Source organism: Coffea eugenioides, chromosome 10 (assembly GCF_003713205.1).
Source record: "Coffea eugenioides isolate CCC68of chromosome 10, Ceug_1.0, whole genome shotgun sequence".
In the NCBI taxonomy this organism is placed as follows: domain Eukaryota; kingdom Viridiplantae; phylum Streptophyta; class Magnoliopsida; order Gentianales; family Rubiaceae; genus Coffea; species Coffea eugenioides.
In genome coordinates this window covers 3,464,874-3,534,295 of record NC_040044.1, presented here as the reverse complement: position 1 = coordinate 3,534,295, position 69,422 = coordinate 3,464,874, and the positions used below count along the sequence as shown (strand labels likewise).

The following is a 69,422-nucleotide window of genomic DNA, read 5'->3' as shown; positions in this document are numbered from 1 at the left end:
AGAATTTCCTTGTACTAACTGAATCTAATTGATAAAATTCGATGAAGGGGATGGATGTGCCGTCGCAAGAAGCCAGGCTGCTCCTTCTTGTCCTTTGGTGCTAGGCGGTAGATTCTTTCCATAATCTGGTTGGGAGTCCACGCAGAGGGACCGGAAATGGACCATACTGAACTCCATTATTAGATCCCACCACTTCCCACCTACAATACACAAACAACGACCCACTGAAAATTCCCGTAAAAAATCGTCGAGCACTCAACTCGAACATAACTGCTAGTAATACCGGTATATCATTATACTACCATTGGTCATTCTTAGATAAGGTGGCTTTTTTTTTTGTGCAAGATTTGGCAAAAAAAAAACCTGAACTTGGAGACTAGGTGGTGGATCAGTACGAGCATTTCCAGCTTTGCAAGCTCATTACCAGGACAGGCGTGTGCTCCGCTGCCAAATGGCATAAAAGTGTTGGGCTTTGGGGCAACCTATACAAGTGCAACACAGGGCATTTTAGAACAGGATCTTGATCTTGTTAGCTGTTACTTATGCAAAATCTGGACCAAGTAAATTGGCGCTTTAAGGAAAGATCTTTAGACGTTTTGCATTTGGGAGTTTGGCCAAATAAATTCTGATTCTGTACCTCAAATCTTGAAGCATCAAATCTCTGGGGTTCAGTAAAGAATTCTTGATTGTGATGAATATTCCTGAACAAAGGCATTACCTTCCAACCTTTTGGAATAAGGTACCCTGACATAATCATGAGTTTTCAGTTCCTCCACATCTTTCGTCAGAAAAGAAGTGTATATATAAACATTTTCATCTAGAAAAGGAGAACTCTGACTCAAACCCAGAAATCATACTTTAATCCCAGATCAATTAGTTGCTAGAAAATAATTCACTTCCTATAAGCTTTACCTTTGTACTCTACATCAGCTACTGCTTCCCTAAATGTGAAAGATATAATGCTTGCAATTCTTAAGCTCTCTAAGATGACCTGAGGGCACACATTGTTACCAAATACAGTTATTCCAACTTCATAAGAGGTAAAGAAAAAGTGGGAAAAAAAAAGGGACCCCATTTGCACATTCTCATATACCTTGTAAGTTAATGGCATCTCTCTAGTCTGAGCCCATGTCAACTGACAATGTTCTTTGGTATTTGATTGGTAGATAGCCTTCTGTTCGGCCTGCACAGACATTTTAGACATTGAATGCAATCATGACAGTGTCCCTAATATCAAAGTTTAAGTCCAAGACACAGCGAATGGACAATGAGGGGCTCCTTTTATTTCCCTTTTAGTAGAAAAGAAAATGTGACGATATTCTGGAATGCACCTTTACAGCCTTCAGAAGTTTCGGGTTATCGTGGAGGTACTTGACTATCCATGTCATGACACTGGCTGTAGTATCCTGGGCGGCAAATAGAACACCAATGATGTTATCTGCAATCTGATCCTCCTTCAGGACTTCACCATTTTCATCTTTGTAATTCAGAAGACATCCCAACAGGTCTTTCTCAGGTGTTCTTTGTTCCTTCCTTTCACTTATGATCGTGCTGAGGATTTCACTTAGCCTTTTCCTTGCCTTCAAAGGGCAAAAACAGCCAATTGATAGTACAAATTGGTAAGTTTCCAATTACTAACAAAGACAGTATAGATCATTTGAAAGGATATAACATGATCGATGCAGTTAACTGTTTTAACACGTCACTTTCACTAATGTAGTGGCACAATAATGTCCTATTGACAATGACATTTTCTATGGTTTGTTTACCTGTAAGGCCCTTCTGTAACGAGTTCCAGGAAATTTTGTTGGGAAAGAATTGTAACCTTTATCCACAATGCTATAGTTTTCCTTCAATGCTTCTTTACGTGGGGCTTCCAAATGACCAAAAATAGCGAGAATGCCCACTTCGAATGAGTACTGGACAATTCAATCATAAGTAATTTTATTAAGAAAAGTGATAGCAATAATGCAGAGGAAAACAGGAAATCTATTTTCTCCAGTCCTCCTCAAAATCTATCATTGAGATTTTACTGATATACCAACCCTTTTCATTTCATCAAAAGTGTTAAGAACATGGCCCCCTGCAACGGACTCCAACGTAGCGATTGCAATAGCTTCAACATCATTGACAAGATTACGAATAGCCTCAGGATATAAGGAGCTTTGCACCAGCTTTCTCAGGCGCATGTGGTAATCTCCTTGGTGGAAAAACAGGGCGGAAGGGCCTATCAAAACCTCCTTACACCTGGGATATGTAGGCTTGAATAAGTTAGCTTTAGTCACCAACACAAATCGAGCTGCGTCAGGGCTAGCCAGCATCACACTAGGACAACCTAAAATGTTAGTCTTGAAGACTTCTCCATACCTGGAACAGAAATCATCCAATTCGATGAAATTACACTCATCCATCCAGTGTTTAGTAAATTAACAAGATAATCATCATGCAAAAATGTACAAAAGTTGATGACACGAAACCTTCTTTGTCTATCAGTAAAAAAGACGTTGGGATCTTGAGAATAAAGTTGCAGAGTTTCTCCTATACAAGGCCACCCCATTGAGCCTGGAGGGAGCCTAGACTTTCGCCAGGTTACTACTTTCTCCTTTTTCAGGATTAAGGACATGTATGAAAATATTCTCTTGGCTTTCAGGACAAGGATGCAAGAGAGGAGAGTAAGGAGACAGATGAAGATATGTATAAAGACTTGCCCTTGCTCCATCCCCCTCTCTCTCTCTCTCAGAAACAGTTGAGGAAGTTAGTTTTGTTCTTGGTGCTGTAGTTAAAATGTTTCTTTCCGCCTATTCAATTCTGAGTTTGAATTGGACTCTGGACGTTGTGCTTTATATAGAAAAGCGTGGGTAGGATGGGGACAAAGTTTAGAGAAGATTTGCTCCTGCTTATATGCACTATTTAGATAAGAATGATCAGCTAGAACCCTGCTCAACTAAGGAAATTAAAGAAAAATCAAATTTTCGTGTATGGAAGCATTTTAATTCCTCTAGATTATTGAGCATAAAAGGAAAACTTTTGACAGTCTATGGAGCATCACATAGATTATTCTTGAAGAAAAAGGAGTACTACAGGGTGTGAACGTGGTCGGTGAAAACTCTGACTCAACCTTGACGTGAATTAATTATAACTCAACTCGAGTTCAATTTAATGTCAAGTACGTTAAAAATAATCCAAATTTCGAGTTTCAACTTAACTTGAAGGTGCTCAATAAGCTTGACGTCTCGTATTTTACTTTGAATTATTATGGTAAGCCGAATAACACCTTGGTATGTGATGTGATTTATTTTCATATTGTAACGGCAAGTATAATTATTATTGATGAAATCCTTATCATAATTTTGCATCTAAAATTTCATAGTGCACAAATGATTTCCTTTCTGATTTATCTGGTTAGTTGTTTTCCTTATTTAGGTCAACCATAGTTTGTGATTCCTAATATAGACAGCTCCCTGGGAAATGATAGATTAAACACGATTTTTGCACCTGGATTTTTTTTGTCTTAATGCGCCTTATTATGTATTGTTAAAGTAGGTGACATTCTTGATATATATGGAGTCAACCTCACAGGGAAAAGTGGCAGCATGGTAAGAACTAAATGGAATTGCAAAATAATTACTTTCCTTAATCTCATTTATTTTTTACTTTTCTCTAAAGATGACAATTAATAAGTTCATGCACCTACCAATTTTGGACATGGAACTCCAAATGAAGAAACTATTTAGTGGATATGCTATTTTTTACTTGTTTTATTTTAATTTTTTAAATTTTTTTTTGGGCACAGCAAATCAATGGTCCTGTAGTAACAAATTATGTTTAGTCCTCATTAAGCAATCCACCTCCAAGCTTTTTGTCACTCGTTCTACATTTTCTTTTTCTAAATGAACTAACCTTTTGAAACCCTTCCACTTTTTAAATTGTTTTGCAGTAGGAGAATATATACCAGTACTTTTGGTAAAAGAAGTGGATATGATCATATGAGCATGACTTTGGAGGGATTTCTTCAATTGGAACTAAAAATGTTAGCATGTGTTGGTTTGTGGATTTTCGGAGATTTTCATTATTTTTCAGCTCATCCAACGGTATAAAATTATGCATAAAAATACAAGATGTATATTCTAATTAACATATACAATAGGCAAATAAATTGTACACAATTGAACTGTGTCAAATGAATGTTTGGTTGGCTTGTAATTCATGTGAAATCAACATGTAATAAGAATAACATTTGCTTACAAAAAAAAAAATTACGTTTAGTTTAATAGAAAGGGGAAAATAGCATCATATAATATATTTTAGTTCAAGGTTCAAAATGTGAAAATGGAGAGGACAATTGTAAAAGATTTCAACAATTTCGGGGGGACAATTATGAGATTAAAGGGACTACGATCAAAATTCAGAAGGGATAAGAATGAGGCAATACTATAATTTTTAAAAATTTTATACGCTATTTTGGAGTTTCTAAAAAATTAAAATTTCACCCCCTCAACTCAACGTGGCTCCGCCACTAATTGTAGGGGATGGATCTCATTGAAATTCAACTCTACAAGTAATAGCCAAAACAAAATATTTAAAAATGATGAGGGAGTCAATATAATTTATAAACTATGAAGAGAAATTTATGTATTTATTTTGAATATTATAGGGTTAATTAAGCGGAAACTGAACCGTATTTAGCCAGGCTGGGAGTGGGGAAAAGGACTCTTTCTTCGAGTGGGACAGGCTTGGACCTGATCAATCTAACAACCCAAGCAATTATATGTGTTCGTATTTGGCCCACGGAAACTGGAACTGGTAAGAACACTAAGGGCCGATGTGTTCCTCACCAAAACGTGCATCACCTTCTTTAGAATCTAGCCTTGTTTAGATTGTGACATTTTTGAGAAAATGTTTTTTCATAAATATTCTTTCTACGTAATTTTCATTCATCTTTTTACCTCGTATACATCACATTCTTAAAAAGTGTTATAATAATTTTTCTCCATAAACTCCCCAAAAAATGCAATCCAAATGGTTCGGAGTTAATTAAGTACAGGGTTTTTCAATTTTATGTCCTTAGTGCACAGGATGAGAGCTGCGTCCGATTTTAAGTTATATGTGAGATAAAAAGATAGTCAAAAAATGTATTTATGATTTAATTAAAACAATATTTGATATTTTTAATGGGTCCATCTACTCTATTTTATGTGCTTATCGTATGTCCAAAGAACACAGAATATATATATATATAAAAAATCAACATAATAGTGTACATATTTTCCATTTAACCTAGAAAATCACAGCTTTCTTTCATTTAATTTTTACTTTTATTTGAAAAATATAATGTTGGAGGATAGAGCAGTCTCCCTCTCTGCTGGAACTCAATTTCATGGCAAATTCAATTTATCTCAAGAAGGTGGGTGTATTCAAACATGATTTTTCACTAACCTCAAACAAGTATTCCAGAAAGCATGAAAAAACCTGCAACACACAGGACAGCGTAACGGAATCAATCAACCAGGGCAGGGATTATCTAAGCTACTTCCATAATGTTAAAATCCATTCCAATAATTTATGTAGGGTCTTTTGTCCTATGATTTTTTCCCACAAATACAATCCCATGAGATTGTCACCACATTTTCTAAACCAAAAAGCTGATGAGTTGCTGTCTCTTAGACAACAATCCCCCATTGACCCTCTTTACATGAGCCTCAAACATTTCCAGGCTGTAAATGGCTTCTGTATCACTTTAGAAGTCAAGAAACACTCATTACAATGTTCCATAGTGATTGGAGATACTTAGTTTGTCAATAACAATTTTATTTGCGGTTCTAGATTGCTCAAGAAAGTAGACACTTAACTTTAGGTTGCCTGAAAGTTCATCCGAGCCTCCTCCTTGGCAGTTGGCACATAATTTTAGAGCATTTTTACACATAAAATGAATTTCAAAGCAAACCATATTCTCAAAATGCATGCACAAAAATGGATATATGCGTCCGGACGAGGACCCTTTACAAACCAAAGGTTGAGCAAATGTTCATGTGGGACCAAAAAAGATGTTCTGTGAAACGTAGTCATCTGCATCTGGGCAATGAATTCAGAACATGTTTACTTGTTTAGTGTTCTGGACTGCTCCCTCAACATCATCTGGTCTACATGGTCCGTTGGAAAGCTGATTGCCCTTACCCAAAAGATACTTCTTTTCTTTTCTTTTCTTTCTTAAATGAAAAAATTAAAAACACTACTATCGGTTGGCTAACAGGTGCTTAATGGGCATTCGTTAGGAAGGAGTTTAGGTATAAGTTTTTTAGAATTACTTCGAGAAAGTGTCACAGTTCAGAAGGTGCAATAAATTAATATGAGTGTGTGTCTTTACGTAGTAACTTAGATGTAATTTTGATTTAGGTATCTTAACAAGTGTCATTAAACATCCTGTTAGAAAAACAAAACTCTATTACTCTAACTCAAAATTAGCCTCGAGAACAGACTAATATAAATTCAAATGTAGTTGCAGTTGCAGGGCTTGCGATATTTATTACAAGTGCAGAAATTTTCCTGCCAGTGCCAGAGCAATATCTCTGTAAATGCCTAAATTACCCTTATGAAGGTCAACCCAAATTCACTTCCAACTTTGCCATCTCCCCTGTTTTGTTTCCTATTCCTGCCGATGCATGTAGCCCATCAACCACCATCAGGACCTCCGCTCCCCAACCAGTAATGCTGTGCTCTCTCCTGCAAATCCCCCTCCCTAAATTGAGTATCCAACAAGGCCACCATGATTCACAGAGGCAGTACATCCCATGCCCTTTCATCCACTATCTTGGTCGCCCACTCACAGTTGGCTACACTTTCCTCTTGAAAACCCAATGAACTGTGTTTTTTACTGCCTTTCCAACCAAACCACAGTATCTAATAAATATTTTGAACATCCAAGTCCGAGTCATTGATTTTAAAGTTTGTACGTGAGAGTTTAGTTATGTTGGAAATCCTCAGTGGTGGTGAGGTTACATGTGGTTTCCTCTTCCTGTTTTAATCAACAGCATTGATGGACATTTTTAGCAAATAATGGTTAATTTTTTTTCCCGGGATTCTTGATATCAAGGATATGCTCATAAACCTCAAATTCTTGACTCTGATGTTTATGCTCATAATTTTTGCAATATTTTCCTTGCTATTTCTCGATTGAATCCCAAGAATTGCTATGAGGTTAGATTGGGTTGCCTCATTGTTTATGTACTACAAGTTGGGCTGGGAGCCGTAAGGCTTGAGAGAGATCCTGAGCGGAAGTTATAACGAAGGAAAGAAATCGACAGTGAGGATAGTAGAAATGGGTCAAACTTTAGGAAGGGTAATCTAGACATTTTAAAGAGATATTGCTCTAGGAAGAAAATCATCATTGTTATGGCAATGTTGCCAGCCACACTTGCAACAGTGGAAGAATGTTCTATGTTGCTTGCCGTGGATGAGCTAGAGTCTATAGATTACGAAAATCTATATCATTAGATTTTCAAATCTCATTCTATAGATTCGATTAGTGATTGATTTGAATGAGCCAACAATGGGGACAAATTAGCTCAATAGATTACCTGCTTGAAAGAAGAAAAGGTGGTTATATTAACATTTGGTTCACGACCAAATTCGGCATGGTTGTCATACCGTCAGATTGAGTGTAATTGACTAATTTCCAACATAATTGCCTTGGTTACTAGCTTTACCATATCAACACTTATTTTGGTAAATGAAACAAATGAGAGCGTGATTGTGGTTGCCAAATATAAACCCATTCCACGTCATTCATCTATACTCCCAGCTGGATTATCACTGGGCAATAGATTTTTTTTAACGAGTGTCCAATGATTATTTATTAACATATTTAAAATTCATATAACCTATCATTTATATACACATACTAATAATGATTACCCTTCCTTACATTTATATACTTTTTTTGTTTAATCTTATTTACCTTTCCTTGTATTTCTTTTAATCTTACATTTTTAAAAGCATGACACCTGAAATATTTTTAACGCGTGTTCAGTGGACACTCGTTAGACAGATAGATCCTTTTTTTAATAAAGCATTTATATTTTCTAACAGGTGCCCTGTTAACTACACTATTTCATATCTTGGAAAGTTATTTTTAAGGGATTTCACATGTTAAATAAAATATCTAACCTTTTCTCTACAAATAAACATCACAAGTCTTCCGCTGGCACTTGTATATCTTGGAAGACTTGTGATGTTTATTTTTAGGGAAAAATTTGGGTATGTCATTTAACATGTGAATCCTTTAAAAATAACTTTCCAAAATATGAAATAGTTAATGCAGTAATTAAACATTTTTTTTAATCTATATTAAAGGGTGCCCAAAATCCCTACTTAAGTTACATCAAATTTATTATATGGATACACACACTTAAAATTTGTTGCACTTTCTATTTTTGAACTCCTTTTTAAATTAACAACACTCTTATCAAAGAGTTAACATTTGAAGCGCTAACAAGGGGAGTATTCGCTAGACACTCGTTAACTAAACTCATATTCATTACTAACTTCCACTATCAAAATTTTAGAAAGGTTTCCTTTTAAAATAAATAAAAAAAAAAGAATTTACATTCGCCCTCTCCATTTTACATCTTGCGCTTCAATTCACTCACCGAATATGTAAATAGTATCGAAGAAGTGCTAGAAGTTAACTGATTAAGCAGTGAAAAAATCAATTCCCGGAAAAAGGGATTGGACTGTGCAGAAAGATGAGGTGGATTGAGGAATCTGGGATGTCAGGACCCACAAGAAAACGGCAGTGCCATACAGCTAACCACGTCGGATATCCTAGGATCTCCGACCTTACAAAGCGGATTCATTTCAAGTGGCTCCCGCACATAAATTCTTGTGGGCCGTTCTTTTGGTGTACGGATGTCACGTGTAATGATATTGCATTTTGGGCCCCCAACGAAGTTTTGAGTAGATCAGTCTAATCAAGCCTAGTACTGCCATAAGATCCCCTGGTTTTTTTCTTTTTTAAAAACTTTTTAATGAATTCAAAGTTAACTTTAATCTCGGCTAAGCTTGATTCTAATCAAGTGAACTTTGGAATAGCTGAATTCCAATGGATTGTATCTTCTACTTGTTAGTTTCGGGGTTTTTGTGTTTCTTGAGTCGAATTCAAGTTGACCTTCATTTAAATTTGTATGACTCTCAAGTATCATGTTTGTCGGAAGCTTGCAAGTTCAAGTACCCCAAAATTTTGTAGAAAGTTTTAATTTGATGACTGGACAAACTCTTTTGACAACTGCTTATCCTTGAGTTCCATTTAGTATCTGTTAGGTTCATGGAAAGAGGTAATTCATGGTATAGAGTTAAGGATCCATGGCTCGGGCACTGGAGGAGGGACTAAGCCCCTCCCTCGGCGCAAGTTGACTATATTTCTCTTTCAGAATTTTTTGGAGTATTATTGAAAATTATTTAACTGCCTTCGAATCATTCAATAGATTAGATCGGTCTATCTCTCTCTCCTAACTCCCTTCAAGCCCAATGTTTTATTTACTATAGGTTTCCAACATATGGTAAAATACTAAGGACTAGTTTGCGAGTTAAGAAGAGGAAAGGAAAAAAGATAAAGTTTTTAGGTTGTGGGAGAAAAGAAAATAAGAGAGAGAATGGAAAGGGAATCTCCAGTAATTGTTTGAAAGTTTAAGAAAGAAGTGGAATAATTTTGAATTTGGTATTAAAAATTTGTTCATTCGTAGTTTATGGACAAGTTTGGTATTTTGAAAAAGTTTAGAAGCTTAGCTTCAACTTTTCTTTTATTCCTCATCACAATTGGAAAGAATTTTTTTAAAACTATTGATCCCCCTATTTTTCCTCCTTTCTTTTCTTTTCACTTAAAAGCTCCCAAACAAAAGAAATCTAGTTTTTTCCCCTTTCATTCCTCTTTTTTCTTTTCAAATTCCTCCATCCAAACCTAGCCTCAATAGGACTATAGAATCTTTATTGCCTATGTTTAGTAGATTCTCTTACATTTTCTTGCAAGCAAGTTAGTACTAAAGCTTCTAATTATAAGTCTAAACTACTCTTTGGCAAGTACATTTTTTCTTGATTTCAGATCGCTATTTTGTCTCTTCCTAGTGTGGGAACATTGAGCCTTAAGTCTTTAGTATTTTTTTTTTAAAAAAAAATTCTTAATAGGAAAATGGTAGGATTTAAGAAACAGGAAAATAAAGCAGAATTTGTACCTCAATTTTAAGATTTCAACTTTAATCACTAGATCAAAACCTTCTCCACAAGAGCCCGATGCCCATCTTTACCAAATGAAGAGAAGGTTGGGAGTTCATTTGAGGTGGTTGGCGAAGAGGTAAGCTAGATACGTATGCTTGGTGAACTTACTTGCATTAATTAAGTAATAATATTGTCCTAGTTAGAATATGATTTTGTAGTAATCTTTATTGATTGGCAAAATCATCCTTCGAGTCAAGCTTTCTCATCTCGAAATACAAATAACTCGTAAAAGAGACGATAATTTAGACTCGTTTACTATATCTAATTTATTTAAACTAAATTCATCATTGTCCTCTCCTATTATTCTTAACGAGTGGCCAAACAGCGCCATAGAATATTTGACCCTCAAAAGGATAAATACCTTGGATTCACGTTTCATGGTGGTAAGTACCGTTCGAACTGGCGCCGAGTGTGTGGGCGAAATTAGCGTGTAGAAGGGCCGGGGGCCATGCTGGTGCTTGTCGCATTCACTGCCAGCTGGACGAGATCTGTCTACATCAAGCCTCAAAGTGGTCCGTTGCAACAGGCTGCCGATATCCATCGGACACGAGAGCGGAATCCAGGAACACACGACTATAGATCTGGGCCCATCGCATTGTGTAAGTGGGCCTTCATGTTTCTTCGCAGGGCTTTTCACTTCGGCCGAGAGAATTAGGCTGATATTTGAACTTTAAAGCCCAACAAAAGGGTTAAAAAAAAAAAAGAAAAAGAAAGAGAGAGATAAAATTTTCACCATCATTTTTATGGGAAAGGAAAGAGTTATAGACGGTTTGCTGGAGTAGAAGATCCTATCAAAGGATTGGAACAGATAGACGGTTTCGTCTAGTTCTGTCCGATTATGTAATTCTTACAACATTTGATGTAAAATGATACTCTATTATCTTGGTATAAATGTTGTTTTGTTTTCTTACTCATATAACTATTTATTATGATTACACTAAAGTTGTATAAAATTACATGAAAATTGTAAGAATTAGAACAGCTGGACTGAACTGGATAGAATCAACTAGAGAGACCCTAATCCATCAAATACCCAAAGCTTCTTTTTTTTTTTTTTTAAAGTTTAGAAAAAAATGCTAATTTTCTATTTCCAACAGTCCAATACATGCATGCAGTAAATTTCTGGACATTGGCGGGTTGTTTCGATCATCATCCTTCTATTATGTCGGCGGAGTTGACTCTTCTGCACCAAAAAAGACAATATTCAATCAAAGAAAGGATTAAAGAGATATGGATGCAGGTGGTAATGTTAAAGCCAAAATCAGCTAGAAAGCATATATTCCTAATCTTTTCCATCAATTCTTACCCAAAATTCCACTTTCCATTTTCAATTTCTTCCCGGAATGCTCATGTGACTACTCTCAGCCCCCTTGAAACACAACCTAATCTGGTGGTCCAAGCTCCACAACCCAGGCATCAAATGCCATTAATTTATTGACCAAAGGAAAGGAAACCACGGAGTAAGCAAAGCCACTCCTGTCAAAAAATGCTTCACGACTGAAATAGATACAAGCTGACAACAACACCTTTTGATATGCAGTCATAGAAAATGGTTTCCAAATTCACAAAAAATCTCAGTTAACTACCAAAAAGGCAGTTATATGCACTTGGGACGTTCCCAGACGCAAGCTACTAATAATGAATGCAGTTAAGTTGACCAACTCGTGACGGGGTTGTACGTGGAAAGAATTCAGAGTTTTTCCAATAAGATGCTAACGGATACGCCGTAGCATTTATGTCCATTGATCATGGGTGAAATGATATAGATGATCGTTTCTTGAATTAACACACAAGGGCCATTCATTAAGTTTGGGTGAGGCTCAAATTAATTGAATCTCGTGTTCAATGAGTTTGAGCTAAGCAGTTCGAATAACTTGATGAGCTCGAGTTCAGTTGTCATTTGAATTTGTTAAGATTAATTGAGTTTGAAAATACATACATGAATACATATTTTTTGAATCATTAATATGTATTGGTGTATCTCTCATTTAGAATCATATCAAATATGAAATTGGATTCCTTTAAGTTCGATTGATTTCGACTAAACTATAGCTCAAATGTAGTTTGAGAGTCGAACCAAACGACTTAAGATTACGATAATAATGTTCCTATCAATAGCGGGGGAAACAAAAAGAAGCTACATGACCAGTTGCCCTCCATTGCATGGCAATGGCGAAGAATTAATATCTCAGGATGGGGAAAACAAAGCTGGAACCTCTTTGTCGGGCTAGTTTAATTGTAATTGAAGCATAGTTTATACTGGTAGAAGAATACATCTTTTAACATCAACACAGAGCAACACCACCCCCCCCCCCCTTCCCAAAAAAAAAAGAAAGAGAAAGAGAAGCAGCTGATTCTTCATGTACATTTAATTGGAATGGGGTCCATAGGTAGCCAGCAGCAAAAATTAAGCTGATCCTTCATGTACCCTTTAGGACCTAAAAAAAGAGACATCATAGTTACATTTAGCAAACAACTTTAATTGGTAGTAAAATATTTCCAAACCTCTCTTCCCCACTCCCACTAGAGAAGAGAAAAGAAAAAAGAAACTATCCCTAGAAAGCTAATGTTCGTTAATTTCATTGATAAGTGACAACGTTGCATGACAAGATAATGTGACGAGAGTCTGGAACACAACATCAGTGTTGGGTGGTAGTCACTTTGATTTCCCTTTCGTAGATTTTCCATCCCCCATGTTCTTGAGAATTCACATGCTGAACAAGAACATCCGTAAACTTGCAAAAAGATGAATAACGAACACTTAAATATTGTTTAGCCTTTTGGAGGAATGCCTTCCACTTTCAACCTAAACAATCATACGAAGCGAGTATACATCAAGTTTTATCCCACGTGTCGCGTTTTATCTGCTGCCTTGTCTTGTACTTGGGTATTGGTTCAACTTGTTGAAATTTCCACATGATGGGAGCAGAAAATCTCATGTGGATACTCACGCTTTTATGTTTTCCCATTGATTGGGGCAGGTGTCGACCGTCGAGATAGAGTTGGGGTGTAGATTGCTCGATGCTAATCCAGATTGTCTAGACATTATCTTTGGTAGCTGCTCCTACATGAAAAGACCGGTTGGTGGAGTCAGGTGCAAGATTAATGAGTCGAAGTTGTTAACATTTTATCCATCCATCGTGTAATCAAACCGATAGGAATCAGTGTGTTTGCTAGTAGATTTATTTGTCAAAATTTTGCCATGCATGCATGTTGGTAAAAAGACATTTTACTCACCTCTATGATACATAGCAGAAGAAGTACGTACAAGAATGAGTTGATTTTGAAAGTGGACGATCAATTTGCCATTTGTCACGAGACTCGCAACATTTATGTCAAGTGCAAATCATTAAAGCAGAGCATGGCTTGAACCGGCTCACGTCGTGTATGGATGAATATTGCTGTATATTGAATTCAGATAATGCTAGTTGTATTCCATTAACGACGGAAACTTGTTAAGGAGATTATAGAAAATGATTAGGATACGGGAAACTAGCCTATGGCCATGGTTCGTCGTAGCCGTATGGCCGGATTTTCACGCCTTAGCAATTAGTGAGAAGGGATTGTGGAAGTAGAAGCTTTACTAATATATAATTATGTACTTATACAGCAAGACTGTTGCCATGGCAAGTCCCTCTTGCTGAACCGACAGAACCAATCAGTCTGGTCCAGATTTCAAAACACTAATCAGGGGATGTCAGATTTGTGTTTTACCCTTCTTGTCTCCCTCCCCTTTTACCTTTCATTTTAGTGAATGACAATGGAACAAGAGTGTATTGAGGAGGAGGATTAGCAACAGAACGAGTACAGTGAGTATCTGAAAGATTCGCTGTCATCAAGTAAAAATTGAACTCCAAGCATGATGCGCTAGAAGTAAAAAGTTTTCATCTAGCTACGTACTCCTTTTAGCATATGCATGCATGTCTTGAAGCTGTCAGATCACGGAACAATATAGCTACAACTTCCCTGTCTTTAGCTTCGGATAATGGACAAATATTCAGTGGCCTGCAGGGTGGCTGATTAACCTGACTGTGCATCGCACCTATGTGGGATTTTTATTGGTCACGCTTGGAGATTGCTTGCTGATGCTAAAATTATACTACTAGCTATGGTGTATAGACTAATTTCTTTCTTTGGTACTAATAGGTATCAGAGATTTTGTCGCTGATACTGGATACATACCACTGGCAGATACTTCTTATATTCCTCCTGGGCATCATATTTGTGGCCCGAGCTTTAAGCAGCCGAAGCTAGTGGAGCTGAGGCAAAACCCATTCTCAACATGATATACATACACTTGGGAGCAAGGAAGAAGACAGACAAGAATCTGACGTAGATGCAGAACTGATGCCATTGGTCTATGACCTGTTCATGCTGGAGATGGACGACCGTGCATATGCTATCAGTGTATAAAGTGATTAAACCTAAAGGAAAGGGAGTGTTACACTTATTGGCACCAAATTTGGCTCTTTCAAGTCTCTCTTTTTCGTTGTAAAAAAACATAAAAAGACAAAGTTAAGGTTTTAAGAATTAGATATCCCGGTTCCAATTCTCCTTTCCCCTTCTCATCACTTCTTAAATTTTAACATTTTTTTGTTAGATTTTTTTTTTTTAAATTGAGGAAGTCTAGATTTAGTGGATTGAATCTCCAAAATTTCGAGGTTTTGCATTCAAATCTCGTTAATCCTCTTCGCATCTTAAATCTCACTCTTTTTCTGTTAAAACGAATTAAAAAGAAGACCTAAAATGCATGATTCTTCTGCAAATAAACCATTTATGTATTTGTACTTTTAGAAGGTCTAAGTTTTGATACGCTTAGTACCAAAAAAAAAAAAAAAAAAATAAATCTACTGTTTACGTAGATCGAGCCAACTCAATTAGGTTTAGGTTTGTAATACTGTTGGGCATCTTCAAAATTGACAACGTATAATCTGGGCAATTTTATCATTCCGAATACATAAACTGCTCGCATGCTACTTCTAAGTTCTATCTAGTGGTACTAATTAATATGTTACTTTCTCTTGTAAAACTCATGGAGAGTAGTGAACTTAGAGATTCTTACAAATTTCACCTATTAACTTCTGTAACTAAAGATTTGATTAATAGAACTAGAAACAAATTTATCTTAAGAAAGCAACTCAAAGAAAAGTAGAAAGGATGGAAAGAAAGGAAGTGCTAACATGAATGTTGAAAGGTGGCTCTTCTTTTATGGCTTATTTTCTTTTTCCTTTCGTGGGCTGCGTAGCATTAAGCCCCATCTAAACAGAAAATTCACTGTAACAAGAAAGAAACAGGTTACTGCAGATACTCCATAAATTATTGGGACGGTAAACAAGAGCTTCGGGTCTACTATTTGCGTATTCTATTATTTGCAATAATTGGTTTCCAGAAATAGCTGAAAATCAATAAAGTTTGTAGTTACTAGTTTCGTAAAGATAACACTGCCGTACCAGATCATGGTACCCTTTTTCCGCCTTAGAGCGATTTCAAAGCGTCCGATAAGTTCAATCTTTTCCTAATTTGTGTCATACGCAGCCCGCACTATTTAACGCTTTCATGGTTTTTGTCTGCTCCACCAGTAACATCATTGAAATCGATGTGCACCAACAATTATTCCAGTCACAAAGGAGTTTATTTTTTTTTGGACAAATTATCTTTTATTCGCGTGTGATTTGATGTTTTATCACATAACTTTCTTACGGTTTAAAAATTTATATACTGCCCCTCGTAGTTTAGGTTAATCTGTCACCATTAGTTTTCTTGTTAAAACTAACGATAAGTAGTAAAAAATCATAATCAAAATAATAAATTGTCAAATTTTTCCTTTCATTATTTCTTCTTTTTGCTCTCCAAACATAAAAAAGAAGAAATTGAAATAAAAAATAAATAAATAAGAACTAAAAAACACCATTTAAGATTTGGTTTTGAGAACTTATAATGATATTTGTAGTCAAAAAAGAATTTGGTATTTTTGTTTCTTATTTATTTGTTTTATATCTCCCTTCCATCTTTTTTGTTTGTTTTTTTTTATTTCCCTTCCATCTCTTCTGTATTTGCAGAAATTGTAGGCCAAAGTATAGGCTTTCAAAATCATCTCTTCTCTTCCCAAAAAAAAAAAAGAGAGAAAGAAAGAAAAGGAAAAAAGAAAAAAAGTAATAAAAGAGTGAAATTTTCAATTTATTACCTTGACTTGACTTTTTACTTTTGACCGTTAGTTTTAATGAAAAAACTAATGATGACACTTTAACCCAAATCATCAGGGGTTTATATATAAGTTTTTAAACCATAGGGAGATTATGTAATAAAGTACCAAATCATAGGGGGTAAAAGGTAATTTATCCTTTTTTTCATATTTCAATTTTTTTTCCTTGTGATTTCGAAGAACGGGAAAAGAAAACACCAATATATTCTTCTATTCTTGGTGTAGACATTTTCCGCTAGAAATTTTGATTCCATTTGCCTTCAGAATCGGCATACTGTAGACATGTTCCAATAGAAATTGATTCCTTCGCTGCTCTACTTCCACTATTGATCCATCTTTCTATGTCACCTGTGAAACGATATATTTCAGAGTTCAGACAGTTGAGGGGAAGAACTATTTGTGCTTCCAAAGTCCAATCACCATAAATCATTTTTTCTAAAATAAAATTTCTAGGAAGGAAGAGGTGTGATTTAAGAAACGGAGAGGGGATAGAAGGATTAAAACCTATAACCTCTAAACTCTACGTTCTGAAGCCTTAACCACCATAAATCATGTTGAATAGTATGAAATGGAGAGTGACTAATGTATATCTCAACTTGTCTGAATACTACAGACTTCGTCTTGAATCTTTATCTGGATCATTTTCAAGCTCTTGGCGCTCCATTCCTATCCTCGACAGCAACTTGTAAATGGCGGCTCTCCTTGCATGCATGTCTTCTTCAATGGTAGTTTGATTGGATGAATGCATGCATCTTCTTCCTGAATTATATGTCATTTTCTCAAGCCAAGAGATTTTTACAAAGTATTTGCATCATCAATAGAATTCAATGTCGACAAGGGTGCGAATAATCAGTTTCTTCCTTCTTATATTTGTCGTTTATTCTATTATGGAAGATAAATACACACGTCAAGCTTTTCCTTATATTTTTCTGTTTTAGAAAATGAAAATTCAATAATAGTCAACATTCTAAAATGCACCTGTGATAGGACAAGACTGAATTAGCACCATTTATTTAAAGCATCAATCTTTTGGCTAAGCGGTGCCTATTTGTTAAAAGGGGCCTTATATTTTACATTCGAAAAATATAGTTAATTTGAGAAAATGAGGGTGCAAGAATTGTGATTGCATGTATTCACATGCTAAGTTGGGTGTGATTTTGATATACTAACGAGTGCCCACCGAGCACTTAGTAAAAAAAAAATTCAACATCAAAAACTGGTCTTAACTATGGCATATGAAATCCAAGATTTTCTGAATATCAATAAAATTTACCACTTGATTTCCCCTTTGTCTCTTTTGACCCTTGTGTCATCATAAAACCAAACTACTACCCTAATTACGATGAACGTACTAACCGCGTAAGTAGAGGAGTGATCCAAATGGATTTTAGTGCTGCATTATCTTAACAACAAATATGAAAGTTATTCGACATCATAATTTTATGTTATTACTCGTAATTCTTCCTTTACAGCGGCCAGCTATGATATAGAGAGAGGATAGTCATCATAGAAAAATTCAAAAAAGGAGACAGTGAATAAAGAAATCTTTGTCTCACGATGATGAGATGCTTTTATTGTCGCAATGAAGTACGGTGGATATGGACTCTTGATTACCAATGATGATGATTGATCTATCAAAGGAGAAAAAGATACTCATTTGATGTTCATATTATGCAAAAGCGAAATAAGAAGAAAGGGGGAGGAATAAAAATTCGTGGTCGAGATGGAGAAGTAGTTGATATCAAGATCCCATCAACCCCAATTCTCCAATCAGAGAACAGATTTAGTGGGTGGCCACACTCCCTATTTCCAGCTGGAGGGAATAGGGATATCCTAAAGCGAATGAATTATTGGATATAGCGTGTTTTACTGGTAAGATGGGGAATCTGGAGACTGGAAAATCTACAAAGATGGATGAAAATAGGCCATGAAGATGAAGGGATGAATTGATCTTGACGGATCTTATACTTCCCACTTTATTGATGGAGGAATAGTCTGTAGTCAAAATGGACACACATCACCAATCTTCCAAGCCATCCGTTCATGTTCATGAATTAGCTTTCTCAAATTATGTATTGGTTGTGGGATTAGATGAGGGGTCCAAATGCCAGATCAAGTCTTGTTGCGAAAATACCATGCAACTGCTACAATTTGGAAGCTGGCATAATCCCTCCTAACCTTAATTCACAATCATTTAGCTTCTTTATTACCTTGTCCTTTTCTTCTTTTGGTTGTTCCAAAAAGAAAAAGAAAAAAAAACAAGGGCTTTAATAAATAGCTTTCGCCATCCCTTTTTGACCTTTATTCTATCAAATTTACACCATCCCATTTTTTGAATTTTTAAACTCTTTAGGCCAAATGTAAACGTGTCTAGAAAACAAAACTATGAGCGTGTAAAGATGTTATTCCGCTTCCTCTAAATAAAAAGGGATTTGACTGTAGAAAAGTAATGGTTGACAGGTTAGAAACGGGTCAGATTTTGAGACAGAGTTGATAATTAGGCTAGATTTTCTTCTCAAAATCGATATCATTCGAATTTTCTTCGCCGGATGTATATCGAGGAGCGGTTGCGAAAACAAGAGCTCCCAATTGATCTTCCCTACACATCCAGTAAAGAAGAATTGTCTATCAGACGTACAAAAATGGGATTGAAATCTTCGCAATGGAGATTTTTATCTTAGGCTATCACAAACTAATTTAGCTTAAAAATTTGCTTTGCAAGATCTATATGTGGACTTCAGTAATCTCAGGTCCAACATTATGTTCTAAAGAAACCCAAAAAAGAAAAAGAGAAAAAATCTCATCAAAACAACTCTTTACTCGGCACAGTGGATCACCATGTGTACAAATTTTTTGAAATATTTACTGGTTAATGATTTGCAAGTTATTCATTTGCTTCTGCACTTCTGCAGGCCCAATCCCTCCATTTTACGAACGAGACAAGACAAGATGCTTTCTATATCCCTGACCAAGCCCCTAGTCGACCATAGTCCTGGACATCGACGCTGGACTTTGAAAAACAATTGGTGGTACGATGCTATGAAGGGCTACTCCCTGGGTACGCTGAAACACAGTGTCTTGGGCTCGCTATGAATAGGCAAGCCACAGTCATTTTTAAGTCGTTATTAGGCCCATACCAAAATCCACAGGTGTTCGTTTCTGTGTTAACGAGGTAAAAAAGGAGAATGAACTCGTTTCTGATTGGAAACCTACAATTCAATGGTAAGTACAAACAGATGGCACAAAAGTTTAAAAAAAAAAAAAAAAAAAAAAAGGGCCAGAATTCTCTCGTCTCCTTTTGCTTGGCTGCACAACAAAGAGACTAATAACAGAAAGCGGACGGGAAATCCTCTAGCTGAAGCAATGACAACTAAGTTAAGATCAACCAGATACAACTGCGTTCAAGAATTAATCTGATGCATGTCTATAACAAATGGCACAGTTCAGATAATTACCCTATACCCCGATGTCATATGAGCAAGTTGGCTAGTTTAATTGAACAAGAGGCAAAAGTACCAGGTCCAATTAACACCTTTCCCATCCTTCGAATTTTACCCGCCAGACCAAAGAAAAGGCACAGGTTGTCATATGCTTAAAACGCAGAGAGCATCATCATTTTGGGCTGAGTTTGGAGTAAATGGACACTCTCAGGCCCTCTGTTCATAAGAATTTTCAAGAACTTGGACCCCAGGTCCATATATCAAACGGCAACGGTCATTAAAGGAACCAACTAGTCGAGACACCACCTCCTTAAAGAACATGTTTGCCATCTGTCAAGCAGAAGGAAAATAAGAAAAAGTATACCAAACTCAAACCTCCAGCTTATGATATAAGTCATGAATTTCTGCAACTTCTTTAGAGCAATATCTCCTTTAATTACTGAATAACACAAATGTTCAAAGAAAAATTGCTTGTTTTGAAAGTTTTAGTGTCATTGCACCCGTAAAATTTCTCGATCAATACTCATTAAACACGGATTATCAAGAACAACCATGGAAACTAACCAGATACCAAACCCAGATTTTATGGACATAATTTAAACCAATGTGAAGATAAACTCCTCCAAAGTTTCACATGTAATTTCAATCTTGCCAAGAGCAGTTAACTCCATAAAGGAAGCATACCTGTCGATAAAATGGAGATTGAAACTTAAAATCAACCAAGAAATAAAGGTTACAAGTTCCTGGAACAGGCCCGGGATTGAATTGCCAGATGTTTATCAGATGATCGAAAAGAGCACTTTGAGATGCAGTAGTCTGCAAGTAAAATGAACGAGATGTTACAATCTCATCAACTGAAAGTCTGAAAAGATGCTCAGGACACGATGAACATCACAAAGTACAGTAAAAATTCCTAAGACATGCAAAGCAAAACATAATAGAAGCAGCAAACTTCTAAACCAAAAGCCAATCATAGAACTCGTTGCACCCCATTTGACAAATTAGCCTCGGCTTAACATTATGGTTGACTTTTTTCCTTGTTTTGGATTAGATGACAATGAAAGATGTATTTAAGATGCCATACAGCCTACTGTTGATATGAGGTCAAGAAAATATTTAGATTTTAGAGTAATTTATACGGAGCTGCTTTTCACAAGTTGAAATCTCCAGTTCAGGACAGTATATAAGTAATTATAACAGTCACACTGACACTACACTTTGAACATTTTGAAGATGACCTGCATCCTATTTATCAATGTTTCATGAGGGTAAAGGGACCAAAGGCCATTTCACAAGCCACTATGATCCCAGCTAACTTAGATTATTCCACTCATGTCAATCACTAATGTGTCGTACCAGACCAGTTCCATAAATGGGAATACCAAAATATCTCCAATACAAGAACAGTAAGAACTTATGTCTGTACCTGTTAACAATAGAATAAGGCATACCGAAAACTGAAACTTCCAAAACCAAGACATTCACTATAAGAAATTTTCATACCTTTATATATCTTGGCTTGGTCAACTCAACATGGGACATATAACTTTCAACAAGAAACTTAAAACCAATTTCTAGCTCTGCATCAAAAGATCCATCTGGATTGCGCCGAACTATTTCTGATCGGTGACACCATGGAAGGAAATCTCCATACAAGTCAACAGCAGCAACAACAGCAAATAACTGCTCTGGAGAGTATCTAACAGTATTTAGAAAATACAAGTCAGTGCACAAATCATATGATCCTCGTAAGAAAAATGTGGCAAGATCAAATTCTGACATAATGACATAAAAGAAAAACAAATGCATGAAATGGAAAAAAATTCAATGCATTGCAACTAGACAGTTAGGACATAAGGATATATGAAGATGGAAAAAAACTGTAATAGCACTCGTAAGAATTTGAATGAACAGCATAATGCTGCAAGCCAATCAAAGCCCATTCCATAAGAATAGGCTGTACGTCTCAGTCATTGTCCTTCTTCCACCATAATGAATTTACTTTTGCTCAGCTCACAGGATGCAACTTATGTAAAACTAGATGAAAAAGTCACTTTTTATTGTTTTTTGTTTTTGTTGGGGGGGGGACACGCTCTCCTAAAACTCAGGAAGTGCCGGGTTTGATAATATCACAAAGTACAGGATCAACCACAGGATAGATGAAAGCATGACGAAACTAAATCTAACATGAAACCTCAAAACTTTATGGCAGCCAATTATCCGAAAAATGATAAAAATGCCGAAATTAATGTGATAGTTATAGCATGAAAAAACGCAACACGAATATCTAAGGCAGAAATGAAATCTACACCACTTTAGATGATCAGAACTGCCCCGTTACATAACCGCTCTGTGATGCTAAGGTCTACCGCAGCTAAAATAAAATGAACAATCTTTCTCAAACAACTGAGCTTCACTAACGAACTAAGACACAGCTAACAAATCAATCAAGAGTTTAACCGCATTTCAGCATAACCAAACAAATAAGATGGAAGAAAAAAGGGGGTGAGAGAGAAGAAGATCAAAGATGAAAAAGAATCAAAACCTTACCCTAAAACGCGGCGTTCTTCATAGACTTTGGATAACATACTCCCTTCTTCACCATCACCACACCCCAAAAATCCTCTCCTTTGCGAAAGACTGACGCCATTGCAATGACCACAATTGCACAAGCTCCTAAATCCTAAACACGCATTGCTGTGTTGATACGAACCGGAAATCGTCCGATTATTAGCTGGAGAATATGGATTAAAGCCAGCAAAGCTGTTGAATCCTCGAATCTGAAACAAATTCCCCAATCCCGCACTAGTTTTGGAATATCCGCGTCTTATAAATCGTCGAGATACATCTCGACGGGTTGCCAAACACCGCCCTACCGCCTTCGTCGTCATCCCAGACCACGGCATTGTTTCAATTTTATGGCATAATATTCAGCAACTGAAAAACCTAGCTAAATCGGTCGCCTTCATCGATTTCGATATACTTGACCTAATGTAATTAAACATGAAGAACAAAAATATGTAGTCAATTTCGGCAAGTATTTACTGTCAAAATCGAAAATTCAGAAGAAAAAAATAGGGAAGAAAAATTTGAAGAGAAAATTCTATGATGCAGAAGCAGAAAGGGAGGAAACGCAAGCAAGAAAGGGGGAGAAAGCAATCGGCAAATTTTGCGATACAATCGTGTGTTGGGTTGGGCCGCTGACCCGCTGGGAAAGTGGGCAACTTTTCAGACAGCGGTGGGTAAGGCTTGGTTTGGTCATATTTCTCTGGAAAAATCATCATACACAATAGTAACATTAAAAAAAAAAAAAAAAAAAAAAAAAGGACCAGCATCCATGGCAAAAATGAAAATTGTTTGTAGGTTGGTTTTGTTTATTAGGGATAAGGTTTGTCCAGAACGGATCGAACCGATGTAATTTGAATTAGTATCCTGTGAAGTCTGTGAAATTTTTTTCTTTTTCTTTATTCAAAATTTTTTTACGCTTTAAACTGTTAATGTAAATGGATAATGAGCATGGCTTTTAAAGTGATCACTAGCTATGTTTTTCTAGTCAAGATACTTGTAGCTAAAATAGGCATTAGTGTTCTCTACTTGTTATTAGTTTGATATTAATTGTTTTATTAGGAATACGATAGGAAGTTGCAGAACAAGTCAGATTTTAGTAGGTGACCTTACTGCTACTAAGTCTTTGATAGAGGTTGCTACTCCACTATCATTTCCTTGTACAGGTTCTTCACATAGTGAATTTTAAGAAAATCGGTTAGACTCCTATTCGACCATTTTGTACCAATGCATGTAGCAACAATACAAAAATGAGCATGTTTTTTTTATACACTTTTAGCATACAATTTTGTCTACACTAACAAGTTTAGATCAATGCTACATAACATGAATTTAATTTTGAAATTTAAATCATATATATGTGGTGACATACATCCATAGATAGATGTTAACGTAAAAAAAAAAAAATTATTACACTGTCAGAATCCTACAAATATTATTTGGAGTTAATATTTGGATAGAGTGTTATTTGGAATAATTACTGTAGCATTTTTTTGTGATGTGATGTATGTGAGATAAAAAATTGGTTGAAAATATAAAAAGGTGAGTTGGAAAATGTATTTATGATGCAAGCAAAATATTACGTATTTGGAATAATAATGGTATCCAAACAAACCCAATTGGGAGTGTTTGGATAGAATATTATTTGAAATAATTACTGTAACACTTTTTATGATGTGATGTATGTGAAATAAAAAGATAGTTGGGAATATAAAAGAAGGTGGGTTGGAAAATGTATTTATAATGCAAGCGAAATATTATTTAGAATAATTTCACTGTCAAGTTTTATAGAAAGTTGGCGATATACCTGCGCTCTTAATTATCTCTATACAAAAGGCACTCTCAACTAAAACAGAGAACATCACAAAGCCTGAAGAGATATTTGACAAAAATCTGTACAATATTTCTTCTTCTGATTTTACAAAGACAAAAGGCAAGCATAATACACTAAAACGTCAAAGCAGCTGAATGAAATTAATCAAACAATAAATAAATGAAGTTATGTCAGACATCATAGCACCATAAAATTGTAGTTCATGATTCTATGCAAAGACGGGCTTAAATCTTATGGAGAGTCTTCAGGGGCTTGTTTTGATTTGTGGCAGTGTCAGAATGATCCATGGCCCTTGCATCTCCTTAACGTCCCTCTACTCTAGTCCTTTATGTAGAACTCAGGCTAAGCCTCATGCCATTCTGGTTTGACAATCTTCCTTCTCTCCTCAGCACTGGGTTTGAGGAGGTTTACATCTGTAGTCAAACTACTAATTAGAATCAACTGAAAAATACGAGTTGTAAATTACAATCACAAAAATGTCAATTCTCGTAGTTGATTGTGCGTTCTCTATCCAAGTCCCTACTCTTTTTGGGAACTATGAACCTTGGAATGATCATCTATAAGAGATAACTTTCCATGAGGTACGACCTGCACAATGAATTTATAGACCTTTATAGTTGTCAGAAAATCTGATTTTTTATTTTCATCTTGCAAGACTTTAGTATGGGATGTACTTGATCATTGGATGAAGCAGTGGCTGCTGACTTTTTTCTGCATTTTTGGCGGCGTTTTCTGCTTTTCTTCTCTTCTTCAGAATCCTCGTCAGCAAAGTTTTGATCAGTCATCTCTGAAAACAACACACAATCACAGACTGTCTAAGTTGGCAGATATAGTTGAAACAAGCAACTACAATTCGTCCTTTGGTTATCAAGTGGATAAACAAATCTCATACCAAATTACCAATAGCATCTCTCTCTCTTTTTTTTTTTTTTATTACATAATCATTCTTAAACCACATATCTCTAATTTGAAGCTCAAGGAGCACATCTCCAAGAAGTCTGACACTTCTGAAGTCAACTTCCATATTTTCTTGAAGCCTGTTGAAAGTAGCAAGATATCTTTTTAATTTTGAATAAATATAGCAATTTTGGCATTCAACTTTCCACCTCCAAAAATGGTTTCTGATATAGTGAAGTTAAACTTCTGTTTTTGACACATTAACCTTGACCGTGCCAGTTAGCAAACAAAATGGAATCAGTCTCTAATAACAAAAGAGGATGTAAACTCTATTCAATGTAAACAAAATAGCAGCAGTGTAGCAGCACTCACTGTGAAGGAGTTAGAGCTTTTGTAAACTGGACCAAACTAAGATGATAATATACCTGTATTGCTGCCCATAGAATCTTGGCAGCCAAACGGAAACGCAGTTGGATTGGCAGTAGTAGATACAGGAGCTTGTCCTTGGAAGGTTCTGGTCTGGTGCCTGCACGAGGACCTGTAATGTTGAATCCAGGGATTTGCCAAAACAGGGTCAGATTTCTGTGCTTGCTTTGGTCGTGCCATTTCTCTCCTGTAATTGCTGAAATTGACTCTTGCCCAAGAGCCATCTTTGAAAACCTTGAACTAATTTTTAAGACCAAAAAAAAAAAAAAAAGCAATGTCAATGATCACATTTCAAAGAATAACGTAGATATTCCGAACTGCTAATGCAGCTAGCAATCATTAACGAGTTATTTGATCAAACCTGGCCAGAAGGAGTAGCAACACCATCATTCATTTGCCCCCAGTTTTTAGGTTCTGACAAGGATTCTTGTTGGGAGAAACCACCCAATGTATCCAACGAATCATACAACTGGTTAACAAATGAGGCCTCCATCGAATTAAGATACGAGCTGTGTTTCTCGTCTGTCCACTGTGTGGATTCTGATTCTGTTTCTTGAGATTCCTGAATGCAATAAACTGAATCAGAACAAAATAGGAATTTAAACTAAAGGCTCATCAGCTCCAATCCGTTCAAAAATTAATTTCTTGTTTCTTGTCTCTTTAATTCATAATCTTTATTCTGCTGATCGAAGAAGTCACTTAGACTAGTAACCCCAAAAACAAGGTAGAAGTAGAGAAACTCCACCGCCTTTTGAAACCTCCCAAAATAGATTCTTTTACCTATGAGCGTATGACAAATTAGATACCACCAGCTTGATTTTGGATCACCAAACAGATAGAATCCTTCAACTGACAACTAAATCTTGAAAAATAATTACAGATGACAAAGGAATTAAGGAAAAAAGGCAATAGCAGCTAAAGTGTGTAAAAATCCATGGAAAAGCACCCCAAAAAAAAAATTGTTCAAGAAATGAGCTGAATAAACTAGACCCAACTATCCCTCATGCCCAAGATACCAGAAAGGAAGCTACATACTTCTCCAGAAATTATACCTGAAAACTCAAGTACAAAAAAAAAAAAGGAAGAAGAGGTAAATACCAGCAAAGTTGCGGTTGTATCATCAGAATTCGAGGGATGTTTTTCTTTTTCAACGCTCAGCTCCGACAATAGCGACCCCGTTCGGTCCATTTCTGGCCTTGATGAAGAACCATTTAAGCTTTGCATGTTCCTATAGATATCTTTCTGGAATCCGCACCCAAAATTAGGAAAACAAAAGAGACAAATCCCCAGAATTGTTCACTCGTAGCACCAGACTTAGAAAACGAAAAAGGAAAAAAAAATCATGTAAAAGAAGGCGTTCTCTGGATTAGGTTGGTTTCTGGAACGATTTACTATATATTCACTGGTATCATGAACAAACCAATGGGTCGGTTTTTGTTGATGGAAAGAAAGAGGAATTTGGGACCCAAAAAGAGTAGCCCAGTTGTCGCACTTTTACACTTGTCCAGCCGAAGTTGATGTCCACGTCAGCCGCGAATTCGGGGAATGAGTGAGTAGCCAGGAAGCCAGGCAGGGGAGGAGGATGGAAAATTGGAAAAAGGAAGGACAAGGGTCAGATGCAAGATATTTTTCTTTCTCGTACGGCTAAATTCACTGTTCCACCCCAAAAAATATCTAGACTCTCAGCTCACAAATATCTTGGGTCACCAGCAGGAGGATTGACTGCGCAGCAGCACAACATTTGAACCGTCGCCGTCCCGGATTAATTTTAATTTTGTCAGCACGACCTAATCGTACAATTCTTGACAAGTAATCTTGTACCGAGAACTTAAATGTTCGACAAAATATTTTTTTCCCCTTGAAGGAATTGTTCGACAATTAACATGTCTGGTTTTCGAGGATGTCTTGGGCTCTAATAATAACTTGAGCCAAATGGGGGTCAATATGATCGTATTAGCACTCTCAGAAATCCTATGGCTTGTATATTAACCAAGCTGACTAGTATGCCCGAAACACTTGTGAAGCCACCCTTCGTTTATCCTACTCTTCAAATTGGCTCCGTCCGGGTCATGTATTTTTAGGGGTATGTTTGGTATTTTCAAAAATATTGTGTTTGGATAGAGTATTATTTAAAATAATTATTGTAACGCTTTTTGTAATGAAATGTATGTGAGATAAAAAGGTAGTTAGAAATATAAAAAGGTGAGTTAGAAAATGTGTTTATAATACATACAAAATATTATATGAAATAGTTCAGTATCCAAACACTCTAATTGTAGCAATGCGTCTAGAAAAAAACTTATACTATAAATGGTTAGATGTTTTTGGGGCGTTCTTGAGAATGTATTTAAGGCATTTTTAAGATTTAAAATTTTAGTGAGGTATTTTTAAAAATTTTTTTTTTAAAAAAAACTTCACCACCCATCACCCTCTCCTCTCCTCCCTCTTCCGCAGCACCATCACCACCGCCCTCCCCTTCTCTCTGCTCTCTTCTCCTTCTTGTTCCCCCTCCTTCCTTCTTCCTCTTCCTTTTCCTCTCCTCCGCAACCCCCTCCCTCTTTCTCTCTCTAGTTCACGTCGAAATCTAGTCACCCTAAGCACAACCAAAATGGGGGAGAAAGAAGAAAAGGAAGGAGGGGAGGGATGGAGAGAAAGAGGGAGGGAGGGAAGGGAGAGAAAGGGAAAAGAGAGAGATGGCGGTGGCGGTGGCGATGGAGGAGGGGAGGGGTGGTGGTGGGTGAAAAAGGATAGAGGCGATAGAGTTTTATTTATTTACTTATTTATTTTGTTAGTTGTATTTGAAATTTGTATGAATTAGGTGTTTTTTAAAATGCTTTTCGAAGTGTGTTATTGTAGTATCACATTTAAAAAACTTGTTTGTGAAAAAATGATCAATCTATACGGACATGTTCTGTCATGAATATATAGCACTAGCCCAACTAGTGTTGTTAGACTCGAGCTGGATCGGCCGATTCAATCATGAACCAGCCTTCTTCTCGAGTTGGTTTTGTAGCATAAAACTGTTTTGGTCAAAACCCAATCAAAACTGTCAAACGAGCCAAACCAATGACCTGATTCGACTGGTTGACCCACTTCTCAAACTTTTTTTTCTTATTTTCTCCAAATATAATTTGAGTTACCTAAATTGTAAAATTTTCATTTATTAATAGGAATAAAAAATTGCCACCCATTTAGTTTAAATATCAAAATCACTCGTTTTTCTAAATGATATCTAAATAAATAAATTTTCATTTCTATCATTTTATCAATTTAGTATCAATGATTCCAATTTGCATTAATTTTTCTTAATTTAGTTTTTCAAGTAGTTTTGCAAAATTGACATATTTTAGTCATGAATTTACATTTTATACATAATTTTTGGGTGTATATTTGATTGCAAGTCTAATATTTTTGAACTATTTTGTATGGTTAGTTAAATATAACCAAGAACTTAATTTTAATATTTTTGAAACTTATAAAAATATAAAATAATTATGAAATCAATTTGACGTCAGTGGATTTTTGAGAACGGTCTGATTGATCCGACCAATTGATCCCTAACCCAATAATTTTGTCAAGAACATTGAGCCCAACCCTTATACCAAAACAAAACTACAGTAAAACTCACTAATTTGCCTATTTCAAGGAAAGGGGAATAGACTATGCAACCGTAGGTTGGAATCTTGGATTGCCAAGATTTTCAAAGTTTTAAGATCGGTGTGCTTTGGCAAAGATGACTAACAGCAGTGATCAGTGGTTAGTGGTTACAGAAACAAAAAGAGACGCACAGAGAGAGATTGTAGAGTGGATGGTGCTATAATCTTAATAATAGTTCAAGAGTATATTTATTAGTTTAGTCAAATATAAAAGAGTGGTGGAGTACAAGAGATTTACTTATCAAAGATGCACTTCAAATTTATGAATGGATTTTACAATTCACACCTAAAATTTGTACAAAGGTTATGATTGTAGATATTATCAATTCTTTTGCTATAGGATTGGAGAAAATAGTGATAATATTAGAAGCCTCTCTTGTGATTTTTACTAATAGCATTTAACACTCTTGAAGTTTTAAAAATATCACTTACCCCTCCTGATAATTGCAAAATGACTATAGAGACCCTTGCCTTCATACATACATATCAAATAAATGAAGCTCAAAAACTTAAAGAAGAAGAAATATAAGTCACTCTCTTCTCTTACCCTTTTCTCTAACATTCTATCTTGTCCATTTGTTTGAATGACTACTTCTTTTTTCTTTTTGTAACTTATTGTAAACTGAATTTTGTTTATCTTCTTCTTTTAAGTGATTGTGGTAAAATGAAGTACGATTTCTTTAATTATTTTGATTTGATTTTTATAGCAATTTAGTACAACTTCAAGACTTGGGTCATGGATTGATAAGAGATTAAAAGAAATAGGGTTCATACTTTTGATCATATAAAGTTGAACCGGTGCTAATGTATTTTTTTACAAGTATCTTTTCTGTTTTTCAAATTTATACTTTTAGCAGTTATGACTTTGCGACGTGGTAGCAGTATTTAAGATTATTTTTAGGTGGTAGTTTTTAATGGAGTGAAAAAAAAAAGTGGTTTCAAAGTATTATTGTTTAGCACAAAGAGCAAAAGGGAAGTTTAGAAATTTTAATGATTTTATTATACGAATAACAATAAGGGAAGTAATTGATATTTTTAAAATCACAGAGGTACTAAGTGATATTAAAACAAACCTCAGAGGAGGTTTCCAATATTATCCCTAATAATAAATACTACTCATCGATTAACCGTCAGATGCAGTGTCTTTTTCTTTAAGTCTGTGCTACGTACCATACCAGCTTACCACCAGGCATGGTATGGGAGCGGTGAGCATCATCATGCATCATGTTAGGTTGATGCCATGAGGGCTGCAGTTGCACCCAACCGCATTTGAACTGTTACTGAGGAATGCTTATTTATTACCAAGTTGAGAAATTATTAAAGAAGTTGATTACGTCTACGCATTGGTGGGGTTGGGAGTTGGGACTGGGGCATGAAAATGAGGACATGATTACGAATATGAACCCCTCTTTTCCTTTGGAATGGAATGGAATAATCCTGCCTTGACTCTGCCTTGCTGCCTTTGCGGCTAGTGGTGTACATCATCTATCTATGACGTGAAGTTTTCTCTAGAAAGAAAAGGAAAATCTTCCCTCTTTCACCTTTCAAGCACACACTCGATAAATATCGGTGAGCGTATCTCATCCCTTTGATGTATGAAGGACTATGAACGGCTAAAATATCTATCCCATTATCATAACTCCCCATCACCTGTTCAGCTTTTTCTCGAGGGTGCAAAGACAATAATCCATCTCAGATGTAATCTAGCCCAGGCTGAGCTTTTATATTCTCCGTTTCTGTTCTTGATTTTCAGGGTTACGCTTCAGATTCTGGGTACTGTTACCGCCTTCCAATATAATCTAGAAAGAATATGAACAGAAAAGGATTCCATTACCCCTTTTTTGTTATGGAACCAGTGCCTACAAGAAAACTTTGTTAAACATCTCTTTTTTTAAAATTGCAAATGAAGCAATACTAATCCCTGTTGACATCAGCTTTAGGAGCAAGACCAACATACAAGTAGCCTTCTATTTTTAACCATTTATTTGAAAATCAAATTTCGCCATGGTAGCATTGACGGAATTAAACTTGATATAATACTTTTAAGGCTGTACATTAGCATTCGTATTTACACATCAGGGAGGGGAAGAACAAAAAGGCACATCTAAAAATCGTATCAGCTCTTTAGCTGAGTATTTATTCTCTTCTTCGTAAAGCAATTAGCTGTCGAGCTACAAGAATAACTCCTAAAACAAGATGCTTGTAGAGGGCACAAGGAGAAAAAACTTTTTATCATTCTTGTTTTGGTTCATCTTCTGCTATTGTCTCTTGGAGGTCTACCTTCCCTGCATGAGTCGTGTAAAGTACCTGCCTTTAGAGACTTAATACAGTAGCTACTCGGAAGCTTCTTCTAAGCAACTATGGAGTAAGACAACACAGACAGATCAATGCTGCACTCTCACAACAATTAACACAAGGAATTAAACGTCCAATTCTCATTTAAATGGATAGCTGGCATGAAGAAAATTGTTTAAAGAAAATTTGAGTAAGGTAATGGAAGGAAATCATCGCTTTTTTAAAAGCAGAATTGTAGGAGGAATGATTGCTATAAAAATCACGGGCAACTTTTTGGCAAAAATCCAATATGATTAGATATATCAGACTCCCGTTTTGCAGCATTCTGTTAAGCTCACTCTTACCATGAGTAACCATTGCTTCCTTAACAGTTTCCTCCTACACTACTAGAAAAGTTGATCTAAATCATTACGGAAGACCAAGACAAATTGGCAATATCAGGAAAACTTTTCCGCTCCCAGAATGTTTATACGCTCATGATGACAAGCATCTTTCAGAACATATGAAAACCTAGTAGCTACACAGACAAACACAAAATCATACAGACAGAGAAATTGGTAAGGGCATGAAAATTTGAGTTCAGGTAAGCTATTTGAAATAGCAATGCAAATTATCCATAAAAAGTGTGAATGCTGTGTTATAGACAGTACAGAACACCCTAGAACTTAGTCATCAACACAGGAGCAATTTTGCATTCAACTGCATTCCTTCTGCAATTGAATTTTAGGTTGGAATCATATGGTTTCCATTTAAAAGCAACCAAGATGATTTTTTTTTTCTTATCAGTCTCTCATCACCATATGAAGGCACAGAATTGATGATCAACCAAATCCCATTTCAAAAATAAACAAAGAAAAAAGGCACTTGTTATGTAAATGTAGAACCAGAAAGGTCACCATACCAAATAATGAGACTAAGGATGGAGGCTTTGAAGATGCACTTGACCTTGTTACTACACCTACATAACAAACAGGAACTTTCCATGATGAGAAAATTATAAATGGATACAAGAATTTGTAAGAGAAAATGCACAAGAAAATGTTACTTTACTGATTCATAACTCAAGTTTGTGATGATAGTAAACATTTATGACGGCTAAATTCACAAACTGATCATTTAATTAGGATGAAAACAGCAAGTCATAGTTCAGTTGCTAACTTAAATTCACTTCACTGGATAGTAAAACACGTCATTTTTCATGACAATGACAGAATAAATATCATGCAAGACACCAGCTAAAATGCTAGGGATTTAGGAGAGAGTTCATTCGATAAAGTGAGGGCCCAAAATAGTTTTTTTTTTTTTTAATATACTAAGGACAAGTACTTTTCCAGCTTCTTTCTGTTTCAATGTCTCAGGCAGTCAGGAAGTAGCTTGTTAATAGCTCTCCTCGAATTTTCACAGCAACATTTCATAATAAAACACATTTTCACAGTCGAACAATGAGATATGAAGACCATGAATCAGAAACAATCATTTCTTTGTCAGGAATTGGTAGTAGCCATGACCAACAGCCATCAGCTGTGGCAAGTTGGTAAGGTGAGAGCTTCAAGCCCGATTTATGATGGCACAACACCCACACAAACAACAAGTAGCATACCTGAAGTGCCAAGAGATTTTAGGGCGTCAGACTTCTTGAAAGTAAATCCAATGAAATTGGCATCTTTTGATGTCAACATCTGCAACAATAAACAAGATACCATTCCAAAATCAAAACACAGTCATGCTTATCCTGCAAATTGTTTAAATTTTGCTCCAAATTCATGATCCCAACTGCATCAAATATGAACCCTTATTCCCTTTTCATTTAAGGAAACGAGACATATCAATGTAAAATTTCGTTTTCCATGATAACATCAGACCACAAAACTTAAAATAGAAAAGCAACCTTCCGCCAAGGTCCTACTATTGGTCCTGTTGATGGTGCATCTCCCACCTGTTGAGAAACAAAACATGCCACAATGTCAGACGCTTCATATGACTCAGATGTCAATATCAACTGACAAATGGTAATAGCAACTCTGACAACTTCTGCAGGTATCTGGAAATGAGGTACTAGAGTAATGTAAGGAAATGGCAAGAGCCTTTCTAACTTGGTAAAAAATAATCATGTTCTCAAACCAAAGTCCCAATGTGGAAGAGAGAAACCAAGAAAGGAGCAGGCTAGGTAAGGGGGCACAAAGGTAAAAAAAAGGTGCAAGATGGTATTCACTTTTTTCTTTTTCTGGAGCAGAACAGTAAGTCCAGTTTGCAATCTACAATCTCATACTATAAGTTCTAGGCTCAAAGAGGTGGTGCAAAAACAGGTCCAGGGATTGCCCAATTCCTGGGGTCGTTAAAGATGGTTATCAAAATTCAGCTGAACCTCTTCAGTAACGCCATTAACTTTCTCCAATTTTTTATCCAAAAAGCTATTACGCAATAACTGAAATACTCACTTCAGCAAACTTCTCAAAGTTCTGTGTGTCTAATTCTCCATTTACTCTTGGCTTGTACACAGCTTCCATCTCATAAAGCTGGTCCCATTGGACGCCTCTAAACCATGGATGTGCCTGAAAACATATTGGTAATTATATATAAGGTTTTAGATAATAAATGCATTAATGCTAATCCAGAGTAAAACCTTTGTCATTACAAGGAATCTCGTCCTAATAGTTATGAGCATCTTAAAACTCTGGAACTGGGCACTTATTTAATAAAGTGATAAATAAACTCCCCACCACAGATCATGTATGGGAATTGCTAATAAATGCAGATATACCTTTATTTCTTCCACTCCTCGGGTCCCTAACCTTGTATCTACATCGCATAATAAATGACAGATGAGATCCTTTGCCTCATCTGATATTTTTGGTTCTTCAGGGAACTTCAAGCAAGTCCTCCAATTTATTATCTGATAAGGGGAAAAAAATGAAGTATTCAACGAAAGTTAGCAACACTAAATAAGATATAACTCAAGGGTCACATAACGTCCTTAATTCATTTTATCCCTATCATAAATTGAAAATAACAGTAAGAATCTTGACCAATTTAGGAAAGTATTATGTATTTCACAAAAAGGCCAGCAAGACATTAATATTCAGAAATTCCAAATAAACTAAGTGTCAATGTCAATTGAGCTAAGAATCATAAATTTAATTTTCATTATCCTCACCCCTCCCAGGGCTCAATTAACAGAATGACCATTTGGGTACCTTACGGCATGCAATTCTTGGATCATCGGAACAGAAGGGAGGATAGCCCACTAGCATCTCGTACATGATAGCCCCCAGTGACCACCAGTCGCACTCTACTCCATATCCTTTTTTCAACAAAACCTCAGGTGCCATATAATCCAGTGTCCCAACAGTAGAATATGCCTGCAAATTATGTTACATTGCCATTGCATAAATTGGATCAATGCATGACTGGTGGATAAATAAAACAAGGGTCAAACTTAAGTCATTAAACTAGACATTGCAACTAAGCAACTAAGAGACAAAAGTAAAGTTGGGAGTGAATACCAAGGCTCGGCGGTTACGCTTCCATTGTTGTAACTGTTCTTTTGGCATTAACCAAGGAGGTCTACTAGTTTCTGAGTCGCCATCATGCTCACTTGGAGACTCCTGAATTGACAAGTCCTCATCTTCCAAAAGGATTGAAGAATATTTGTTATGCAGGGGCTTACACAAGCCAAAGTCGGAAAGCTTCAGATGACCATTTTTGTCCAATATTAGGTTATCTGGTTTTATATCCCTAAACGAATAAGTATTTCAAGTAAATATCAAATCGTAGACGTGTATTATGCACAGAAATCTAAATAAGACCAAAGATAAGTTCATTGTCAAGCATGTTTCAACTACGTTAAGATATTCAACACAAATCTGTAACTCCAGAGTTTAAATCTGAGCATCAAAATATTTTCAACTCGTTGCAGCATCAATAATACCTCTGTAATACCAAATTAAGCAAAAAGTGGAAAAATACTTCAATTATGGAGAAGCTATTGGACATGATACATCAAGTCATGCTACAAAACTTACAAGTAACTAAGAATTTCCACTTAATTTGGATGCCATCAGACCTTAAAGGGTCAGCATATGGACAGTTTGGCACTTGAATTCTGAGGAAAGAAAGACTTGGCACTACCTATACGGTCCAAGTCTATGTTTCAAAATTGATTTGAGGAATAGTCATATGTACTCACATATTCAAAAAGAGATGCTACACTCTCCAATACACAAGGTAATATGAAATTCATAGAAGCACACTGCAATCACATGTATTGGTACCTATGTACATAATTGTGTTGATGAATTGAATGTATAGCAAGAATACTTTCAGCAATGTAGAATCTGGCAACATCTTCGGAAAGAATATCCTCTCTCATCAGTAAGGTCATGATGTCCCCACCAGGTAAATACTCCATGATAAGGTACAAAAAATCTGAATCTTGGAAAGAATAAAAAAGTTTTACTATGCACCGACTGTCAACCTCTACAAGCAAATTCCTCTCAGAGCGAACATGCTCAACCTGGAATGGAGTGAAAAAATTAGCAAGGACACAGGTACTTATACTCGGTATACCTTTTAGAATATGAAAGTCAAGAATTTAATCATCTTTTTCCCCTCCTGCATGCATATAGCTATTGCATTCAGAATTTCCATTTGGCCAATCAAATACATAAACTGTTCCCTATTACTATATCAATTTTGTAACTACTATTCTCTTCTTATAACCTTGGCTTTTGCTTTTAAGTTTGGATAATTTTCTTTCTCAATTGAGAGTCACGTACGTGTCTCTTAAAATCTTAATAACTCCTAATATTAACCAACTACAATTATGAGGTAGATACCATAAGATCTAGAAGGACAACAACCGAATATGTTTACTGTGTTTTCAATTAGCAAGGTCTCACCTGTCCCCGACTGAGCATATCGGACTTCCTTAATTTCTTCATGGCATATATTTCTCCTGTATTTTTAGCACGACACAATCTAACCTGCATACCAACAAGCATGCTTGAACTCTTAGTATCAAAGAAATGCATAGATAAGTGGTCCAATGTAATGCAATTTTCTGACATTTTGCATCATAGCAGGGTAAGCAAGAAGCGATACTAATTTAGTAGGATCTTATGTGGCATGAACTTCTCCATCCCTCTAGTACACAAGGGTAGCCTTATAAGTGCTTCTATCTTCGAAAGACCTAGATACCTTACAGAAAGAGCAATAAAGAACCTTTCTTTCCTAGGCAGAACTTTACCAAAACGAAAACAACAATAATATCAGTAAATAAACTCCTTAAATGCTGAATCGAATTTGCAAAAAGCCATGAAGGAAGTTCCACGTAATCAATACACATGACTAGAATACGACTTTAAACTTTTGGGCACATATTCATGAGTTCTTGTTGGCTTTCGGCGGCCCTGAATTTGACCTTTTCGGCACCTAAGATTTTGCACATTAAATGAAAAACAATATGAACTGAGATTTTTCTACAAAATGTATCAATGACAGCAAAGGTAACTTCTCATGGTCAATCTAGTTTCGTTATCAGAACACAACTTCCTTTATTCAGCGTGCCCTATGTGAAAAACAAAAAAAGGAAAAAAAATGATCATGTAAAGCAAAGTAATAAAACCTGAAAAGAAGACAGCGTTGTATTTTTCACTGTCATTGCTGAAAAATGAACATGTTAAATTAGATACGATAGATGCTGAAATTCACAGGAGAAAGATCCTACTTTGTGCTCGCTCGTCTATCAAATTATACAATTACATTCTCCATCAATCCTTCGTATTGATTTCACAAACTTGATAAAAAGCATTTCGAATCCATGTCAAGGCAGTTACGTAGGAGATTGATTCTACAGCAAAACCGTTAGAATCAAGCTTAAGGAACTTCATTCATAGTAGGGAATAAACAGAAAAAGAATATAGCATGCATTTAATGACTAAAAATCAAATAAGAATCAGCAAAAAATGTGAAAATAAATAGCGAAATTGGAGCCACATGTGTATTTGTTTTCTATGTACTTAACACATTTACCTCACCAAAAGCACCTCTACCGATTATAGTCAACTGCTCAAAGTCATCAATCCCAACCTTGTGCCTCTGCGATCTCATATATTCCGTTTCTCTCCTTTCCAAGTTCCTCAGCATCTCCTCTTGCTCCTCGCTCGATACATTAGCCTCCTCCGCCTTCCTCTGCAGCGCTCTCCTCCTTTATTTTAAAAAACAAAATTATATAATATATATATATACACACACACACAAAAAATGTGCGCATCTAAATTCAAACATCTTTTCCAGTGTATTTAGTGCACTAACAATTATAGTTACAGAAAAGAGAGAGATAAGCGAACCTGTCCTTGCGATCCTGGAGGCCTTGCAGATAGTTTTTATAATGATTCTCGATAAATTGTTTGGCGGCGGCAGCTTTCTGCCGAGTGACAGGCGAGGAAACAAACACGTCCGGCTCTAAGTTGAAAGCTCGATCGAGCTCCGCCGGCTTCATGGTGGTGAGATTTCCTAGTTTAACAGTTCCGTCACCACCGCCTTCCATTAGACTACTCTGCTAATTTCACAAATTTCTTTCTTGTTTTCGCAGCAAAAAGTATTCTACCAAAACAGCGAGTTCCGGTAGATCCAAATCTCATGTAAACATAGTAGTATATATATATATATAAATAGTAATTAATTAAATCAATTATTGGAAGGTTCCATTAATGAGGTTGAGGGAGACTTGGACAAGTAGCGGAAGAAGTGAATAAAATTTACTGTATGGAAACTTGACAGTTAAGAAGAAGGAGAAGGAGAGGGTTGCGGGAGAAGTTCGAGGCAACAGTTTAATAAGTGAGAAAAAAGAAATTCAAAAAGTACAGAAGAGAGAGAGAGAAAAAGGAGAGAGAGTCCCGAGGAGAGATCAGGTGAGAGCTGAGTTGAGGTTGAGCTGTTGGGGCCTGCCGCAGGTTTTTGTACAGCTCTGGATTTGCTGGCGGGGGCTATGCGTAGTCGTGTACAGGAAAGAGAGGAGATGAAGCTGTAGTAGAACTGTTTTTCTATTTCACCTTTTTTTTTTCCCTTATTTCCTCTGTCTCTCTCTCTCTCTTGTTTGTTTGGTACAAAAGGAATAGAATTGTCGGGTTGGGTAGTACAATTTATTTGGATACATTTAACGACTGTCCAATAAACACTTATTTATTGATCGATTATTTGAGCGTTAAACATTTTAAAAATGTAAAATTACGTGCAAAAAGTGTATAAATATAAGATAGTTTAGTCATTATTAGTACATATATTCATATAATCTATTAGAATGTGATTAAGGTAGGTTAACGAGTATTTAATGAGTATTCGTTACAAAAAAAAAAAATTTAGTTTTTTGATAAATGTTTTTGGTCGTTTACTTAGCCAGAGGTAGTGAGAAGAAGTCAAGAAGACTGGAAATGAATGAGCTGGCCATGTCGTCATTCATGATGCAAACAGGAAAATTCTTCGTGAGATTTTGATTAATAGAAAAAATTGTGGCCTTAGATATTGGTAGGCAAAGTAGTTAAAATATCTTGTCTCCATAATCTTGCGATCATACCATTCAAACTATGCAAGTCGGTCTTGATTTTAGTGGGATCATCACATTTTATAGACCTTTAAATTGAGCTACTATAATATTTTTATAAACTAATCGAATATTTTGATAACTTGGGGTTCAAATGTTGTAATGTTTTTCTTAGAGTATGTTATAAAACAACTTGATCAATTTAAAATATGTTACTCACATCTGTGTTTGATAAAACTGAAATTAATTCCATGAATACTCTGAGCTTTGATACACACACACAAATATATAACAAAGTCTATATAAAATTATAATACTAATCGACATAGTGTGGGATTAATACAAAAACAATATATTAAAATACAAATTCACAACTCTATGATTTGAACAATCTTAGTATATATTAGCTCTTTGTGATGCATAAATAATTGCCAAGCAAATAATAACTTTGTGTTGTTGATGACACAATATAATTAATCAATTAATAACTTCGTGTTATTAATGATACGATATAGTTACAAAAACTTGATCACTTAATAATTACATTTAATTATCTATTCTCATTTTTTGTTAAGGAAAAAACATTTTAATTTAATCAGTGATATGTAATCAATCACTATAAATTGTTGTGTGACTCCTATTTAGTCAATCCTGCATAAATTGAATCTCATTAAAAAAAAAAAGAAGCACAAACTTATGTCCCCAAGTGCAATTATTGACTTAAATTAAAAAAAAAAATCTATTTAACTAAGCAAAAAAATGTTTAGTCAGAACACCTGCCTAATTAATTACTAGTTGATTTGGTCTGAAGATTTGATTGAATTTAAAAAAAAAAGATCCAAAATACATCACACATTAAAAGAAAAGAAGATTATGCGTGGTACTTCAAAATTCATATGCGGTCTTTGCTCGTGTGTATATATTAGTCGCAACGCCATGACAAGGGCATTGGGGAAGGAGACTTCTACTGGCGGTGAGACCAAGACTAACTAGGAGAAGCCGAGTGTTGCTGGGTGTTGAATGGTTTTTCACCGACGGACAAGAATTTAGTACAATTGTATTTTGTGCGATTTTATTCAATTACTGTATACATTAAAAGTTGAATATATATTAAATATTTTATTTGTATACGCTATTTTTATTAAATATTTTTTATATACAATTTTAAGATATTTATACATCGCAAAATTTTTATGTGTCCAAACAAGGAGTATAACGTGGACTTACGTAACAGAAAAGCGTTTGCCTTTTTGTTTTTTTGGCTCTAGCCTCTAGTTCATTGTATTGTATTAAAGGAATGGTGTTACAAATCATTGGACAACAGCTGCCTAAATACATAAAAGTTAGAGTTGATTAATCCAAGACATCCCCATCTAAAAAATTGATTAATAGTTTTTCTTTTAAAATCTTAGGTGTAGTTGAGTTTGTTTGATTAATACTCATTTAAAAAAACAACATGAATCGAGCATCATTAGAATGCCAAAAAAAAAGGGAATTTCGTTAGTGTTTTAAGTTTTGAGCTTAGCAAGTAATCTAGCCCAATTTGATTTATCATAATTTGAACATGCTTGTCCAAAAAAAAAAAAAATTTACAATCAAAACAATAGACAAGGGGAGAGTTGGGTTGAATAATAAGGTGGAAGGGGTTGTAATTTTAAGTAGAAAGTTCTGAATTTAAAACATTTCATTAAAAAAAAAAAGATCAATAAAGATTTTGGAAAAGTGTACTTGGCAAACGGGTCAATTATTTAGGGCTCCTCCTGGGTAGTTCGGTTGGTCACGGGAGCCTTCTTAGGACCCGTTGTCCATTCTCTCCCACCAGGGATCGAGTCCCAGTGATTATATCGGTTCGAGGGTACGGGGCGTCTCCTCTCGGGTCTCAGGGGGATTAGTCGGGTCCGACTTATCCGAAGCCTGGATACTCCCTGAGTAGAAAAAAAGAAAAAGAAAAAAAAATTTAGGACATTCCATAATTGTTGTGGGTCCTTCACTTTCATTATATCTAGATGATTGAATTGCCTTGAGAAATAGCCATAAGACTTTTTCAGTAATTTGTAATTCGTAGTCTAATCACATGACACATTGCCTCGAACATAAATAATTATTGTTATGAATTAATTTTGGAAAAAAGAAATCATTGTATGAAAACTACATCAACAATTTATACGTGGACATCTTTATCGCCGATTAGCTGGAGCACCGCTCTCATACATTAGGCATACAGGCCATTCCAGACCGTTTACTTAAATTGTAGTCGACTTTATAAGAGTTACCACTTAAGTAAATAAAAAGAAAGAAATATAGGAAATGAGAAGAGTTCAAATGATTATCTATACTATATATAAAGCTTGAGAAAGGGGTTGGGGTTAATACTAGGATTAATATCTATCTTCAGTTTATGAACTTTCTTTTTTGTCTTGTAAAAACTATTTTTACTTTAAGTACCTATAATTATCCATGATTATTTTTACTTTTAAATATATGTTTTTAACATAACTACTCCTAAACATTACAACTACCAATATAAAATTATTTTATGTAAAATATTTAAAAGATTAAAGTTTGCTTCAATAATAAACATTTTATTTAAAATATATGACCATAAATATCATATATATTTTTGGTTGCGCTTTTTTTTTCGCAACGATAGATGTCCTATAACCTAATCTAGCCTAGTCTAAGGGGAAGGGGAGGGGGTTCGATGTGAGTACAGACTCCATCGATGAAGGTCAATTAAGACCGCCACAAATTGTGGCAAATTTGTGGGAGGCAGGGATTGAACCCCTGACCTCCAGCATTACCTTTAATGGTGATGATCACTGGACCAAATGGCCAGTGGCGATACAGAGAGTTATTCAACCTTGGAATTTTTATATTGGATTTGATGCTTTATCACACGTGACCTCCATATGGTTTTAAAATTTATATATAACCCCTTATAATTTGGGTTAAAATGTCACCATTGGTTTTTTGCATTTCAGTTAAAACTAACAGTCAATATTAAAAAGTCAAAGTTAAACCAATAAATTGACAAATTCAACCTTTCACTATTTTTATTTTTCTTTTTTCCCTCTCTCTCTTCCCCCTCTTTTGGAAGAGAAAAAATCTTTTTGAAAACCTATATTTTTGTCTACAAAATCTTAATTGTCTCCAAATACAAAAAGATGGAAGGAAAATAAAAAATAAATAAATGAGAAACAAAAAAGATGAAAGGAAAATATAAAGCAAATAAATAAGAAACAAAAATACCAAATCTTTATTCACTACAAATATAATTATAAGTTTTTAAACCAAATCTTTAATTGTATTTTCCATTTCTTATTTATCTTTTTTTTATTTCAATTTCTTCTTTTTGTATTTGGAGGAAAAAAAGTAGTAAAAGGGTAAATATATCAATTTATTAGTTTGATTTTGACTTTTGACTATTAATTATTAAAATTATGAAAAAACTAACAGTTACACATTAATCCAAATCATAAAGTGGTTATATATAGATTTTAAACCATAGAGGGTTATATGATAAAGTATCAAATTACAGGGGATAAAAAATAATTTATCCTTTTTTAGGTTTTTGTAATACATATCTCAGATTACCTCTAAAATTTTAGTCGTATATTTAGAATTTAAACTGTGACAACATGAAGTTTAACGTTCTACTATAACACGATTTACTTGATTAGGATCCTGGTTTTTTTTTTCTTCCCACCTGTTTGTCTTTTCGATTTCGTAGGCTTTCATTGTCTTGGTACATTGTGGACTACAACTGGCCTTACAGCACAAAACGACTACTGGACATTGCAACTAACATTAGAGGATCAGTCTCCAATAATTTCCAGCTAACGTGAAATAGAATCCTCCCCGGAAAACTCATTGTTAGCTAGGTTGAAAACATGACATTCTTTAATCCACCATGCAACAAGAAGATGATTGAAATCGGGCAGGAGCAAAGCTGGCTTATAATTTATGACGACCATGTACAAAAACCTATATATTCTTTAATAACAAGGTTTTAGATCATGACAAATATCAGGCTCCAGATTTGTCTCAAATTCTTGAATGTCTGTGCATGATAGGAACCCTTAAATTTCTTGTTCCAAATTTTGTGAAGCATCTAGTAAGAAGCAATAATGCCCATCTACCCGCTCTTCTGTTTATCAATGATGCTTGTATACAGTCAAAAATCGAGCAATGCCTTTCCAGTAGACGTGCAACTGCATTCACAAATGCAACCACAAGAAGGCTGCCTGATACTAGGAAAAGAAAAAAGAAAGGTTCGGTGCCTATTTTACTAGGGCCTTGATTATCTTCCCCCGCTGATGAAGAGCAGTTTAGCGATGAAAGCATGCGTTTTTCCATTTGATCGATCGTTCCTGTCAATGTTATCTTTAGAATAGCCCCCGAAATATCATCAGCCAAAGGAGAACCCTTTTGGAAGACCTGAGACCACAAAAAAAAAACCACTATCGTTATGAGCCCAGATAAGATAAGTTAATATAGGAATAAGTATGTTAAAACACAACGAATTTGACCGGAATCTGGATCTTAATACTAATCTTACAAATCCAAAGCTACCAAGTTTGAATTTGGACCCTGCTTCGGTATAGCCTTTGCAATACTTCGCAAGGAAGACTTTGGCATGTGGGGCTGCCAAGAAAGCTGCTTTGATGGTTCCCCTCTGGAAAGCTTCAGGGTAATCGCTAATGGAGCCAATTCGCCTGACGTTTTCAGGCTTGAAATGCAAAACATTTGTTAAGAAACGACCGATGTAGGAATTGTTATTGCATCCAACAGGTGCATCTGTCCCTAATAGATAATCGATATCCACTATAGATGGTTCAATCTTTGGAACAGTCATCCATGAAGTAACAGCTGCAGTAAAACATGTCGTCACAACTACTGTCACAAACAACCATGTCGCTAGCACCAGCCGTGACAAATTGCTTCTGATAGATTCTCCTGTAAAGGGATAATTTGGCGTCAAAAATTTGTTACTATATATCCTTAGATTACAAGGTCCTCTTTCATTAAAAAGCCTTGTTTGATTGGTGTGTAATCAGTGAAACTTACTCTGAGCAAATGATAGAATGGTAACAGAAAACCAAAGCATGGCCCCGATGTTTTGAGGGAATGGACCTCTGAATTCTGGATTGTTATTTGCATGTTCATTTAACCAAATGACAGCACCAGTAAACACGCTCAAGGCTGCTAAGAGTATCCACATTTTCAATGCAAATGCTTTTAAAACCATAAGCCTTGTCTTTGTGACGTCTGGTTTTACAGTGACTACCATGACAACTCCAGTTTCCAGGTAGGGCTGTGTAAAATCGGCAATCTTGTAGCGGTCCACCACTATCCCGATATCACCCACCGCTGCATCTAAGTTCTTTATCATTGAAATCGATCATTATTAGTAACTTTTCCAGGGAAAATGATTATTGGGAATAGCAAGAATTAACATCGTTATTGATTGGATCTTTTTCTTTTATCTTCGTCTTCTATAATTGATGTATTTATGAATGATCTGCTTAAAACTATTGGCAAATGGTAAGGACCTCGAGAAACTAACAAGTAAATCAAACATTTAAAAGAGCATGCCACTTTTTTTCTTGAGATAGCTATACTCAAAATTATGGCATACTAATTACTTATGTTCTACATTTTCATTATAAACTCCAATCTACCAATATAATTAGTAAAGTTGAACATATTTTTACTCCCTTTAGGAATACTAGAGTAATATATTTAATTCTGATCTTTAACATTCCTGAAATTTAATCCAGAAATTAACGATGAACAAACATGTTAGAATATATGGTACCTTGTTGTGAACTTCAGACACCAATTGGTCATACGATCCATAATGGGGGACTAAAACATGGGGCAGGTGGTAAGGTAGGTGGCTGACTGCAGCTTCAAATACTTGGATCGAAAACCCGGTAATAGCAGTTTCATTTCGGCTTTGCTCAAAAGTAACATTGACAAAATAATGAAAAGCACCATTGGCGGGGACTCCTATCCTCAAGGGTTTTCCACTCTCTCCCAATGTCCATCCCTTTGGGACTTTCAGCTCAGCACCTGGCCAGTAAATTTGACCCAAATCTTCCCGTAAGCCATTGCCAGAATTCGTTACCATGCCATCGTGTTCAATCGGGGCCTTTGAAAAGCCAAATTCCGGTGACCATAATGCTACTGGCCTATAGCTTTTTCCTATCACATTTACTACCTGATACACGGGATTTTGCAATAACGCACCATTCTTGAAGCTTATTTTTCCAGCAAGACCATCAAAATTACAGGACAAAATCGAATCCACTAAGCCACTGGAATTTACCTTTCCTTTCACATTTTGTAATGCCATGGCGACGGCCAATGTTGAATCATAAGCTCGAAGAGCGTATATGCTTGGACTGGAAAATTTTTCTTCTTCAGGATATTCTGATCTATACTTTCTTCTAAACCGTCGCTCGAATGCTTGGAACGAATGGCTAGTTTCAGAATAAGTTGTCTTTAATCCAATTATGCCTTGCATATACTCGAGTATAAAGGACGACTTAACAGAGTCAAGAAGGCTTGCAACATCATCTGAAACGATCCATACATAACCCTTGTCCAGCATGCCCAATTCTTTAGCCTTCTCGAAAAGAACCATAGCAAATTCCAAAGAGGACTGCAGCACTGTAAAGACTTTAACGCTCTTGCCCTTCAGCTTCCTTAACTGTTCTTCGATGAATTCTTTAGGGTTTGGCTCTGAACCCACCGGATGGAATGCCATGTGATGTTCGACAACAGACTCAATGGCTCGGAGCGAGTCGGAGAGGTGCGTGACAAGCCCAGTATCCGCAGAAAAGCTGTTGCTATGCTCGTAAATTGCTATCACCTTTCTCCACCGGAAATGGCCAACTATAGCCGCAATGCATTGCATCTGGATATTAATGTCGGTGCTCATCCCGATGAAAGGTAAAGATCGATCAGACGGTAACAGTGGTAGAGAGGTAGACATTTGAGCCGTGGAAATGATGGGGATGCGTTTGGGAACTTTGTCCAGTTCCCATAGTAGAGTGGCTTCTTGCAACGTAAGCGATCCGATAATGACACGCGCTTGTTTCTCGTTCACAATCTCTGTTACTGTGATACAATAAGGAAAAATGAACGACTATAAAACCAGCACACGCGCGCACATGTAAAGAAATGCGTTCTTCTACCCTATATGGTAGGTAAGGCAGAGGATAAAAGGTGAAGTTAAGGTATATATTAGCTGTAAAGTTTAATTCTTATGTAAAAGTGTAAGGAAAATTGCCCACAATTTTTTGGGTGCTGTGTCCTCTCAGGGAAAAAAAAATTCTCTAAGAGTACATAAGTTTTGTGATTCATGTATAAATTATACTCCAATAAAGAACTAACATATCAAGACTCGAGACTCAAGACCATAAACGATAACCGCGAAACATTTTGACCAACAAAAGTTTGCTCCACATAAACTGATAAACGGGCGACTCATGTGCCAGTTTTTCCCCACTTTAGCATCAATTTGTAAAAGAATAGTACTATGTAGTGATCAAAATGGTAGTTGTTTGCGCCAAAGGAAAAAAAAATGGTAGTCTTTATTCAACCCTCTTGTACTAAGACGCAGTAGCGTGGACTCCACACGTGCTGCATGCAGTTTGACGAAGTATCTATCATAGAATTATGGTTCATGCAATGTGACGTGGGGTGCTGGCTGATCTTAAAAGCTTGGTTGATCTTAAAAGCTAATTCAAGAAATGAGACTTTTCCCCACATTTATAATCAAGCACCATCGGTGGTCATCAACCTTTCATCCAAGTCGATATAAACGGCCTCTAATAATAATGTTGCAGTACTCCTCACCCATTGGGCATTTATTCGTATCTTTATAATCGGACTTTGATACTAGTGATATCCCCCTCACATATCAAATATTAAGTTGGAAGAGCATCAACTCTTCACCTGTATGAGTGTCTACGTTGGATCATACATTGGATCAAATCATCAATCTTTTATCCAAGTCTTTATTGGGATCAGTTGTTGTAATCAGATTTTGATACCAGTGTTGTGTGCTATTGGAGCATTCCATCCCCAAAACTAAGTCAAGAGGTAAGACTTTTTCTCGTACTCATAGCCAAGCACCCCATCCCCTTCACAATTGATGCGAGCAATATGCAAAAATTGATAATCTTGCATTCGATGAATTTTATTTTAGACCAATAGGAGGGAAAAATTGTTAGCAACACAGTGCATAATTAGTATTATTTGTCACTCATGCAAGTCAAAATTGTTAGCTACACAGTGCATATATAATTAGTGTGTTATTTGTCACTCATGCAAGTCAGGTTAGATCCACTCACTAAAATACGAAGCCCCAGCCGGGACTAAGTGTGTTTGGCTACGAACGGAATAAGATGCAAGGGACACAAGGTAGAAATGACGGAAATTTTTTTTTTTTTTTTGTTGATACATGGCTATATTGGTTGGGGAAGCATATTACCAGCAGAAGCTGCTCGAGCTGAGTTCCCTTGTGAATCTTGAATACGCAAATCCACCTTTGAACAATGTGACTCCCGATTGAAGTCGTGGACTGCCATCTCCACGCCTATTTTTTGCTCCTTACCTACACGAGAACTCTGATCAACGACCACTCCTATGCTCCCAATTTCGTGGTGGTGGTTTATTGAGCAATACTGCACGTTTCGCCCATGAGCACTTACTTCTGATTTGGCCATTAATGGAAAGATACCCAACAATGACAGAATGACAGGAAGATTCATTTTGCTATTAAAGAAGAAGAACAGACCTTCCCGGCTGAAATGAAGGGCAAATGACAATCAAATGAGTTGGCCTTCTTGACTTATATATTCAAATACATTTAGCAATGAAAAATTCCTGATAATGACCCCTCTTAATTACTCCTTTGATGAGCTCTAAGGACTTTCTGGTAGCTCTGAATTCTGATGCAATTTCCGCTAGCTAACTTAACTACTGTTATTTCCTTTACTAAACAAGGTCAAAACAAAAGTCGGAGAAGCATGAAGAATTGGAAATTACCAAAATCGGGTCAAAGGCGCTAAAAGCTTTAGAGAAAAATTGGTACAGAGAAAACTCTACGCGTCTTTTTCTGTTTTCCTTTTACCTAATCTATTCTTTGAAATAATTGTTGGACATACTGTGATATGGCTGTTATTAAATTAATGTCTGTACAACCCTTAATTACCACCCTTACTCTATATATATGCAAGTCCTGTTTCAGCCATGGCATTAATTGTACAATACATATGGTGGATAATGATGATGACGAGCATTTTAAGAAAGCAAAATGGCTAATTAGAATTTTGTAACCAGCAGCAGCTGCTTTTTTTTTTTTTTTACGCAACAGCACATCTAGTTTAGTCTAAAGACGCGGCTCAACTGAGTCGAGGGGAACCTGATGTGGATTGAACCACCATCAGACCAGACGGATGCACCACGCACTCGTGTGGATTTTTTAGAACAAATCTCATATAGAGGCATATTGATGATAGACAAGATTTGAATCCTTGACCTCCTACTCCACAATTAATGTGGTGGCCAATTCCTCTATTAGGAGTTGGTTCAGCAGGAGCTGCTTGAGCTGAGCAGTGATATCGGTTATTTATACTTAACATTCTGAATCTTGAAAATGAGAAACCATCTTTGAACAATAAGGAGACTGACCACAGGCGCCGAATACTCAGTCATGGACAACAGGCGGCCAACGATCAATTTACTTGGCATGAGTGATGTGGTTGATCATTTTTCTAAACCCTAAGCATGACAGAATCTACTATTGGCACGATTGAACTGAACAGATTAAAAATAACTTTAAAAAGAGAGTACAACTGCTTTAATGATGACACCTCGTCCTTGAGTGATGTGGTTGATCATTTTTCTAAACCCTAAGCATGACAGAATCTACCATTGGCACGATTGAACTGAACAGATTAAAAATATCTTCAAAAAGAGAGTACAACTGCTTTGATGATGACACCTCCTCCTTGAGCTCAATTAGGAAACTTCATGGAAATTTTGTAATGATTAAACAGATATTTTAAGTTTAAATGAAATGCTTGAAAAACTGATACAGATTCACCTAAGACTTAATTCAGCAATATATCAGTCAAGTGATCATGAAATTTTTTGTTCAATTTTTTTTTTCTTTCTCCCTTCTCTTGAGACTAAAAAAAATGCTTTCACAATTCAGAATCACAAATTACTTGAGTCTGCATTTGTGCTCTTGTTACATGATTATATATATAAAAGGGATTTCTTTCGGGTAATAAAAATGCGGTAATTTAAATAGAGAAAAATAAATTAGTCTAACAGAACTTCTATTTCAACTAATTTGAGTCAAACCGTAGTTTATGTTTTGAATGCCAAAACTTAGGACTCGTTTCATAGGAATATAATACCATCCAAAGAAGTCATATCACATATGTAAACTCGACCCCCATCACCAAGTTCTGTGTGTTCAACCAATATTCGCTAGACCAGTTCAAGCTTAATTTTCTCATTGGCAAAGATCAATCCAGAAGGCTCTACCTTTCCTGGAAGTAGGCTCAAAATGGAGAAGCAGGAATAAGTAACTAATTAAGGATGTTGTTAATTTTTTCTTTTAAGTAAGGGTGTTAATTAATGTGATTGCAACTATAGATAGTGAAACTAATGCAGCAGCTCACCTTGTGACATCATTTATAGTGATTAAGTTTCATACTAATTACAATCAGATAAGATAACATATATATCATTTATAAAGTAGTTCAAAGCACTAGTATCATGTTATTCATAAAAATGAAAATGGGTTACAATTTGAGGACAATCTACCCATCTCGTACAATCAATTTTTTCCATTTTTCATTAATACTATGAGTTCTTTTATTTTTCATATGTTATTGGGCTAAACTACATATGACCCCCCCCCCTGTGGTCATGCATAACCACATGACCTACATGATAGTTCAAAATATCCACATAATTCCACTATAGTTTCATGTAAAGTGAAAATATGATGGAAAATAACATCCGCAATGTCATTAGTTTAAATGTCGGTATTGCACTTACTAAATTGAATAATGGCCTAACTACTTTGTATAAAACTGTAGGAAAATAATGTAGATAAATGCAAAAATTATAAGGGAGTAATGTGAATATTTATGCAAATCATATGAGAGCTAAGTAGATATTATGATTCCCTCGCATATATTTTTGGAGTGCGTTTGGTTCAATCACCTTATTCAGTGATGGTTTCCATCTATCATTCACTTTACATGAAATTATAGGGGCTATGTGGATATTTTAAAATTTTAAGGGAATTATGTAGCAAAATGCAAATTTATAGGGCATTATATATGTTTAATTTTTCCTTTTTAAAAGTACAAAATTGTTTAGTCATCAAAATATTGCCTTCCTTTTAATTTGACGAGAATTTAGAATTTTTTCTGACTTATTCTGAATAATATGCATGGAAGTTCTCTTCAAGAAAGTCATTTATAAGGTTAAAACCAACTTTGAAAATTCTTCTGCTTACTAGATTTTTTTTTCTGCTTAATAGAGTTGAGTTCTAGAGAATTATAAGAGGTGGTTCACATATTAGCAAGTGTTGATGTAGTCTAGAAAGTTCACGTATCTTTTTTTTTTTTTCTATATGGAATAGATTATAGACACTTAAGGAAAAAAAAAACGTCCTTCAAATGAGTATCCCTTTGATTTGGAGATATGTATACATTTCATTTAAGATATTTATTTTAAGGAGAATAGGAAGGTTTCAAATGCTTTAATTTTACAAAAAAAAAAAAACTCTTAACTATTAGTTTATATCTTGTCAGTATTTTATCTTTTTATTTCTATCTAGCAATTTTCTTTTAAAGGTTGAGATTTTAAAAATTAGAGATTATGAGTTCAAATCCCCAATCCTTTTCTCGCTTTTTAATTTCCACCCCTTTCTTGTTCGAAACTAAAAAAAAAAAATCTTATTTTGTGTTGTTTAGCATATAGCAAGAATGATTTCTTAACTAATAGAAAAAAAATTATATATATATATATATATATATATATATATATATAAAAGAAAAAACGCCAATGCTATTTATTACCGGAAATGCAGATAGTACCCGAATTCATCGACAGAAAATAGACCACCCAACCAGAAAATCTCCCCTTTATCCGAACATATCCAGCCCGCAGCCTGCTACTACCCTTCTTCTATCTATCATTCACTTGACTAGTTCGGACCACCAATAAACAACAACTTCAAATGGATGATCTTGAAGCTAAAGAATAGTAATTCATCCAATACCCAAAAATATTTAAAAAAAAAATTGTAAATGCTAATGGCTTCAATTTCTTCCGGAAAATTTATTAACACTTCCCCTCTTCATAGTAATTCTATCTCTTAAAAAAAAAGGTCCATCTCATCCCACTTGCTTTTATCTCCTTCTTCGTTTTCTTTCCAATTATACCCTGCGGCCGTTAAAACAAATTGACCAATGCCATAGTAAACAATAAACACCGCTGCATTCTTTTTCTTTTTGGCTGTTTAATTCAATTTCGTAGGCTTTCACTGTCTTGGTACATTGTGGACTACAACTGGCCTTACAGCACAAAACGACTACTGGACCTTGCAACCTTCATTAAAGGATCACTGTCCAGCAATTTCCAGCGAACAATGACGTGAAGTAGAATCCTCCACGGAAAGCTCATTGTGAGGTTGAAAACATGACACCTTCAAATATTATGCAACAGCAAGATGAGTGACACGGGGCACGAGAAAAGCTGGCTTATAATTTCCGATTACCATGTTCATAAAAGCTATCCTCTTTACTAACTAGGTTTGAGATCATAGCAAAAATCCTGCTCCTGATTTGTCTCAATCCCTTGAATGTCCGTGCATGTTTGGAACCCTTAAATTTCTTGTTCCAAATTTTGTGAAGAGCTTTTCTGTTTATCAATGATGCTTGTATACAGTCAAAAATCGAGCAATGCCTTTCCAGTAGACGTGCAACTGCATTCACAAATGCAACCACAAGAAGGCTGCCTGATACTAGGAACAGAAAAAAGAAAGGTTCGGTGCCTATTTTACTAGGGCCTTGATTATCTTCCCCGCTGATGAAGAGCAGTTTAGAGATGAAAGCGTGCTTTTTTCCATTTGATCGATCGTTTCTGTCAATGTTATCTTTAGAATAGCCCCTGAAATATCATCAGCCAAAAGAGAACCCTTTGGGAAGACCTGAGGCCAGAAAAAAAAAAAACGAATACCGTGATGAGCCCAGCTAAGATAAGTTAATATAGGAATAAATATGTTAAAACACAATGAATTTGACTGGGATCTGGATCTTACTACTAATCCTACAAATCCAAAGCCACCAAGTTTGAACCTGGGCCCTCCTACGGAGTAGCCTTCGCAATACTTTGCAACGAAGACTTTGGCATGTGGGGCTGCCAAGAAAGCTACTTTGATGTCTCCCTTCTGGAAAGCTTCAGGGTAATGGCTGATGGACCCAATTGGCCTGACATTTTCAGGCTTGAATTGCAAAACATTTGTGAAGAAACGACCGATGTAGGAATTGTTATTGCAGCCAACAGGTGCATCGGTCCCATAATAGATTATCGATTTCGACTATAGATGGTTCAATCTTTGGAACAGTCATCCATGAAGTAACAGCTGTACTAAAACATGTCGTCACAACCACTGTGACAAACAACCATGTTGCTAAGCACCAGCCATGACAGATTGCTTCTGATAGATTTTCCTGTAAAGGGATAATTTTGCGTCAAAAAATTGTTACTATATATCCTTAGATTACAAAGTCTTCTTTCATTAAAAAGCCTTTTTTGATTGGAGTGTAATCAGTGAAACTTACTCTGAGCAAATGATAGAATGGTAACAGCAAACCAAAGCATGGCCCCGATGTTATGAGGGAATGGACCTCTGAACTCTGGATTGTTATTTGCATGTTTCAGGAAGAACGGCTTCAGTCCAATCCATGGTAATTTAAGGATCCGTACAGTTTGTGATTTTTAAGGATGCACAGAGTCTGAGATTGTGTGATTGTCGTTATTTTCATCGGTTCGTTCTTCTGCTTCGTATTTCTGTTCCTGCATCCTTTGCAAGCTTGAAGAAGAGGCCATTAGGAATCCACTTTGTCTTCCCTTGGCATCTGATGGTGCTGTGTTTGAACTCCCAAGTTCCTACGGACTCAATTCCGAATAACTTCGAAACTGGTACCATAAAATTTTGAAACATCAGCATTAGGGAGTTGAAGTTTTTTGGTATAAAAAAGGAAGTATAAATTCTAGTTGTTAATTTTTTTTCTGTTTGGGGGCCTTAGCCAATAGCCATTGCACCATATTTCGTTTCTTTGGGATTTAAAATTTCTCAATTTTTTTTAACTCATGTTTTTCTTTGTATCTTTGTCTTTTTTTCCCCTTGTTGCCTTGAATTATCATAACAAGGAAAGATGAAATTCTAATTATTTGAAGGTCTCTGACCTTCGTACTAGAACTTGGTTGGTTGTGGGGTACTAGCACTTGATGGTTTGTGGATTGTGTTCTTTTGTTGCTTTTGTCATTAATTTTCGGATCTGTGTTTCACTTTTAGGTTGATATTGTTTTTGCAGCATGCTTTAATTTAGAGGTCATGCCAAAGATCAAATCTTATCATTAGGGTATTCTATTCTGATGCCAATTTTATCACTGGCTTTGTTTTCCAATGCCAAGACCGAGTTTTTATTACTTGGACATAATTTTGGCTCCTGCCATGCTTACACTTCTGGCATCCTTAGTTGTTTAGCAGGCTATTTACTCTGGAAACCTCTCTACTTGGTCTTAATTTATGTAATATTACCTTTTCTTTCCGAGGAGGGTAACGTTTTTATATTGAAATTTACTACACTTTGGTCAGTTCAAGGCCTAATACTGTGCTTCCTTTCCCTTTGATGCACAAATTTGATAACTTTTTTGGGTAACATTGAATTTTGAGTCTGCAAGGAAGTTTGATAAGCAGCAGGAAGGAAAATTAGCAGAAAGTTTAAATCTTGATGGGTCTAAGGGGGGTGCTGCTTAAAACATTTGGACCGACGAATGGACTGGCGAAGGTAAGGCCTTGGATCAACCTAAATAACATAAATTTTCTTTTGTTTACTGCATTTGTGGAGCTCTGCTATTCATCCAACGATTTTGCTCTAAATTACTGCAACATTTATAAATTTTCTTCTTCCCTCACTTAATAGTGTGGAAACAAAGAGCAAGTCTTGAAGGATCTGATTGGCGAACTATGAACTGGAAGTTCTTGTTCGCATCCCGTCTTTTTCCTGACATTTAAAGAAGCTGCTAGAACGAGTATTCTCTCAAAACGTTGGATAGATCTGTGGATGCGCGTTCCTTGGCTTGATTTTGATGCTTCTGTAGTGTTAGACAAGTTGACAGCCCTAGCTGATACATCAAACCATAGCAGGTTCCGCGAAAGGGAAAGGTGCAAGTATGTTTAATGGGTAGACAATGTACTGCAACCATCCAAAGCCTTGACACTGGATGAATTTAGGGTTTTTTTTTTTTAAATTTGGACAAGTCTTCTCAAGTTGAGATTGACAAATGGATTCAGGATGCACTTGAAAGGAGAGAGCAAAGGCTAGAATTGAACTTGTTAGAGAACGGCGAGAATTTATGTGTTCCCTCAAATGGTTATACGTTTTGGCTTGGATCCCTCGGCCTGAGCAGTCATCCTCATGAAGTGGTTGATTTTAAGCCACTCAGAACACTGAAATTTGATTAATGTTTATGTGACTAGGGAAGTTCTTGAATTCTTCTTGCACGGGAGCATGGTTTGAAGACTCGGCTGAGACCGTGACGACACGATACCGAGATATTCAACTCGTCGAGACGTTGTCGTGAAGGGTTAAAACGGTCGAGTCACACCGACTCATTCCGAATCATCTCGAGTCAACTCGAATTTTTATGATTTTTACTAATTTTTTAATTATTTTTGTTTATCATATATTTTACAATTTTTAGCATATTAAATATTTCAAAAATTCACATCTTGTCGAGATCGCGATCGATATGTCGAGACCGATGTGTAACGGTTCAGACCGCAACCGTGACTTTGAACCATGCACGGGAGCCCATTTCTCGAGCGTCTACAAGTGCATGGCTCTCAAGTTTTGACAAGTCTTCATGTCTCAGCATTGAAGAATTTGGAGGTGACCTTCCGTTTCCATTTAGAAACCCTCACTTTCTGTGATACGAACCTAATCTCACTTAAAATTACTAAAGCAGAAACTCTAGTGCTTGCTAATGTCCCAATGCTTGTGGATGTTTTGGTTTCTGGGAGATCCAATTACTTAGTCAAGGATTTTATCTCTTGGCTCTCATGTTGCCCGATGACACTTGAGGTTATTGTCTCACAAAAATCATCTGTGAAGTTATGACCATATATTGTTGATAATTCTTTCGCTTAGCAAAGTTCTAGAAAATGATAGCAGATGGTTTACATACCAGCCAGTCTTGATATAGTCTAGAAAGTTCACGTATGTCTTTCCATTATGGAATAGATTTTGGATACTTTGAAAATAGGCGAAACTCAGGGGGAAAAAAAAAAAGAAAAGAAAGAGATAGAAATATTAATGTCATTCCTCTTGGCTGACTGCTTGCTTTACTGATGTGAAACGATAAACATGGCCATAACCTTTGTTTTGATTGTGAATTTAAATGGCACTTGTCCAGTTCACATTGTCAAAGATCCAAAACAAAAAAAATATATATGTTGGTAACAAATAAAGGAGTAGCATTAACATTTTTCAAGAAAAACAAAAGTCCTCCTTCAGATTCCTATCCTTTTTTTAATTAATAAAGACGTCTATACATTTCATACAACAGTATTTATCATAAATTGGATGATCTGAAACAAAGAAATTGTGAACTCTACACATAATTAGGAGGAAAGAACTTAACTGAGAACGTTGGTTGCTAGCTCAATGGCCCTCAAATCTGGCTCCAGTTCATTACGATGCATATTTATTTCGTTATTCGGTCTCTGAATAATTGGGGTTTTCCTCAAAAGGGTTGTCCCAGATTTTGTGAAAGCTCGTGCAAGAAGCAGTGACGCCCATCGAAGGACTCTTCCGTTTATAAAGCCATGATTGTCCAAGTGCTTTTTCAGTAGGCGGAGGATTGCGTTCAGAGATGCAAGTGCAAGAAGGCCGCCCGAAACTAGGAAAAGAACAAAGAAAGGTTCAGTGCCTACTCCATCAGGGCCTTGGCCTTGATCGTGATCCCCTCCCGTGGATGAAGAAGAGCATGTTGAAAACGAAAGCATGTGTTTCTCCAATTCATCTATGGTTCCCGTCTGCGTTACTTTTAAAATGGCCTCTGAAATATCAGCAGCCAAAGGAGAACCCTTTTGAAAGACCTGAGAGACAAAAACGAGGAAATTGTAAATGAGCCCAGCTTAGAGCAGAAGATATACAGGTCAAACACAAATTAAAGGGGCAACAAAAGAGAATCAATACATAGAAAATATTAAATAAACAGAACCATTATTCTTCTGTTTATCAGTAGAAAATGTGTCAAGATTGAATGATCATGTCATGCTTGATAGTAAGTGCAGTTTATTTTTTTTTTCCCTTTCAAGACACATAGTGGGTGATGGAGCTCGATCTTTAGCAGATGGCCTAGAAAAGAGCTTATTAACCTGTCTGGCATATTATTATCATCAACAAATTTCTCATCGCCAGTGTATTAGTAAGGATCAATAAATTAAGTCCATCATGTAGAAGCAGAATTGAACCAACTAATATTACGAAATGACATGTGTCAAGACTCAAGACTGGATTAAAGTTCGGTCTTACAAATCCAAAGCCACCGAGTTTGATGCTGGGGCCTGCCACTGTATAGCCTTTGCAGTGTTTGGCTAGGAAGATTTTGGCATGTGGGGCAACAAAAAAGGCTGCTTTTATCTCTCCGCTTTCAAATTTTCCAGGATATTCACTTAAGGACCCAATTTTCCTGATATTTTCAGGCCTAAAGTGGAGAGCATCGATCAGGAAACGAACAATGAAAGAATTCCCATTGCACCCGACAGGTGCATTTGTGGCTAATAGATAATCGATGTCTCCAATAGATGGTTTGTTCCTCGGACTAGTCATCAAGGTAGTAACCGATGCAGTAAAACATGCTGTCACAACCAGAGTGACAAATAACCATGTCTGCAGCACCAGGCGCGATAAATTGCTCCTGATAGTTTCTCCTGTAAATGATCATTTGCCAAATAAACGTCAATAAACCATTCTGTCTTGTCTTAATGATCTAAAATCCGTGTAGAAATCTCCCCATCAAAGTTTAAGTGAAATTTGTGAAGCCTCAAGGAAAATATGTCTCAAATTAAAGATAAATGACATTGAATAGTCCTCCAAATGGGAGATATTTTCAAGTAGGAATCAACTTACTATTAGCAAAAGATAGAACGGTAACAGAATACCAGAGCATGGTCCTAATATTTTGAGGGAACGTTCCTCCAAAATCTGGATTCTCATTTGCATGTTCGTTTAACCAAATTGTCACCCCTGTGTACATGGTCATTGCAGCCATAATCGTCCACATGCTCAACTTGAATGCTTTTAGAACAAGAATTTTCGTCGCTATAGTGTCTGGTTTTACAGCGACCACCATGACAAGGCCAGAATCCAAATAGGGCTGGGAGAAGTCTGCAATCTCATATCGGTTCGCCATTATTTCTATGTCACCTATTGCTGCATAAAAGCTCTTTATAGCCAAATAACTATATTAGTGTCCATCCGTTTGAACACTTTCTCATTCTTTTTCTACTATTTAATGTCTATATATTCAATGGAAAAATACTAAAGGTAGACTGTACTCAATCCACAGTTACATGGTCAGACTGAACTATTTTGGTTAGAGCAGTACCTTATTGTGGACTTCATCCACCATTTGATCATACGAACTGCTATATGGGACTAGCACATAATGCAAGTGGTAAGGTAAGCGCTTGACTACAGCTTCGAACACTTGGATGGTAAATCCAGTGATGGTTGTTTCATTGCTAAGCTGGTCAAAAGTAACATTCACAAACTGTTTAAATGCACCTTTTGCGGGGACTCCAATTCTCAAAGGTTTTGCAGTGCTACCCAATTCCATTCCCTTGGGAACTGTCAACTGACCACCTGGCCAAATAATTGTACCCAAATCCCACGTTTTGGCATATTCATGTCCAATTCTAATCTTCGTTCCATCACCTTTAATCCGGTCCTCCGACAAACCAAATTCATCAGGTGACCATATTGCTATCTCTTGGTAGCTTTTACCAATCACATTCACTAATTGATAGACAGGCTTCTGCAATAAAGCACCATTCTTGAAGCTTACTATTCCACTCAGACCCTCAAAATTACTAGATAAAATGGAATTACCTAAATTAGTAGAATTTTGTAGTCCATTTTTTTCTGATTTTTGTATTGCCTTGGCAAGTGCCCATGTTGCATCGTAAGCTTGAAGAGCGTATATGCTTGGACTAGAATACTTTTCTTCATCAGGATATTCTGATCCATAGCTTCTTCTAAACCTCAGCTCGAATGTTCGAAAAGAATCACTAGTGTCCAAATACTTGGTTTTCAATCCAATTACACCTTGCATATGATTGAGCAACACCGATGACTGAACGGAGTCAAGAAGGTTCGCCACATCAGACATCACAATCCATACATAACCCTTGTTCATCATGCCCAATTTTTTAGCCTTCTCAAAAAGCATCACTGCAAAGTCTAGAGAAGCCTGTAAGACAGTAAAGACCTTGATGTTCTTGGTTCTGAGCTTGCTCAGCTCCTCCTCAATGAATTTTTGTGGGTTTGTCTGAGAAACTACGCGAGGGAAAGCTGAATAATATTCCAAGCCGGCCTCTACGGCCCAGAGCGAGTCAGCGAGGTGAGTGATGAGCCCGGAATCTGCAGAAAAGCTGTTGCTATGTTCATAAACTGCAATCACCCTCCGCCACCTGAACTGGCCAACTATGGCAGCAATTCCTTGCATTTGGAGAGTAGTATCAGTAGTCATCCTGATGAAGGATGGAGGCTGAGAAGGTAGGAAGGGTGGAGAGGTGGCAGTCGGAACTGTGGAAATGACGGGGATGTCTTTGGCGACTTTGTCAAAATCCCAAAGCAGAGTTGCTTCTTGCAAGGTCAGCTGTCCAATTATGACTTGCGCTTGCTTCTTGTTTACAAGCTCAGTCACTAGATACCAGGAAAAAAAAAAAATCACATGGCAAGGCAGGTAAGCTTAGTATTTCACTTTTGGAGATTATTAGTTTCTGGCTACATTAAAAAAATTACCTCAAAGTAGATCACATAAATGTTCATCGCGTTCTAGTTGCCTACATGTCGAATTCTATATAGCTTCCTCCCTTTTTGAAACTAGTAAATAGTAATTTGCTAGTATATGTATAGCTTCCTCCCTTTTGAAACTAGTTGCCATTTCTTTCGAATTACTTTCCCGTTTTTAGAAACCCTTGGTTAAGGGCATGCAGCCCGGTGCTTAATTTGTTGCCGACTGGTGCTCATCATGTTAGCTACTATTTGTAAATCAAAACGTAAAATGGTAGTCAACTCTTTCATTTGGTTGGTGTGAATGTCGCAGTTTGAATTTTTATTTTTACAGTAATTGTTGGATGAAATGCCAACATTATCTTTCCAAAGTCCAAATGCAATTTAGACTTGAAAGAAGTAGTTCTATTGTTTTGCCATTAAAAAAAAAAAAAAAACTGTAGAAATAATTATTGGATTGTACGTTGCAATATAATTTGCCCTTTCATTTCAGGTCTGAATTAACAATTGGTAGTCTCCACTTCTTAGCACCATCTATAACTAATCTTGCAAGATTTCAGGCAACAAAACTAAATTTGCTGCTGCATGAGTGCCAAACTCTTTACCAAGCCGACGAGTTCATATGGACATGGTGAGGAGGAAAAGTTTTATGTATTTGCCTATGGTGTGTCCGATGATTATAAGAGTTGGGGAGAGGAAACTCACCAGCAGAAACCACTCGAGCTGAGTTCCCTTTTGAATCTTGAGAATGCAAGGCCAGATTTGAACAATGTGACCAGCGATTGAAATCATGGACAGCCATCGTCACCGCTATTGCTTGCTCCTTTCCCACACGAGAGCTCTGATCGAATATCCCACCAATACTCCCCATTACAGCCCGTTGGTTCATGGGACAATATTGGATGCTTTTCTCATCAGCTGTTGCTTTTGATTCACGTATTAGGGTCGCAAAGAAGCCCAGAAAGAATATGATGGCAAGACATCTCATTTTGCTATCAGAAAACGAACCACAACCATCAAGAGAGATGATGATCCAGCGAGCAGTTGACCAAATAGCCTAGATATAGAGTCGTCTGCCCTTCTCTTTTTCTTTTTTTTAAAGACTTTTGCATACTTGAAGTCTAATATAACACGCTAATTTGCAGCTAGTTCAAACATATTGAAATTAACTCGTCGATCCTGATAATGACACACCTCCCCCTCCTTACAACTCAAGGAATCTTTGTGGAAGTTCCTACAGATTTTCAGCTTAATTGCCGCTCAAGATACTACTACATAAATAAAAGGTCAATCCTCACTCTCTCCATCCAGAAGGCGGCTGCAAGCCTACAATAAACAAGCAAGAATAAGGAAAAAAAAGACGTAAGAATGGAGTGGTTAATTATGCTATTTAGAAATATTCAGTACGATTTGGAAGAGCCTTGACACCCAAAATTTTGAAATCCCAAATTTAGATTATGATTGTGTCTCATAACTTTTTCAATTACCTGGTTTCTATACTCATAAGGAATAAATATGCTGTAGATTAAGTTTTATGATATATGTTTTGAGTTCACCGATAATACTAATATTTCTTGCTCAATACTTTAGGAAGAATCAATTTTAAGGTCTCATGAGTTAGAGTGCGTTTGATAAAAATGAAATTTGAAAATTGAAATCTAAAATCTAAAGTCTAAATCCATTAAGTTATTCAATTGTTAAGTATTAAATTTAGTACATTTGAGTCTACACCACATTCAGTAATAAGTGAACAGTTTATCACTTATTTTTTAGAACAAATTTTGTTTAGGAAATTCAGTGCCACTTAATTAATTCAGATGTTCACTTTTTAGTTATCAAATACGTTTGACCATGTTAAGATCTGAATCCATTAAATTTAAATATTGAATTGAGTTATCACACAAGGCCTTACTCGTGCTATTGAGTTTAGCTTTAGAACGAGGCTTTGACCACGAAATATTTCTTTGGATGTTTTTCTTGCTATTGCTTTGCATACGAAATCTTTCTTTGGATTTGTTTTTCTTGCTATTGCTTTGCATTTATTTGTTCCATGTATACAAAGAGTCGTTGTAAGTTTAACAGCTGAGAAGCTGACTTTCTCGTGTATTAATACTTCACTCTTACCAAATTAGTCAGTCAAAAAATGAAGGTTATATAATTATAACATCATGAATTTGTATAATAAAAAAAAAATTTGATTTAGCTTCTTCTTATGTCAAAGTTTTATCTTAGTGTCATCCCTTCTACAACGGATCAAATTGATAGGCTTTTATCAATGGATGGACCAAAACTAAACTAGAATAAGACATTTTAGGGTTTCGATTAACATGGTCTCGAATTGAAAACATTAAAGATGGTCTCAATTCACAAATTCCTACATCTCATAACAAATTAAGTTGTTTGGATTGTAAGTTATTCGAGATATTTTTACTGTAGCACTTTTTGTGATGTGATGTATGTGAAATGAAAAGGTAATTGGAAAGGTAAAAAGGTGTATTGAAAATTGTAATGATGCTGTAAGCAAATATATTTGGGGAAATAAAGGCCAATCCAAACAAACCGTGTGAGGATGTTGAGAGCTTGAACACTAGTCGTGTTACTCTCTACTTGTTTTGCGGCCTAATTTAGGTTTATAGTTAGATTTTCTTAAGTACCGAAATTTACAATTTATTATCAAAGTTTGAACGCAATAAAACTTGTGCCAACCCCGATTCTTCAACATGGTGCAGCGAAATTTTTTAAATTAAATAATTTTCTTAAGAAAAATTAACACTAACAAGAATTGATTATTAAACATCTGGCAATCTTCTTTTGTGTTGTTTAGCAATAACAATTTCTTAAATGACACAAACACAACTGCTAATTAATACGGATATCCATATGATACCCGAATCCACAATGACCCATGAGTGTACAGAAAGTAATAGGCCAACCAACCAAGTCCCAACCCGAAAATCTCCACTTTATCCGAATGAATATCCAAGCCCGCCAACACAGCTTACTAGCTTAGCTTAGCTCAGCTTGCTTTTTCTTCTGCTACCCTTCCTTCTATCCTTCATACATTCCCTTGGGACCGCCCACACACGGCAACCTCCATGGATGATCTTGAAGCTAAACAATAATAACGATTCATCCATCAATTACATATATTTTTTTAAAAAAATTAAACAATGATAATGGCTTCAATTTCTTCCTCAAAATTTATGAACTCTTCCCCTTTTCATAGTAGTAATTCTATCTCATCCAACTTGCTTTTATCTCCTCCTTCTTTATCCTTCCAATTATACCCTTATAACCGCTCTCAATTGCGCCGTTATGCTGCCGTTAGAACCACTAGCTCAGAAGGTCGGGGCTCCGACTCGTTCGGTGCGGAGTTGTTGAGAAAGCCGGTGGTTTCTCCGGCGGTTGTGTCGGAGGGGGAAGATTCCGTCGTGGAGGAGGATGACAAGTACAGGAGTGGTGGTGAGGAGGTGGAAGCGTGGGTGGATTGGGAGGACCAGATTTTGCAGGATACAGTTCCCCTTGTTAACTTTGTCAGGATGATTCTTCATTCCGGAAAGTAGGCTCTCCATTTTCGTACTTTAATTATGTAATTTGCATTTTTTCCCCAGCTTATTGCTTCTATTTTTTTTTGTAAAATTGTAACATTTTTCAATCGAATTTAGCGATGTTACCAGTACTATGCTTGCATTTCTAGGGAGAAAGCTGAATGAAGTCATTGGTAATTTAGTAAAGCTGTGTTTGGTTCTCCAGCAAAATGCGGATTGCTATTCTATTCAAATTCAACTAGTTTTCCGTAAGCTGCACTTCCAATATCGAATAATAGAAAACCATACACAGCTTAAGGATAGAGATTGTTTTCTGTTGAGTTTGGTGAGATCAAGTTCTCAGACTTTCTTTTTACAGGATCAAATGCTTCATTTTGTCTTTTGAATCGGTTAAGAGAAGATGAAACGAGGCAAATTTGAGAATTTCGGCTCCAAGGCCCATCCTTTTTCACACTCTATGTTTGGAATAACTGTTTGTGGTTGATTAGCATGGTGTTTTACTGTCCATTTGAATGTTATGCATTTTGTTAATTAGCTGGTTCGTCAAGTTGATGCATTAGCTGAGTGGAAATGTTAGTGTCAATTGCAGACGGATTTCAGAGTGTTCTTGGAGCTTCTAGACAAAATTTAGGGTAATACTTTTGGCGCACATTCTATTACTCCATGTCTAGTTTTTAGTGATAATTTTGCTCTCCTATCATTTTCGTTAAACTTCTTGCACCAATGCTAACATCATTTTTGAAGTTTTAGTTTTGGTATAAATTGTTTGGAAATGTTTGGTGAAACGAGCACTATATCAGTGCAGGCAAGAAACACATTATTTCTCATAAAAATCGGTGTAGGTTCGGTACTTATGTCTTAAAAGTTGGGGGTGAGCTGCATCTACCAAACCTCTTCACTCCCAATTGCATTGTTCTGTTCACTCAAAAATAATAATTGCAATATAATATGGTTGTCTGCATACCACCTCCTGCTTTCTTCATGAATATGTGAAAGAAAATTATGATATTTGTTGTTACTTTTGGCCGTAGATCACTTTTTCTGATTTTCTTTCTAATTACAGGTATGAAAGTGGGGATAGGCTAAGTCCTGAGCATGAGAGAACAATCCTGGAAAGGGTGCTTCCATATCATCCACAATGTGAAAAGAAAATTGGAAGTGGAGTAGATTATATCACGGTCTCTCTCATTCTCAAAACTTCCCTTACTTATTAGATTTATTGAATAAGTCTAGTTCTGGTCTTCCATGCTAGTCACTGTTGTTTTTTATGCGAGTACAGAAATAGAACACTTTTTCCATTCTCAAGTTAAAATTTCTTGGACATATTTTGATGCCCTGGTTGACCAGTTTACATGGCAATGGGTGCATACAACTTGACTGAACTAAACTAAAACCTTATCCCAGAATATTTCGGGTTGACTCTGTAAAACCTTTTTCTTAGCTTTATCTTGTGACTGGTAGTTGAAAGTATACATGATAGCATTCCATACAGATGCTTCGAACAAAAAAAGAAAAAAATCTGTTACAGATATGAGCTGACTGTTCGTATTGCACCACCACTGACTTGACAAATGATATTTACCCCTACCATTTCATTCACTTCTGCCAATGTTTTAGAGATACTTGAAGGATTTTTCTTTTTTTTCTTTTGGAACTACAATCCATGCTTTAGCTTGAAGTGGAAGTTTAGAGATTATCAACTCATTTGACCATAGGTTGGAGGAGACATGTTCTATGGTTTGCTCGAGTGAAGTTCTTCAGCTATTGGTCCACTTTAACTGTTTGTCAAAATTGCTACTTAGTGTATATCAGTTTGCAAAAAGTAATTATGGAGTTTTAGAAAATAATATGAATGTTGCCTGTGTAATGGCTTCTGTGAACTCTGTGATTGAGATCATGTAAAATCCTATGTATAATTTAACTGCATGCATCTTGAGCATATTATCATTATAACCACGCATCAAGATCTTCTTATCTCTCCTTGTTCTTCTTGGTGACAACACAAGCAAAGAATCTTAGAGATAAAAATAGGTCTAACAAACATGATCATTTTAGTTTGAGACAAAATGAAATACAGCTTCCCTTGTCTCTGGGTAAAATGTTTAGCTGTTGCTGCCACAACTCCTACATTATTAGTATTACTGGTATTATAACAAAGAATAAGTGCTGCCGCATGTGTTTTTTTACTGCTGAGTATATGCTGTTATTACTACTAATACCAAAAGTGCTATATACTGCATGTCACTTGGACAAAATTGATCGATGCTGCAATTTTATGTGTTCTGGTTGACAGATTGGCTATCATCCTGATTTCGATAGATCACGATGTTTATTCATAGTCCGAAAGGATGGAGAGCTGGTTGACTTTTCGTACTGGAAATGTATAAAGGGTTTGATCAGAAAAAATTATCCACTGTATGCAGACACTTTTATCATAAGACATTTTAAGAAGCCTAGGCGTAGTGATTGAAGGTAAACTTCTCAATTTGTTCAGAGTTAGAAATCTACCGTAAGGATACTTCCTGCCTATTGTTTAGTTTGTCTTTCACCTGCCTGAAAGATTTTTTGTGTTTGTTAGACGGTGTGAGTAGAAATTCTGGTGTTACAACTAGAGCATATTACTAGGACCTTTCTTTTGGTATGCAATACTGGTGTATATTTATTTCTTTCTTTTCAAGCCATGTGTTCCGTGATTCTGCAATACATGCACAGATAAACTTCCCTTTTTGGTTCAGTTGTGTATCCCGTATTACTTTATTTATTTATGTTATCAATGAAATGCAAGGAAGACAGATAAACTAGTTGTAAAGGTTATAATTCTCTGACTTTCTATTCTTATTGTGGTATTATTCTCAATTAGCTGATATTGTGCTCTTTCCTTGTAATCTTGAGAGTTTACTATGATTTGAAGGTTGTAGGATAATACTTCTCATTTTTGCACTTATAGTCATGCTTTTAAATTGCTACAGGAAGAAAAACCATGCATCATTCCTAGTTTCACTGGAAATTCTGAGTATATAAATAGAGATTCAAGGAAATATAACTGCAATTGTTGGAGCAAACGCCGCTCGAAACTTTCATATTACTTGTGCCGTTGTTAGCTGTCCCGCTAACTTGTGTCTTATGGAAAAAAGAAAGACATTCTTTTGGTTCTGCAAAGGCATCTGTTTGTAGTAGGGAGTTATGTCCATGATCCTGATATTTGATTTTGAAAATGTAGGTTAAACCTTTTCAGTGTGCTAATTTTGCACTGTTGACGCCATTAAGGGTATCAGACGTTTTACTGAATGGAACTAGTACCACTTTTTGTTTGGAGGAGAATACTAGCAGTCGTAAGGGCTATTATAGCTGATTCCATTATGCTGAAGTTGATTTGTGACTGAAATTTCATTTTTTTTTAATGGGTCGTTGACTATTTATTGAGTTTGTTAGCAATCTGGTGATGGCCACAAACATCAAAATCTAAATGTAAGTTGGTGACAGTGGGGTGATGATACAAACACCGAAATCAATCTGGTCCACGCACCTCGTTTTTATCATTTGGAGTACAATGGTGAATGCAGCACTGCTAATCTGATTAACATTTTTCTGTGATCCAGTTGTAGTAGGCGGACTTACAAGTGAATGATCATGCCATAGTTTGTTTCCTTTTGATGAATATGAACACAATGCTACCTTAAATGAGTTACTATCTTTAAACAACCTTTTGAAAATTGAATAAACTTTGGGTATTTGGGATTTGGGTATTACAGGTGCGAATTAAGCTCTTCAGTTAGTTTTCCTTCAAAAAAAACAAAAAAGGTTCTTCAGTTGGTAGTGGTGTTTCTAATTTCTTTATTTAAAGAGACAAGTTCTTAATAAACTCAAATATGACAATAGGAAAAAATAAAATGGTATCTGCTCATTTAGAGAAAACGATCGTCCAAAATCAAGGGAAGTTTTTTTCCCGGCAGCAGTCAACAACCATTATTATTATTTCAGTAGCCCTTCATTGTATAAGAATGATGGTCAAGGAAACCAGTAAAGGAATATTATTCATGGTTTTAAAAACAAGAGATATCGTTCTTTGGTTGATACTCTGTTGCATTGAATCTGTTCACTCCTTCCCCTCAAAAAAGAAAAAAGAAAGGAAAATCTGTTCACTGCTTTTGAGCATCTCTCAGAGTTTAGTTAAAATATGCCTGGATTCTCTTTAGTCTCATTCTTTCAGTGAGAGGAATAAAGTTGACGTGGGTATCAGCAGCCCAAACACATGATAATGGATCTTGTGTTGTTAGAATTTGAAGCCTTATGGTCCTGGTTGTAAAGTGTAAAATGGGACTTATTTCTTGTCAAAATTTCTTGCTTGCTCATTCTTAGTCCTACTTTAAGACATCTCGTGATGATGATATCTTGATCACTATTTTTACAAGGAAACTAAAATTATAAGTTGTTCGAGTTAAAAGTTCATGCCTTGGCTTGTTTCTGCTTGCATGATTTTAGCAAGTTGCTTTTTCTTTGTTTCTGGCATTACCCTTCTGTTTCTGGGAGGATTAGAGAGATTTTTCTTGGAGAATTTTTTTGTTTCTATTTTATTTTTTCATAATCTTGTAAAAGTGGAAGTCCGGCCAGCATTTCCAAACGTATAATTGCTTTAGTTTATCAATGCATGGAAGGTCAGATTATTGAATACTAGTAAATAATGGAGAGAGTCAATCAACAGCATCGAATGCTGACAATATGGTTATATCATCATCCATATTGGTGTCCTCATCTGGTTGGTTCTTGGAATTTCTTTTTACGGAACCAGTTACTGATTCATTAGCATTTCCTTTTACTACTATTACTTTTCTTGGCTGTGGACAATCCAATCCACATGATCAAAGCGAAGAAAGCTAGATCCTGATTATAACTTTTGAATTTTGATGCTCCACTTTAGCAGTTCTGTTATCCCTAACGTACATGTGTCCACCGTCTCCAGATATTTTAAGCAGAAAATAAAAACAAGTAAAATTGCGAAAAGTGCTTCGTGAATGAGAGACCACCAACGTGATCCCGGCAGTCATATATTGAATCCGGACGGCGACATCCATGTTCGTGCACATGAGCTCACCAATGCATTAATCACACCAACCCCTAGCATATTTGTCTCCTTTCCTGAGTTCTAGAAGTAATGGTAATGGTGGTAGGGTGTGTCTATAAATTTAAGTTGGAATAATTATATCTAATTATAGATTTAAAGATTTTTCTAAAGAATGTTTGGATTTCATATTTGGAAGGAAAACGTGTTCCTTTGCCTTTGTATTTTACATATAGTAGTATTTCTTAATGGCACTCCATCTTCAAGTGTTTTCGCTTAAAACATACAAAATGTTCCTGCCCTTTTCTTATCATGACACTATGTCTGGGCATAACCAAAGGCTTCTAAGCCTGATAAACCGATTTCAGATTGGCAATTTCTATGCGCTCATTAGATGATCATAGAGAAGAAACCACAGGTAGGTAGCAGTGGGCCGTGAGAAAAATTAATGGTGCTTAGTTAATTACTAGTATCTAACTACTCCTGAAAAATGATTAGATTGGATGATGAGATGGGAAAAATTGTAAGTAAGAGATATCGACACAAATTAATCTCCGTTTGAATTAGCTGTTTTATGTGTGTTTTTGAAAAATTTTACTACGTAGCGGTGTAAATAAGAGAAATTGATGGGCTGTGAGAAAAATTGATGGTGCAGAGTTAATTAGTATCTAACGACTCTTGAAAAATGATTAGATTGGATGATAAGATAGGAGAAATTATAAATAAGAGATCTCGATCAAATTAATCTCCGTTTGGATTAGCTGTTTTTAAGGGTATTTTTAAAAAATTTTACCGTAGCAATGTATATGAAATTTTTTGAAAATTTTGATACATTGTATGAATAAGATATTTTTTAAGTTATTGTGTATTGTCGTAGCATTACATTTGTAAAACTTATTATTATTTTTGAAAAAAATGATCCATCCGAACACGGAGCCACGTTTACATATATCTAACTGCCCCTAGAGGGCGGCTGTGAAAATCAATTTCTCAGAGAGCATAGGCTGTCTGCTACCGTTTAAATGCACCTGGGCTAATGAAGAACCAACCGGTTGTACTGACTTCCATAGCTGTACGATCGGTTGCTACAGCCGTGACTGAACATTGTCGGGGTAATTAGGTACCATGCCAACCAAAATCCACTACTGGTAAATGGTCGAGATATTTCACGTCCCATTAAATTATTATTATTAATTACACATATTCAATACTGACGGCATGCTATCAAGTTGAATCTTTCATGTTTGACACCTGGACACCTAAACAGATGAGGAAAAATTCACCTTCCCTTATTTGAAGAGATGCGATTAGCAACAGTGAAATTCATGCAACAGCAACGC

General features: G+C 36.0%; 7 protein-coding genes across 11 annotated transcripts in view; 1 reads left to right on the top strand and 6 right to left on the bottom strand.

The window, feature by feature from the left end:
- The window catches only part of LOC113749340 (abscisic acid 8'-hydroxylase CYP707A1-like), a 2,940-nt gene extending 123 nt beyond the window's left edge, over positions 1–2,817 (bottom strand). Inside the window, exons 1-9 of the mRNA XM_027293038.1 lie at positions 2,478–2,817; positions 2,046–2,367; positions 1,770–1,919; positions 1,332–1,580; positions 1,094–1,183; positions 913–991; positions 638–744; positions 364–482; positions 1–200 (exon numbers count right to left, since the gene is read on the bottom strand). The exon at positions 1–200 is cut by the window's left edge and continues 123 nt beyond it. Coding sequence (XP_027148839.1) covers positions 101–200; positions 364–482; positions 638–744; positions 913–991; positions 1,094–1,183; positions 1,332–1,580; positions 1,770–1,919; positions 2,046–2,367; positions 2,478–2,719 — 1,458 coding nt within the window. The 5' untranslated portion in view covers positions 2,720–2,817 and the 3' untranslated portion in view covers positions 1–100. The remainder of the gene's footprint in view (positions 201–363; positions 483–637; positions 745–912; positions 992–1,093; positions 1,184–1,331; positions 1,581–1,769; positions 1,920–2,045; positions 2,368–2,477) is intronic.
- Positions 2,818–19,602: 16,785 nt separating this feature from the next.
- On the bottom strand, positions 19,603–23,123 carry LOC113750199 (coenzyme Q-binding protein COQ10 homolog, mitochondrial). Its single transcript, XM_027294174.1, has 4 exons — positions 22,459–23,123; positions 21,412–21,607; positions 20,593–20,724; positions 19,603–20,238 (listed from the first exon to the last, which is right to left on the bottom strand). The coding sequence occupies exons 1-4, from the start codon at positions 22,812–22,814 to the stop codon at positions 20,116–20,118; spliced, it is 807 nt and encodes a 268-aa protein (XP_027149975.1). The 5' UTR covers positions 22,815–23,123; the 3' UTR covers positions 19,603–20,115.
- A 1,197-nt stretch (positions 23,124–24,320) lies between these two features.
- Positions 24,321–27,179, bottom strand: LOC113748994. Of its 2 annotated transcripts, XM_027292611.1 has the most exons (6): positions 26,729–27,179; positions 25,992–26,192; positions 25,630–25,870; positions 24,982–25,094; positions 24,831–24,895; positions 24,321–24,720 (listed from the first exon to the last, which is right to left on the bottom strand). In XM_027292611.1, the coding sequence occupies exons 1-6, from the start codon at positions 26,852–26,854 to the stop codon at positions 24,693–24,695; spliced, it is 774 nt and encodes a 257-aa protein (XP_027148412.1). In that variant the 5' UTR covers positions 26,855–27,179; the 3' UTR covers positions 24,321–24,692. The 2 variants fall into 2 exon arrangements, with proteins under 2 accessions (XP_027148412.1, XP_027148413.1); XM_027292612.1 differs by lacking the exon at positions 24,831–24,895 and having other exon boundaries at positions 26,729–27,178.
- Positions 27,180–31,299: 4,120 nt separating this feature from the next.
- On the bottom strand, positions 31,300–38,643 carry LOC113748992 (serine/threonine-protein kinase tricorner). Of its 2 annotated transcripts, none has more exons than XM_027292609.1 (12): positions 37,929–38,643; positions 37,612–37,786; positions 36,480–36,563; positions 35,853–36,094; positions 35,085–35,316; positions 34,776–34,940; positions 34,343–34,474; positions 34,020–34,133; positions 33,470–33,517; positions 33,182–33,260; positions 32,483–32,539; positions 31,300–31,593 (listed from the first exon to the last, which is right to left on the bottom strand). In XM_027292609.1, the coding sequence occupies exons 1-12, from the start codon at positions 38,126–38,128 to the stop codon at positions 31,535–31,537; spliced, it is 1,587 nt and encodes a 528-aa protein (XP_027148410.1). In that variant the 5' UTR covers positions 38,129–38,643; the 3' UTR covers positions 31,300–31,534. The 2 variants fall into 2 exon arrangements, with proteins under 2 accessions (XP_027148410.1, XP_027148411.1); XM_027292610.1 differs by having other exon boundaries at positions 31,300–31,571; positions 37,929–38,642.
- Positions 38,644–43,003: 4,360 nt separating this feature from the next.
- LOC113749257 (glutamate receptor 2.7-like) lies at positions 43,004–47,904 on the bottom strand. The gene is made up of 5 exons (XM_027292945.1): positions 47,625–47,904; positions 44,940–46,246; positions 44,189–44,504; positions 43,680–44,077; positions 43,004–43,558 (listed from the first exon to the last, which is right to left on the bottom strand). The coding sequence occupies exons 1-5, from the start codon at positions 47,902–47,904 to the stop codon at positions 43,166–43,168; spliced, it is 2,694 nt and encodes an 897-aa protein (XP_027148746.1). The 3' UTR covers positions 43,004–43,165.
- Positions 47,905–55,964: 8,060 nt separating this feature from the next.
- On the bottom strand, positions 55,965–60,463 carry LOC113749256 (glutamate receptor 2.7-like). Its single transcript, XM_027292944.1, has 5 exons — positions 60,181–60,463; positions 58,067–59,385; positions 57,589–57,904; positions 56,992–57,389; positions 55,965–56,552 (listed from the first exon to the last, which is right to left on the bottom strand). The coding sequence occupies exons 1-5, from the start codon at positions 60,461–60,463 to the stop codon at positions 56,091–56,093; spliced, it is 2,778 nt and encodes a 925-aa protein (XP_027148745.1). The 3' UTR covers positions 55,965–56,090.
- Positions 60,464–62,478: 2,015 nt separating this feature from the next.
- Positions 62,479–66,344, top strand: LOC113749580 (protein DCL, chloroplastic). Of its 3 annotated transcripts, none has more exons than XM_027293366.1 (4): positions 62,479–63,034; positions 64,087–64,201; positions 65,317–65,495; positions 66,244–66,344. In XM_027293366.1, exons 1-3 carry the CDS (start codon positions 62,646–62,648, stop codon positions 65,491–65,493), a joined length of 681 nt encoding a protein of 226 aa, XP_027149167.1. In that variant the 5' UTR covers positions 62,479–62,645; the 3' UTR covers positions 65,494–65,495; positions 66,244–66,344. The 3 variants fall into 3 exon arrangements, with proteins under 3 accessions (XP_027149167.1, XP_027149168.1, XP_027149165.1); XM_027293367.1 differs by lacking the exon at positions 66,244–66,344 and adding an exon at positions 65,993–66,235; XM_027293364.1 differs by lacking the exon at positions 66,244–66,344 and having other exon boundaries at positions 62,480–63,034; positions 65,317–65,757.
- Positions 66,345–69,422: the final 3,078 nt, after the last annotated feature.

What these genes read in the sequence shown, in the direction of transcription:
- LOC113750199 (XM_027294174.1), bottom strand. Translation starts at nt 22,814, where the DNA reads ATGCCGTGGTCTGGGATGACGACGAAGGCGGTAGGGCGGTGTTTGGCA. An exon ending in CCAAGCCAAGATATATAAAG is followed by an intron (nt 20,725 to 21,411) that starts GTATGAAAATTT and finishes TTTTACTTGCAG; the next exon opens with ACTACTGCATCTCAAAGTGC. An exon ending in AATCTCCATTTTATCGACAG is followed by an intron (nt 20,239 to 20,592) that starts GTATGCTTCCTT and finishes TCTGCTTGACAG; the next exon opens with ATGGCAAACATGTTCTTTAA.
- LOC113749256 (XM_027292944.1), bottom strand. Translation starts at nt 60,463, where the DNA reads ATGAGATGTCTTGCCATCATATTCTTTCTGGGCTTCTTTGCGACCCTA. An exon ending in TGGATGAAGTCCACAATAAG is followed by an intron (nt 57,905 to 58,066) that starts GTACTGCTCTAA and finishes TTGGCTATAAAG; the next exon opens with AGCTTTTATGCAGCAATAGG. An exon ending in AACTCGGTGGCTTTGGATTT is followed by an intron (nt 56,553 to 56,991) that starts GTAAGACCGAAC and finishes TTTGTCTCTCAG; the next exon opens with GTCTTTCAAAAGGGTTCTCC.
- LOC113748992 (XM_027292609.1), bottom strand. Translation starts at nt 38,128, where the DNA reads ATGGAAGGCGGTGGTGACGGAACTGTTAAACTAGGAAATCTCACCACC. An exon ending in CTCCAGGATCGCAAGGACAG is followed by an intron (nt 37,787 to 37,928) that starts GTTCGCTTATCT and finishes TTTAAAATAAAG; the next exon opens with GAGGAGAGCGCTGCAGAGGA. An exon ending in CAAGAATTGCATGCCGTAAG is followed by an intron (nt 34,475 to 34,775) that starts GTACCCAAATGG and finishes TCCCCTTATCAG; the next exon opens with ATAATAAATTGGAGGACTTG.
- LOC113749257 (XM_027292945.1), bottom strand. Translation starts at nt 47,904, where the DNA reads ATGAATCTTCCTGTCATTCTGTCATTGTTGGGTATCTTTCCATTAATG. An exon ending in TGTCTGAAGTTCACAACAAG is followed by an intron (nt 44,505 to 44,939) that starts GTACCATATATT and finishes TCAATGATAAAG; the next exon opens with AACTTAGATGCAGCGGTGGG. An exon ending in CATTCTATCATTTGCTCAGA is followed by an intron (nt 44,078 to 44,188) that starts GTAAGTTTCACT and finishes ATCCCTTTACAG; the next exon opens with GAGAATCTATCAGAAGCAAT.
- LOC113748994 (XM_027292611.1), bottom strand. Translation starts at nt 26,854, where the DNA reads ATGCAAAGCTTAAATGGTTCTTCATCAAGGCCAGAAATGGACCGAACG. An exon ending in TTGCTACTCCTTCTGGCCAG is followed by an intron (nt 25,871 to 25,991) that starts GTTTGATCAAAT and finishes CTTAAAAATTAG; the next exon opens with TTCAAGGTTTTCAAAGATGG. An exon ending in CTGCTTCATCCAATGATCAA is followed by an intron (nt 24,896 to 24,981) that starts GTACATCCCATA and finishes TTCATTGTGCAG; the next exon opens with GTCGTACCTCATGGAAAGTT.
- LOC113749580 (XM_027293366.1), top strand. Translation starts at nt 62,646, where the DNA reads ATGATAATGGCTTCAATTTCTTCCTCAAAATTTATGAACTCTTCCCCT. An exon ending in ATGATTCTTCATTCCGGAAA is followed by an intron (nt 63,035 to 64,086) that starts GTAGGCTCTCCA and finishes TTCTAATTACAG; the next exon opens with GTATGAAAGTGGGGATAGGC. An exon ending in GTGGAGTAGATTATATCACG is followed by an intron (nt 64,202 to 65,316) that starts GTCTCTCTCATT and finishes TCTGGTTGACAG; the next exon opens with ATTGGCTATCATCCTGATTT.